Genomic DNA, 70,139 nt, shown 5'->3' with positions numbered 1-70,139 from the left:
CTTCAGCTCAGGTCAGGATCCCAGGGTCCTGGGATCAAGCCCCACATTAGGCTCCCTGCTCATCAGGGTGTCTGCTTCTCCCTCCCTCCCTCTGCCTGCCGCTCCACCTGCTTGTGTGTTCTCTCTCTCTCTCTCTGTGTCAAATAGATACATAAAATCTTAAAACAAAGAAAGTGAAGAGTTGAAAAGACTCCTAGAATGACAGTATTCTCAGGGTAACCTGGCTCCTTTGCCACCGGGCCTGGTTCTGAGCTGGCTTAATGATAACATTCAAATTTTTCTTTTCTGCCCTTTCAGTTGCAGGGTGTATGTAATTGTTTACCTTCGAGTGTCCCAGGGACAGAACTAACTTTCCCTGAACTTTCTCACTTATCCCAGTATTATAGGTAACAGTATCACTAATACTGCTGTTTCAGTTACTGAGCAGGAAGTAGAAGAAAGTGGCCTTGATGCTAAACATGTCACTAGTGGGGCCAGGGCCTCAGACACTGGGGTAGATGCTCTTCGTTCACTTGTTTGCACCCAGCATCACTGACCAGGCAGGAGTAAGTCACATCGGCCCGTGACATTTGAATGATCAGGGACATGGGCAGCACAAGGTGTCTTGTAATCCAGTGTCCATGCCCCTGGAAGTTTACCAAGAGAGCTTAGATATTAGGCCTGGACTGTCACAAAACTTAGTCACTTCAGCAACAATAATTCGTTATTTCCGTCCATTTTGGGGGCTAGTTGGGCATTCTTTGGTGATCTTCCTGAGGTCACGCATCTGGCTACATACACTTGGCAGCTAGGTTGTCCTGGGCTTGAAGGTCCAAGATGGCCTTACCCACGTGTCAGGGGCATTGCTAGGGATACCTGGAAGGCTGGGCGTTCTGTCGTCTTGGTCCCATGCCATTCAGGAGTCTAACCTGAGCTTATTTATGTAACAGTTTTTAAGGCCCCCTAAGACCTAGGCTCAGAAATCATATAACATCACATGTGCGGTATTCTATCAGTCGAAGCGAGCCACAGGGCTAGCTAGCCCAGATTCTAAGAAGGGGGGAGATGACTTGCTTGGAATGAGAGAAGCCTCCTGTAGGGCAGGGATGGGAAGAGTTACGGGACCCCATTTTCAGGTAGTCTTCCGCGAAGACCAAGCCTCAAAGTGTGGTCCTTCGAGGGAACTTAACCATCCATCCTGCTGTGCGGCCAGAAAGAGCTGAGGCCGGGTATAGAAGCAGACCAGAATCACAAGCCTGTGACTTGACTGTTGGGTTAAGAACTGAGGACACCTCCCTGAAAACGCTGAGTCACAGATCCTGTGCCCCGTTTTCCAGGTCCAACGTTCAGCTCCACCGAGCAAACCATACAGGTGGCCGTGATGCCAGGCCCCTGGGCAACAACTTCCGTTTGTGTCATGCTTCCCTTGCTAACTGCTACCTAGCCTACCTCCTCTTTCCTCCTCAAGCAGCCAGGCTTTGGGAACACCCTTCAGGGGAGCCCACGCTTGCCCTGCCCAGCTGCCCCTGCCCAGCACTCCCATTTGAACATCCTTGATTTTCTGGAGTGCCGGCAGACACATGGAGTCAAGTTCTGAGCCCAGTGGTCGGAAAATGTGTAGGAGTGAGAATGCAGGAGGTGCAAGTGGGTCCAGAACGCCTTTGGTTTCCTGGTGACACGTACATCTCTTTAGAGAATGCGTGTGAGTAAACTGATTTCTGTCCCCTGCCCTTTGGAGTAAAAGGGGAAAGCAGGCCTGTATGAATTTGCTAGGGCCGCCGTAACAAAATACCACAGACTGGGGGCTTAAACAATGGAAATGTATTTTCTCACAGTTCTGGAGGCTGGACATCCAAGATCAAAGTACCGTCAGGCTTGGTTTCTCTTGAGGCCCTTCCCATTGGCTTGCAGATGGCTGGCTGTCCTCTTGCTGCCTCTTTACTGCTATCTGTGGTATCTCCCTCTCTCTTTTTTATTTTTTTTAAGATTTTATTTATGTATTTGGGGAGAGAGAGCATGCACACATGCAGACTCCCCACTGAGCACGGAGCTGGCGGGGGGGGGGGGGGGGAGCTCAATCCCACAACCCCTGAGATCATGACCTGAGCTGAAACCAAGAGTTGGACGCTTCAGCGAGCCACGCAGGTGCCCCACCCCCCCTCTCTATTTAGGACACCTGTATATTGGATCAGGGCCCCACCCTAACAGCCTCATCTTAACTTAATGACCTCTTTAAAAACCTTATCTCTAAATACACTTTCATCCACGTACTGGAGGTGGGGACTTGAGCAAATGAATTTGGATGTGGTGTGGAGGCAGTTCACACAGAAACCAGGGCCCCTCCGTTTTCCAACCACAGCTCCTGTTGCTATGTAACGGGAGGCATCGCAGATGGGCAGTCCCTGTTGCTAATGCATGTCAGGGGTAGCCTTACCCTGTCCTGCTCAGGTGCATTTTGAAGTGTTCGGGGTCAAGTGAGGGAAGGGGAGGGAGCTCGGTCAGCCCTTAGAATAATTCAGCTATTTTGTTCGGTGTGTTTCTGCAAAAGCCTTGTCCCTGCCGCTTTATTTTCAAATAAAGTGGACTGTTCCCCCACATGTCAGGGCCTCAAAGGTGAGAGGGCCCTTTGTCACTCATTGATTGCCCTCATTTGGTATTTAAGGAGCTTCATAGCATTTCTGGCCCCTGAGAAACATCCAAATCTTGGTTCTCTTTGCAAAGCCGAGAGGGCCGGAAGTGAGGAAAAGTCTCGGAGCAAGCATGCTCTGGTTCTCTGCCCACGAGTTTCTCCCCGACAAGGTGGCTCAGCTTGCGAAACAGACTGCCTGGTGTGTGGCGGGCGGGGAGGGAGAGCCCTCGTAGACCTGGTGGGTCTGCCTCCACGATGACACAGAGCTGCTGGCGAGAGCTGAATGTAAAATGATCCGGAGTATTGGGTTCACAGGCTGCTGGCTTGCGTCTGAGCACAGGCATCTGAGCCTCCCCCGAGCGTGTTGTGAAACCCTCTCCCTTTCCCTGGAATGGGAACAGCAGTTCTAGGAATTCTGTTCTTGGACTCCTGCGAGGCCTCACGTCCCCTGCTCAGGGGAAGAATGTTTCCGCCAGGGGAGGCGCAGGGGAAAGCAAGGGACAAGCTGGGCTCAATTTACAGAAGTTATGGCCAGCCCGATTTTGAACCTGAGCGTGGGTACTGTGGGAAGGTGAAGAGATCACGGCAGGCCTCTCTCAGGGAACATCCTGTCCTGGCCAAATACTCAGAAGAACGGGTAAAAGTCAGAAGACCCCTGAGGCATGGCAGCCTGGGTCTGCTTGGCTAGTTTTACATAGTCGGTGTTTCGGATTGGAGGCAATACAGGCTAGGTCTGCCCCCCCCCCCCCGGGGACAGGCTTTCTGAGCCTCAGTTTCCTGTCTGTGAGTTGAGGATACCATATCTCCCTTATGGGGAGTGGGAATGGGAGCACTGAGACCTGGCATATCAGGTCATGAGCACAGCGTCTGGCCCACAGACAGTGATTTGTCTTTACAGTACTCTTGGGAAGCGAGTTAGTACCCTCCTCTGAGAGCTGAGGAATTCAGCTGCCATTCACGGTTGAGGGGCTGGCACCCCATGCCCAGAACTTGTGCCTCCAAGCGCTGTGCTGTTTACACCACACTGACCACCTGCCAACAGCGAGAGCCCCAAAATAAATGGTAGCGTGTCAGAGCTGGAACAGACCCTGAAGATTACCTATAAAGCCTGGCACATGGTTGGTGTTTTAAAAATAGTTGGAATGAGCCTAGTACACTGCCCTTGTTTACAGGTGAGGAAAACAGACCCAAGGGGAATGTCTGCATTCTTTTTTTTTTTTTTTTAAGATTTTATTTATTTGAGAACGAGAGAGAGCACAAGCCGGGAGAGGGAGAGGGAGAGGCGGACTCCCTGCCGAGCAGGGAGCCCGACTTGACTTGCGTGGCTCCATCCCAGGACCCTGGGATCACGACCTGAGCTGAATGCAGACGCTTAACTGACTGAGCCACCCACGTGCCCCAGAATGCCTGCATTCTTTGTTTCAAGCAAACTGTTGTCACCACAAGTATGCCTTGAGAAAAAAATACCCTTCTTGTATTTGGTGCACATCTGAAGTTTTTCAAGTCCTGAATGACACTGGTTTACCAAACATGCCAAAGCTGATGTTGATTCTTGAAGCACGTTTCTGTGGGCCACTAAAGGATAGAGGGTGCCCTTACCCTCCACCCCCAGTCTCTTCAGGGTTGCTTACCCCCCTCTGATTTGTCCTAGCTCTGACCATATAATTGGTCCCTAAAATATGTCACCTGAAGCCATGCCAGTCGTAAAAGCTAGGATTTGTTCATATAATCTTAGCTTGTGTCAGCCACTGTTGTAATCCACGCCATGACCCTGTGAAATTGGCAGTTAAAGTCTAGCATGGACAGGGCCTAGCAGATAACAACAGCCCAGAGAGGTGCTGGAGGGGCAGACTCACTGCTGCACTTACCCGTCCGGCAGAGAGCCCCCGAGGCTTTCTAGGGAGAGCAGGGGGAGTCTCCCTAGCTCCAGCCAAGGCCATTTTAACTTGACTTTCTAGAAAAGGCGATTCGGACCCTATCTCCTTATTTAGGGATATGTTTGCTTAATGCCCTATGTATTAGAGTTTTGTATTAAAAAGCAAAATATGCTCAGTGTAAAAATGTTCACTCCCCCAGAGGGGACCAGACACAAAATACATCCAGTTCTGTGACTCTGTTTCACACAATATGTCGTGGACAATGTACACTTGTTCCAAATAGTAACCGTACAGTATGGAATTACAGGTCTGATCCATAATTTGACCTGTCATTTAATATAAAAAAAATCAAAGTTTTACATATATGTGTGTGTGTGTAATTATACTATCTGTCTTCTTTTGTATGGGCTTGGTTTTTGTTCCATAATAAAAGTATGTCAAAGTTACACATAGTTTGTTTATATACATACATAGTTAAATCTCAAGATTACTAACAAAGCAGTAACTTCTTGTCTCTCCACCCCCCCCCCCCACTCTTTAGAAGCAACTAACATTTTCCAGCTCTTTCTTTGGGGGATTTACCCCCATACTTCTAACTTTTTCTGGACTTAACTTGATAGATGAGGACTTATCATTTGTACACTCTCCTCTTCCCATTCCCCAATATAATTATATCACAAATTTTTTAAAAATATGCATTATTTTTATTACTGTGACCCTTGATGATCCAGGTAGTTAGTTATTGACAACTTTTTTTTTAAAGATTTTATTTATTTATTTAAGAGAGAGAATGCACACAAGTGGGGGAGAGGAGCAGAGGGAGAGGGAGAAGCAAGTTCCCCGCTGAGCAGGGAGCCTGACCTGGGGCTCGATCCCAGGACCCTGAAATCATGACCTGAGCCGAAACCAAGCGTTAGATGCTTAACTGACTGAGCCACCCAGGCGCCCCATTGTACAATTTTTTTTAAAAAGTAGTTAATAATTGCTTCATTTTAAAATGTGGTTTCAGCTCAGGTCATGATCTCATGGGTCCTGAGACTGAGCCTGCCTCGGGCTCTGCACTCATCGGGGAGTCTGCTTGAAGATTCTCTCCCTCTCCCCCAACCCCGACTCGTGTGCATGTGTGCGTGTGTGTGTGTGTGTGCTTTCTCTCTCTCTGTCTCAAATAAGTAAATCTTTATTTTTTTTAAAGATTTTATTTATTTATTCGACAGAGAGAGACAGCCAGCGAGAGAGGGAACACAAGCAGGGGGAGTGGGAGAGGAAGAAGCAGGCTCATAGCAGAGGAGCCTGATGTGGGGCTCGATCCCACAATGCCGGGATCACGCCCTGAGCCGAAGGCAGATGCTTAACCGCTGTGCCACCCAGGCGCCCCTCAAATAAGTAAATCTTTAAAATGTAGTTAGTTTTAAGGCGCCTGGCTGGCTCAGTCCATAGACCATGTGACTCTTGATCTCAGTTGTGAGTTCAAGCCCCACATTGAGTATAGAGATTACTTTTTTAAAATATGCTTAGTTTTCACTCAAATAAATCTTCCTCACCCTCCAGCACCTCTAAAATACTAAACAAAATACAGTTTTACACACAAAATCCAACTTCTGGATTTATTGGTCCATTTTTTCCCTCTGTCCGGAACAGGGTTTGGCGGCTCTGGACCTGCCATGTAGCTGCTGATATGAGATCCTCTGAAGCCCTTCTTCTTGGTCTAATTTTGGTAGAATATTCCTCCTGTAGCATTCTGAAAATGTCTCTATTCTACTTTTACTTGATTGGTATTTGGCTGGGTGTAAAACTGAAATGGATTTTCCCTTGGGATTGCGAAAGCATTGACCCACAGTCTTCAGACTTCCAGCATTGCCATTGAAAACATTTATACCATTCTTATTCCCAATCCTTGTGTGCACCTGTTATATTTTTCCCTTTCTGGAAGATTTTAGGATCTTTTTATCCAAAAGATTATGAAATTTCACATTGAATGTTAAGTTGGTATTTTTAATTCATTACACAGGACACTCAAAGGACATTTCAAGACTGATCTCTTTCAATTCCGGAAATTTTTCTTTTCTTTTTTTTTTTTTTTTTTTTTGTCTTTTTCAGTAAATTCCTTCGAGCAGTTTCTCTTTTCTCTCTTTCTTGACTTTGTTATCTGATACTAGATTGGTAATTTGTTCTTTTTTTGCCTGTTATCTTTTTTCCCTTTCTGTTCTTTAAAGTCTTCAAAAAGTTTAAAAGGTTAAAAAACAGTAGAGTCCCGTTCCTGTTTCCTTCTGTTGGTTTGTATGGATCTCTCCATAGATGTTGTAAGCTTTCCTCAGAAATGTATGAAGGCATGTGGCTAGTTATATTTGAGAGTGAGCACTGCAGAGCTGACTGGAGACCCTTTGTGAACTGTGGAGGCTGGTGGGCTCAATCTGGCGGCTAGCTGCTGTTTTTTGGTCGGAACCCTCTTCCCAGAATCAACTGCAGTCGGTCTTTATCTTGGCTCTTTATTCTGAAGCAGGGCAGGGAAGGGCGTTTGAGGCTCACCATTCAGGAGGTCAGCTTGAATTTAATCTCCCTGTCTCTCCTCCCTCCTGGAGTGAGGGGCATAGGGGATCTCTCCCCGTTGTGAGCCCCATTCCCATTTTCCATGATGCCTCTAAGTCCTGAACCTTCCTGGGATTCTCCAGAACCCGAGTTCCTATTGTAACGTCCACCCCCACCTCCCTGCATTTAGATGCTACCCTCATCCTCTCTGTTAGAACTATTCCTCCATTCACTTCCTGTATTCATACATTGTGTCTTGGGGTACCAGTTTGAGCCCCACTTGCTTCCAACTTCAGTATGTGTTTCTGTTTCTTGTTTCATCTCTTGGTGTTTACGTGGTTTTGAGAGAAGGCCGCAGGGAAAAAAAATGTCTTGGCTTTGCCATCTTGAAGCCACCCAGAGCCTCCAATGCTCTTCATGTGCTTGTTTGCAGAAGCCTAACAGAGTTGGGTCATTTTCCCTCATAGAGAAAGAGAAAGGAGGCCCTCAGCTGTAGAGTATTACATGGAAACCGCCAGGTGTGATAGCCACATACCCCAGAGGCCCACACCTGACCAACACCTCTAGCTGCTGCAGCTCACAGCCTTGCAGGGACCTTGGCATCCCCCCCCTCGGTTTCCATTTCCTGTTCCTGTATGCAGGCCAAGTCCCCAGCTCCGGGAGACTGCATTTCAGCCAAGGGTGCCTATTTTTGACAATATGAGACTGTGTGTTTTGTTGTTTGTCTCATCTGTGGGAGACAGAGGGAATTTCCAGAAGATCACTGTTCGCGAAAGCTGTGTAGTGGTGCATCCCATGAAGGGATGGAGGGAGAAAGGGTTGAAACGCTAAAGCTGTAGGAGACATTGCCACTGCCTTGATCTCCATCTCATATTCCTCACCGACCCCAGATGAGTCAGAGGGGGTTTAGGGTCCCCTCCGAGGCTTGGCGCCTTTGTCAGCCGACTTTCTGAGCACCACTGCTCAGACAACCCACAGCCTCCCTCCCCAGCTAAAATACTCTGATGGTGGGTGTCTTGGATGCCGCCTCTGCTGGCGTTTAGTTTCTGGGTTTTATTAGCTCAAATGACAATTCTTATTTTTAAGCAACTGCCCTAGGTGTAGAACAAAGGACACAGAGACTCTTTTTCTCTTTTAAATATAATTAATGATTTAGGGGCGCCTGGGTGGCTCAGTTGGTTGATCGTCTGCCTTCAGCTCAGGTCATGATCCCAGGGTCCTGGGGTCAAGCCCCACATCAGGCTCCCTGCTCAGCGGGAGCCTGCTTCTCCCTCTTCCTCTGCTGTTCCCCCTACTTACATTCTCTCCCTCTCTCTCTGTCAAATAAATAAATAAAATCTTTTTTAAAAAAGTATAATTTAAAAATTGCCTGGGGCCACTTCCCAGTATACATCCCCAGAGAATTGAAAGCAGGGTCTTGAAGATCTATTTGCATACGTGTGTTCACAACAGTATTATTCACAGTAGCCAAAAGCTAAGGAACCTAGATGTCTGTGGATAAACAACACGTGGTGTATCTATACAATGGAGTATTAGTCAGCCTTAAAAAGTAAGGAAATTTTGACACATGGTCAACAGTGTAGATGAACCTTGAGGACGTTATGCTAAGTGAAATAAGCCAGCCACAGAAAGACAAATACTATATGATCCTGCTTCTACGAGGTACCTAGAGTAGTCCAATCCATAGAGACAGAAAATAGAATGGTGGTTTCCAAGGGCTAGGGGGAAGGGAAATAGGAGTTGCTATTTCCTGGGTATAGAGTTTCAGTTTTACAAGATGAAAGCATTTTGGGCGCAATTGGTTGCACAGCACTGTGAATGTACTGAACTGTACGCTTAGGAATGGTTACAATGGTAAGTTTTAGGTTATTTGTATTTTACCACAATGTAAAAAAAAAAAAAAAATCTCTGGAGGCTAATGACTTTAAGGAGCTTCTCCAGAAGCAGCTGAGCCCCTGGTTCTTTTTTCTTTAATTTTTTAAGAGAGGAAGAGAGGTGGGGGAGGGGCAGAGGGAGAGGGAGAGAGAGAATCTTAAGCAGGCTCCATGCCCAGCTCGGAGCCCAATGTGGGGCTTGAGCTCACAACCCTGAGATCATGACCTGAACCGAAATCAAGAATCAGATGCTTAGGGGGGCACCTGGGTGGCTCTGCCGGTTGAGTGTCTGACTCTTGGTTTTGGCTCAGGTCATGATCTCGGGTCATGGGATCGAGCCCCGGGTTGGGCTCTGTGCTCAGCAGGGAGTCTGCCTGAGGATTCTTTCCCTCTGCCCCTCCCCTCACATGCACATGTGTGCCTGCTCTCTCTCTCTCTCAAATGAATAAATAAATGAAATCTAAAAAAAAAAAAAGTCAGACACTTAACCGTCTGAGCCACCCAGGTGCTCCCCCACCCCAGTTCTTTCTTGAGACCATTGACTCTCCCAGCTCTTCGGTTCCACTCTGATGGGGTCAGTTCCCTATTCTTTGGTGAACAAAGCAACAAAAAAGCAAAGCTGGAGGGAGGCAAGGACAGGGGAGATTCTTGTCGAGCCTTGAGGATTAAGAAACAGAGAAGAGTTGGGGCGCCTGGGTGGCACAGCGGTTAAGCGTCTGCCTTCGGCTCAGGGCGTGATCCTGGCGTTATGGGATCGAGCCCCACATCAGGCTCCTCCGCTGGGAGCCTGCTTCTTCCTCTCCCACTCCCCCTGCTTGTGTTCCCTCTCTCACTGGCTGTCTCTATCTCTGTCAAATAAATAAATAAAATCTTAAAAAAAAAAAAAACAGAAAGAAACAGAGAAGAGTGGTCCGTCTCTGAAGCCAGGGCATTTACCCTCGAGCAGAAGGCACTGCTGTTCTGCATTTGTAGCCCCTGGGCTCCTAGGCACTCAGCCCTTCATGTTACAGATGAAGAAACTGAGGCCCAGACGGGGGAGGAGCAGAGGGCCTTGTGCACAGGGTCACACAGCTGGTTGTTAGCAGAGCCTCCGGGGCAGCCTGGGTTCTGTCCTTTGGCAGAAGGACCCCAACCCCATGTACTCATACTCAGAGCTCAGTGTGCAAACGGGTTCCTCTCCTGGGTGCCGCTCACAGAGAGGCTGGTGTTCAGCATCTAGACGTGGGTCCCCACTGTTGGAATGTCACTCATCGTAGCCCTTAAGTGGGGAAGATACTTGAGGTTTATGGATAAGGAAGGGCATTCCTGAAGTCTTTAAATCATGGCCTCTCAACTCCAGCACTCATATTCCATCAGCAGTCTGTATTGAACCCTGTCTTCTCTTTGTATATATATTTAGTACTTGTCTTTATATCCTTTACCTTTTTAACTTAGTTTTTGTTATTTTATTTTATTCTATGTATTATTCGTAACATATATACGATTACCATATTCAATGATATCCTATCGTATATTAAAAGGAAACTTGATATCACGACTATATATGGCAAACCAGATTCACTTACCATAAATAGAAGGTAACTATAAAAAGAACTATAATGACACCAAGACAGTTTTAAATTCTAGCTGGATTCCACTGCCTGCGGAAGGCTTTGAGCCTGAGGCCTGCTGTTTGTTGAAAAGGAAGTATCAGGAGTGTGAGGGAGCGTTGGAGTCACGTTACTACTACCGTCCTGGTGCTCAGAGGTCATCCTGAGTGAACAAGGACCCAAACATGAATCACCTCTCACTAGTCACTGTTCTTTGATGAAATCAGCTGGGGCACAAGAATCCTGGGTCCCGGATTGTAGAAAACGTTCCTTCTTAAGGTGTCACTCAGGCAACCGCTCTCCCAGGGTGTGTCCTGGATGTGGTTTAAGGGTAGTGAATAGGGGCGCCTGGGTGGCGCAGTCGTTAAGCGTCTGCCTTTGGCTCAGGGCGTGATCCCGGCGTTATGGGATCGAGCCCCACATCAGGCTCCTCTGCTATGAGCCTGCTTCTTCCTCTCCCACTCCCCCTGCTTGTGTTCCCTCTCTCGCTGGCTGTCTCTATCTCTATCAAATAAATAAATAAAATCTTAAAAAAAAAAAAATAAGGGTAGTGAATAACTCCGTGAGACTCGTCCTCACCCTCGGGTGATGCTCGGGAAAGGAGAGTGAAGAGGGAGTGGGTAAAACACAGACCATGTGCGAGCCCTGAGTGCAGTGACACATGAGAGCAGGCGTCACAGGGGAGACGGGCTTAGCAGGAGAGCCTTTGGGGGGATGAGCCCATGCGTCACTCCTGTCCGCAAAGCCCAGGAGGGAAGGGTCCTCATTTTTACTAGTTTGAGGGAATCACTAAATTTCCTGTTTGCTCATCGGTGAAATGGAGTTACAGATTCTGGATAGCCCGTGAGGGTACTGTAAGGATTGAACTGAAAAATGAATAAAAAGGTACCTTCTTGGGGCGCTTGGGTGGTTCAGTTGGTTAAGGGTCTGCCTTGGGCTCAGGTCATGATCCCGGGGTCCTGGAATGAAGCCCTGCCTTCGTGCTCTCTCCTTCTCTCTCAAATAACTAAAAGACATGTACCTTCTGTAGTATTGGGTATGACTGTCCCGAGCAATAACACTGAGCACTGATGAGGTAAGTGAGTTGATGGGCTTTAAGGAGAGAGCCCAGGATGTGCTGATCTGAGGGGAGAAGGTACAGTGTGGTGGGCTGTTGGGCCTCTTCCATCAGAGCGCGCACATGATGGGGCTGGTGGTTCGGAGGCAACAGAGTAGGGCTGCAGCCAGACACCTGATTCTGCCGATTCTGCCTTTGCTCCTCCCTTTTTTATTTGGTATGGTTTTTTTTTTTTTCTTTTTTTGTTTACTGAGTAAACTCTACCCCCAAGGTGGGGCTCGAACTCACAACCCCAAGATCAAGAGCCACGTGCTCTGCCGACTGAGCCAGCCAGGCACCGCAGCCTCACCCCTTCTTGATCCGACTTTTACAGAAAAGCTTGCAGCCTCTGCGACAGCCATGCCTCAGAGAAGTGGAAAATAAGCAGGCGGGAGGTTTGAGATGGCTGTGTCACCGTCCCTGCCCCCGCCCCCTCTAGGTACCAGGATCATCTACGACCGGAAGTTCTTGATGGAGTGTCGGAACTCGCCTGTGACCAAAACACCTCCGCGGGACCTGCCCACCATTCCCGGGGTCACCAGCCCCGCCAGCGAGGAGCCCCCCACAGAGCCCAGCCAGAACCACCTGCGCCACAGCCCAGAAGATAAGCCGGCTGGTGGTGAGTGACGGGGCTGGCCAGGCTCCTCCTCGGGAAGGGAATGTCTGTCGCCGGTGGAGCGCCTTCAAAGGGGACATTTCAGGGAGGGGAATGATGGTCGCTGCCCCACCCGCTGTGGAGCCCCTCAGAGACCAGACGTGGGGTGGGGGTGGGGTAGAACTTTCAGCGGTGCTGACTTTCCCCATGAAAGGGGTCCAAGAACTCCAGGAGAGGTGATTTGGCCCCATCAGGTAATCTAGTGGGGAGCTTGTTTGAAATGAGGGGGGTCCACACAGCAGCTTTCATAAGCATGACCCTTGGTATAATTGTCGCTGAAGCATTTCCTCGTGTCTGCCACACTCGGAACACACCCATGATGTGCGTGTGCAGGACACGACTTACCAAAGATACGGTAAACTTGCCCTCTAGGAAATTACAGGTCTACAGGATCAGAGAGGTGTCCGGGCTGCCTCCTGTCAGGGTATTGATCCACTGGTGGATTCTTGATGAAGACGGATAGAAACAAGGCAACTGGTTGTTTCTGCCGGTTTGACACGGGGCGGCTAGGTCCTCCCCTGTACCTCAGCCCACCTTCCCCCTGAGTAGTCAGAGCGACCCCCCCGGGGAGGTGTGTGGGAATGCACTCTGTGTGGCAGCGTGACGAGCTCGCCAGAGCATCTCAGCTCTCCGGCTGGGGGAGGATCAAGTGTAAGGACTTGCAGACAACCTGAGTCAGATTGGAACCCCATGACCCTTCATCCGGAAGGCAGTGGACCAAGGCCAGACAGGAAGCGGCTGGGACCTCAGGCTGGGCTGGCCCTGCTGACAGCAGCAGAGTCCATCTACCCAGGGCCTGCAGGACGTGATTCATAATTACCCTGGGAATCCCACAGCCCTTGACCGGCAGCCCTTGCCTCACTTTGCAGACTCGGGGAGCAGTGGGAAGGGGGGGTATACTTGGGCACACACACAGCGGTGCGAAGGACAGCTCTAGGCAGCGTGGCCACCTGCCTTTCGTTGAAGGGTGCAGAGAAGGATGGATAGGTTCATGTGGTCAGTTCCATGGTGCTTGCCACCCACCCGCTTTTGCCCCAAGTTGAGGGTGGAGGTAGTCACACCCGACATTATGGAATCTTTACTACCTGACGGCTGTGCAAACCCCTCCCAGTTTCTGGAGCTGTGCTCACCCATAGCAAATGCAGAGTTGGCCCTGAGGGGCCCCAGGCTGACAACCCTGAACCCACAGTAATGGCCTAAGAGTTCCCATTGTGATGGTGAGGGATGGACATAATTTTTCATTTTGCTTAACAGGATATTAGTCAAAGCTCTTAGCCTTGGACCATATATTTGTATAAATATAACCAGAAGAAGTGGCCGGTTTCCCTGTGGGGGCCGGGGCGGGTATCTCAGAATATAGGACCTCAAAGCAGCCTTACCCGGGAGATCATGAATGAGGCAGCTCCATTTAAGAAAACACCTCGTGCAGCTTGAGTTACTTGGAGATTTTTGTGGAAAGAGTTAGGGTGAAGGCAGTGAGTAGCTGAGTTCCCAGAATAACTCCTTTACTGCAGAGTCAGGCTGTTCTGTGGGCAGCTGGACATAGCCTAGTAGGTTGTATTACTATCTTCTAAACCACGGTTTGGACACATGCTCAAAAAAGTTTTATGTTTAAGGAACATTCTTCTGTGAGGTTGTATTTATACCAAAGCCAAGTAACCATTCACTCTTATTAAAAACAATGAAAAGTGTAAAAAATTCAGGACTGTCACTTCTCCTGTGGGGAGACCCAGTCTCTGCTTTTCCTTTAGGATTGGGGAAGAGAGCACAGCTGGACCTTCAGGACTGTTTCCAGAAATTCCTAGTGGAGTCCTGCCCTCCCTCCATTCTCCTTGGCCCCTTCTCTTGTAGGAACAACAAAATGAAAAATAACACCTCTCCCTGGCCTCTAAAAACGTGAGCCCTATCATTCACCTGTTGCTTACCTGGCCGTCTGTCCCTTCTCTCCCCAGGTGAAGAGTCACAGTTTGAGATGGACATTTAAAGGACCAGCCACTGAATCGAGCAATGCCTCTGGGCCCCCCTGGCCCTTCTCAGGAGAAGAGTCACACCAGCCAGGCCTTTTGCGAGTCATAATCCTGGGCAGGCGTTGAGTATGGGGTCGGCCCTCCCGGCCCTCTGCTCCCTCACTCAGGGCACCTGCCCCCCCTTCCTCTTTGAGAACACCAGCGGATACCTCCATGTGCCTCCGTTCATGCAGGTGCTGCCACCCTAAGGGCAGTGACTCTCGTGAGCACACCCTGCAGCCCAGGGCCAGGATAGGACGTGGAGGAGCCCTTCTGAGTGATTATCCAGCTCTTCCGGCCCCATCCTCTGGGGGCGCACCCACCCCTCCCTTCGGTTGGTGTGCGTGGGAAAACTCCCCTCCCCCTCCTTCCCCAAGAGAGGAAATAAAAGCCGCCTTTACCCTAGGGCCAAGAGTTGGCCCCTGTCTGAGCTCTTTTCAACTCCATATGGATAACTAACACCAGCTACTATTTGTACGGTGCTTCTAAGCACTTTCCTGTACATTATCTCATTTGATTCTCACACTGAACCTAGAAGGTAAGTAGACTAAGCGTTATCTTCATTGTACCGCTCGGAAGACTGGCTCCGGGAAGTAAAACGCTCGCCAGTAAAGGACAGATGGGACTGGCTTTGAGCTGTGTGCTGCTCTGCAGCTCCTGTTGGTGGTGGTGGGTGCAGTTTCTTTCCTGGGCTCTGTCCCTCAAGCCTGTCAAGTGACCCCGTCACCTTCGTTCTGGCACGCATTCCCTGCAAGATTCCAAGGGAAAAACCTGAGCCTTGGATGACATAGAGTGTCTTTGACCTAGGCACCCTCGTATTTGTCCAGTGATCCCTTTGTGTGAGCTGTGTGGGGACACAAACATTAGACAAGTGCTCGGCCTTGAGGATTTCACTGAAACGTACGATTTGCCCAGAAGGAAAGGTAGTATAAAAGAGATCGTATAGGATTGGTTATCCGAGAATGGTCCATGCAAGTAGGGGCTTCACGGAGGTGATGCTGCAGCTGGGGTCCTGAGAAGGAGTGGGCTGAGGAGAGGCAGGGGCTTAGTATTGCCAAGGTCGAATGGTCTTGGGGAACCAGGGCGTATCAGGACAAGACATTTAGTCGCCCACTTCAGCCAGAGCCGGCAATCTGTGTGGTTGGGGACGGCTTTTATAAATGGCCATGAAAGGGCCAGATTTTTTTTCTTTTTTAAGATTTTATTTATTCATTCGACAGAGATAAAGACAGCCAGCGAGAGAGGGAACACAAGCAGGGGGAGTGGGAGAGGAAGAAGCAGGCTCATAGCGGAGGAGCCTGATGCGGGGCTCGATCCCATAACGCCGGGATCACGCCCTGAGCCGAAGGCAGACGCCCAACCGCTGTGCCACCCAGGCGCCCCAGGGGCCAGATTTCTAAGGGTCTTGAATGCCGGGCAGAGGTCCTGCTGAGAAGCGGCAGGTGTTTCTCATTACAGGATATGCTGGGGGTGGATGGCCTTTGGCCAAGAGGCATTGGCTGACCTGGACCTTATGAACTCCTAGCACTTGTCAATCTGCCGTTTACGGGGAGCAGCAGACCTTAGTGGTCAAGTCCTTTGCCTGGCCTTTTCTACAGCTGAGTCGGAGTCCCCGCCCCTCACAAGGACTGTGAAGGCAGCTGGAATCCAATGGCCTGGTGAGGGCACGCGGAAGGGCCCGGCTCTAGTGGCATGCTGGCTTCAGGCACGCCGTATACCCTTTTCATACAGATAGAAAGCGGGACTGGGGAGCGGCCGCCACCAGAGCAAAGACAACAACTAAAGCTCCAACTAGGATCGGGAGAGAGACCAATTAACCTTCCCAGTCCCTCAGCTTTCCAGTAAAAGCATCCAACCTGAGGTCTTGCTCACAAGTCTACATGATACGTCCATTCCCCTTGGTCCTACGTCTTACAGTCCAAAAAATAGGCTTCTCTGACAATAAAATCATTTACAAGTTGTACGCCTTTCCCACTGAGCACAAGTATCCTCCAGAAACCCCAGGTGTTTTTAAAGATTGATTTATTTTAGAGCAAGCATGAGCAGGGTGGTGGGTGGGGGGAGACGGAGAGGGAGAATCCTCAAGCTGACTCCCCGCTGAGCACAGAGCCTGATGGGGAAAGGGACGGGGCTGGATCCCAGGACCCTGAGATCGTGACCTGAGCCGAAACCCAGAGCCAGCTGTTTAACCGACTAAGACACCCAGGCACCCGCCTCGGGCATCATTTTAGCTGGGTGCTATGAAGCGGCGAAGATCGATGACAGAAGGCTCCCGTGGTCCAATTTAACAACCCAGTGTACTGAGTCAAAGCTTTTGTAGAGATGCCCAAGGAAGCCATCAGAGTTTGGCTTGGGAACCCAGGGACAACTGGGGGACAGCTGCCACATGCTGTGAGCCGGGGAATACGAAGAAGTGTTTTAGGCCACGGTATGTGTGCCGAAGGTATCACAGCCTGCTCAGGAGATGCGTGGTACTGCAGATAGTAGAAGGACACCTAGAAATGTCATAGAGCAATACTTACGTGGTTGTCCAGTGCGTGGCAGTTAGCAGATGCCATGGGTTAAGGGAATCTAAGAAACCTTCAGAGAGGAGGAGGGACTTTATAGGACCCCATGTAGGGTAGGAGTTGAATTTAGGAAGGGCCTTCCTGGGTCAGGAACGGCCTGAGATGCAGGGGCCAAGAGCAGTTTAGCTGGAGGAATGTTAACGCCGTTGGGTTTTCTGCGTGTGGATGAAGAGGCTGAGCCCAGACGGTGGGGTCTGCAATAGTCTCTCCTGGGAAAGGAGGCTCGATGGCACTTGGTGAGGTGGAAGAAGGAGAGACGTGTCCTGGAGGTTTCTGGTCGGGGTGGCCCAGGAGAGAGGTTGGAAGGGAATGCCGGGTTAGCAGCTGCACCAAGTAAACAGCGAGAGGGCCAGAACCAGAACCTTGGGGAATGATTCCAGGGAGCACGAGTGCAGTAGGGGCCTGATCCACCAGTGATTTTCCAGCCTCCTCGCTGCTGTTGGTACAGCTGTGGGCATCCCTCCGACTCTCAGGAAGCCAGACAAGGTCGTCTTTCTACCAGCACCCTTTGGTGAGACATTCACCGTGGAAGTGACTCAAGGAAGGGCCCAAGGCCACAGCCAACCAAGGAATCCCTTGGTCTGAAAACCAGTACTTTGGGAGGGGCAAGGTTCATTCATAGATCCGCAATGGTCTTTTCCAGCTAAATCCAGCCTCAGTGGGATTTAACAAGCCTTTGCTAAGCCTCTTATCCTGCCCAGAAGGGTGCTAGACCTTGAGGCAATACAGGAGAATGTCATGATGGGGAACCCCAGGAGGCACAATGATGAAGTGGGTGTAAGTGGGTGAGAGCGGGACAGGAGCCGCGGAAGATTGTGAAGGCCGGGTGGGCTGCGGGGGAAACTACGGGAGCAAAGGCCATGTGTCTGGAATGGACACTGTGCATGGGAATGTCATGTGAGGCTCCAGTGTATTCTGTAGCGCAAAGTAAGTTTAGATAGCCTAAGATTAGATTATGGGGGGGGGGAGCCATTAGTTGAATGCCTTCTGTATGCCTAGAGCTTTACTACAATCTTATGGCCCCAACAACATAGACTTTTTTTTTTAAGGTAGACGTTTTTATTCCCATTTTACTTATGCCCGTGGTGGCTGTGTGTCAGAATTAGGATTCCAGCTTCTATCTGTCCAGCTCCAAAGCCCATGCACGCTCTTTATAGCACACTGGTTGGAACTGAGGCCCGGGTTCCGGAGATTCCGAGCCCTAGACACTAGGATGTCGGTTGGCGGTATTAGAAATAAGGCAGTGCCGGACTGGTGTTAAGGTGAATCGGGTGAAGGTAACCAGAGCCAGGTAGCTCTTCGGACGTTCAGTGGATTGTTCAGAATTAGGGGGTAGGGATAGGGGGTGAAAACCAAGGAGTGAAAGAAGATAGGTAGCATGTGCTCGTTTATGCAAGGGCTATTTATTGAGTGCCTACTGTATACCTGTGTGCAGGCACTGAATCACTGGAGACAAAGCATTGGGCACAACAAAGCTCTGCTTTCCAGGCGCTGACCTCACGGAGGTCACATACATTTAGGAATTGAGGCCGCGCGTGATTCTTGTCTTGGATATTCAGCTTTCATTGCTGAAATCACAAACCTGTCCTCCTCAAAATGAGGTTCAGAACTTAGCCAATGCTCTCTGCCGTCCTAAGCAGAGGACACGTGTCCCTCACTGTGGGACAATGAATCCTGCAAGGAAGAGCCAGCTCCCCTGTGACAGGCAGTAGACACCTCAGTTTCTGGAAATAACGAGAACAAAGCCTCCCTCCTCATCTGCAGCAGGTTAAATCTACAAGACAAGGGGAGGAAACAGCAGAATTGAGGGAAAGTATAATCCCTGAAGATGAGGTTTTCATGGATGTACACATTCCAAAGAATACGACTTGAGTGTATTCTGCAGGGAGAGAGGGGACCCAGTGGCCAGACTGGAAGTGACTCCCTCCTTCCCCCTGCTGTTCAGAGGCCATAGCCCAGGGTGCCGGTTTTTAAAGGAAGACCTTCGAGCTGTCATTTGTTCCTTATTCTCGGGGTCTCTATAGGAAAGGTTTCTGAGTTTCCAGCTGCAATACTCAAGTTCGTGCTGCCTCCTGCTGGAAGAGTTCGTTAGAGCAAGGAAGGAAGCCTACATCTCCGTCATTCTGTCCCATCCAGTTGGGGGAAAGTGAGAGGTGCCACGGGTATCCACATTATCTCAAGATTATGCGACTGGCCCCTCATTCCCTGAGAAGCATACTGGGGGACAAGTTTTCCAGACAGCGTGACCAGAGGTGTATGGGGGAAAGAACCAGGGGTAGCGTAAAAACACTTCTGCACGGCTCAGACCTTATTTGGGACAAGCTGGTGACAACCCTCCCCCCTCCCCCACAGCCAGACACAGCCATGCAGGTGGCCGTACTGCCTTCGGACCTCAACTCAGCACTCACCAATGGTAGCCAGGTGGCTCCATCCACCTAGGAACGAAGTTTACTCTTGCATGGCTTCTCAACTTGAACTTTCACCAGTAGGTTGCATTTAAACCTTTTCTGAGTCACTCCACCCTAACATGGGAGAAATAAGACTGCCTTTCAAAAGGACAGGACTCTGAACTGTTAAAAACGCTTTCCTTAGGCTTTATCAGGATAGGTTCAGATTTGCACTGGAATGATGGATATAAATGTAGCTGTCACTCAGGTCGTCCCATCCCCCAACTCCTGGGACAGTTTCAGCTCCTGAGCCCTTCAGGAATCACCAAGAAGCCCATCCAGAGCTGTGTTTCCTGGCTCCCGAACTGAGCTTCTGAACTCAAACAAGGGACATTTGCAACATACTAGAAAGCTCTGATGTCCTACTAGTGGCATCAAACTCAAACACTCAGTAAGCCTGGTGAACTTTGTCTCCCTTTTACTCCATTCACTCACAAATTATGCTACCGGTACTGATTTGGGGGGAAAGAAGCATGATTTCCTCTCTCCTTTCCTCCATAGATGGCATCTAAAACCAGATCGGCTTTTTCAGTACAAGGGGCCCAGAGGCCAAAAAGGATTTTTATGTGAACACCTTACGTGTGTGTGAGCTTTGGCTCATTACCTCCACCTATTTAGCCCTGGGTTTGGGAGATCTCAAACCACAAAGGAAGATGGCACCGCCATTTTTTTTTTATTTATTATTATTATTTTTTTTTTTTTTTGCGCTGTAGTCAAGATATAATTGGAAATGCCATTCAGTCATCAGTGGACAGTCCCTCCATTGACAGCATTTGGCACCGCTCCAACCAGAACGTACTTTCAACCACTGACTCTTCCTTCCCTCCTGGAGACTCCAATTCTTTCTTCTTTATCTCAGACGTGACAGCTCCCTTCGTGTCCTCCAGGGTTGAAGACAATCCGTCACCAACAAGAAGACGTTATCAGCCCAAGGGAGAGCTGTTGCTCCTGACCCGTCGAAACAGCTGGGCTGCCATGTGTCGCGTTTGCATGGATGCTACACAAAGTATATGTGACTGATGTGTATTTGGCTCCAGTGAGGGGTGGGTAGCAGAGGGCCCTGGCTCTTGGGTCTGCATCGTGAAAACTTAAATCCCTGAGTGAGTAACTGCATTAAAGTTTATAGTTCAGTCAGAAGCTTTCTTTTGTCAAGGAAGGGAGAGAAAGGAGGTGGTAACATTGTCTCCCCCCGGGAGTCTTCATGGACCCCTGAACGAGGCAAGCTCGCTCTCATCGCACCTGCTTCAATTCTCCTCTGATAACTGCTGTCCTCTTGACCTTTCCGGATAGTCCAGTTTCTTGTACTCTACAGCTTCTTCACTCTTCTTAATCTTCTTAAACTCTGAGCTCCTGACTACGCCTCATCCCCTGCAATTCCAACAGAGCAACCATCTACCACGTCCTGTCAGAACTCACTGTGTCTAGAACAAGAGAAGATTTTAACGTCACTCCCTCCCCACCCACCTTTCTGGCCTCCAGTATCCCACAGGGACTCTCACCAGAGAAACTCCTATCTACCCCATGCATTGTAAACAGTCTCCATCACGGAGGAACTGTGGGAGGGAAGGGAGCATCTTTTTGCTTGGAGGCGCACACCCCCCCAGCACTCAAAATGGGCCCTGAACTTTCAAAACTTGTTCCTCCGCTGTCACCCTCCTGCCCATCATCCCGCTACACCAGTGGTGCTCGAACGTTAGAGGGCGTTAGAACAACTTGGAGATCTTGTTAAGACACATTGCTAGGCTCGCCCCCCCAGATTGAGTAGGTCTGGAGTGGAGCCTGAGAATTTACATTTCTAGGAAGTTCCCGGATGATTCTGATGCTGCTAGTCCTGGGACCACACTTTGAGAACCACTGAGTTACATAATCTGAGGATGTCAGCTCTGTTGGTCCAAACTGTCCCAGCAAGCTTGCATCTACTACAAGGGTCAGAGTGGAGAATCAGCCAGTAGGTGCCCTGTGCCCTTGGGTAAGCAAAGGCAACTTATTTCCAAACTCCTCAGACTCCAGAGGACCCCCCTTGCTGAACCCTCTGGCCACTTTTGCCCTGTGGGGCTGCTGGCGCCTTTGGCATTAGTGGGAAGATCCTTCACAGGAGACATAGTTCCATTCATTCAACAAATATTTCCCAAGTGCCTTCTGTGTGCGGGGCACTGTTCTAGGTGTGTGGGATACACCAGTGAGCAAAACACGAAAATCCCCACCCAGGGGGAGCTTACTTTTTTCTAATGAAAAGAAGAATAAAACCCTTTTTACTGTTTTTAGGACTCAGATATCTGGTTACTGGAGTAATCAGGAGTGTTTGGTTAACTCTGTTTATATACACAAGAGATTAAGGACCAAGAGCTCGGGCAGAAACTAAATAAAGGCTCCACTGAGGTGAACCACCACAATAATTATCTTCATCTTTTGAGAATTACAACAAATACAATGGTTTTTGTTTCGGTTTTGGGTTTTTTTGCTTTATAGATGATAGAAAAATGTGGAGGTATGGGGGGGCAGCAAAATCCTGGACATCTGACCTGCTGCTCTTTTTTCGGAAAGGGCCCAGAAACTTTTGGCAAAGGTACGGGGATGGGACATGCTTTTTCCCCACAAATTCTCTCCCGTGGGGACAGGAGGCCCTCTGGTAGTTAAGAACCCTCTATATAAAGGACAAATACAGTGCTTCTGAAGGGCCAACACTTGAATCTTTGCCAGTGTTAGAGATGTGAATCTTGGTCCACCACTCAAGTTAGCAAAGAATGGGACTATATAATCCAACATAATTTCTCTTTATATTCTCTTCACATTTCTTTTCTCTTTTTTTTATTTTTATTTTATTTTTTTTTAATTTTTATTTATTTATTCGACAGAGAACAGCCAGAGAGAGAGGGAACACAAGCAGGGGGAGTGGGAGAGGAAGAAGCAGGCTCATAGCGTAGGAGCATGATGTGGGGCTTGATCCCATAACGTCGGGATCACACCCTGAGCCGAAGGCAGACACTTAACCGCTGTGCCACTCAAGCGCCCCTCTTTTCTTTTTTTTTTAAAGATTTTATTTATTTATTTGACAGAGAGAGAGACAGCCAGCGAGAGAGGGAACACAGGCAGAGGGAGTGGGAGAGGAAGAAGCAGGCTCCCAGTGGAGGAGCCTGATGAGGGGCTCGATCCCAGGACTCTGGGATCACGGCCTGAGCCGAAGGCAGATGCTTAACGACTGCGCCACCCAGGCGCCCCTCTTCACATTTCTTTTTATAATCCAACAAAGTTCTCCTGAACTTTGTACTAGCGGTGTGGTATACCTAAGCCTCACCCCCATGGCATCCACTGAGCCTTCCCTTGCCCCATCTGGTGTTCAGTGATGGGCCCACATGGGGCACTGAAGGCCTGGCCCCTTCGGCTCCAGCAGCCCCCCTCTACTACTTCTGGGCCAGGTTAGAGTGTGGGAGTCATCCTGTCTCCCCTGTGCCGCACTAGGGCACCGAAATCTCCATAAGGCTCAGTTCCAGTCTATCTAGACTTACCCTACAGTCATGGTGCAGCCCTTTCTCATCTTCTAGGTAATCTACGTAGGGGTAGAAGTATGTATCCCAAGTGTCTTAGTTATGAGTCCTCTCTGTACCTCTAGGGAACGTGGATGACTGTTTCACCTTGCCCTATCACTCCTTCAGTCAGTGAAGCACAGGGCGACCATGGTTGCACATTAGAACCACATAGGAAGCTTTTTTTAAGCTATCAATACCACGATCCCTCTTTAACAAGGTCGAATTGTATTGGCCAAGGGGCATTGCCTGTTTTTTTGTAAAGCTCCTCAGGTGATTTTAATGTATAGCCAGGGTTAAGCACTATGTGGGAAGGAAGAGGGGTTGTGGCAAAAAGCCTAAAGGGGGAAAAGGAAAGACGGGAGGTCCATTACTGTTCGGAATTATTCTGCTACATGAGCTACTAGGTAGAAATGGTTAGTTATTACCAACTGTACACAAAGCCCTGTTGCAAGGGATCACATGAGAGAAGCTAGCGGGGAGGTGAAATAGGGTTAGAAATACTCTCCTCCCTGCCACACAAAGCCTGATCCTCAGACTAGCATCCTTGCCACACCTGGGAGTTTGTTAGAAATGCAAGAATCTCAGGCCCCGCCCCCAGGCTCTCAGCATCTGCAAAGGACTGCTCCAAGCCACAACTTTGTAAAAGCACAGACCCTTGGGAGGAGGAAGGTCTGGAACTGGGTTTTTAAGCTGCAGAGCTTTCGGAGAAGCTTCATTCTTGGAGAGAAGGGCAAGAAAATACTCATGCGAGAAGTTAGGGTGGCTGCTTGTTGGAGCAACAAAACGGACACAGCTTGGGCACGTTTCTGGAGTGAGAAGTAATCCGGCAACAGTTAGAAACCGGCTCATATATGTCTTGGTTTTCTCTTTAAATGAGAAGAAAATCTTCAGTTCCTTAAGGGTCTGAAACATCTTTTCTCGGCTTAACACATGATAGAAGTAGGTTAGTTCACTACAACACTTACCCTGGGAAAATTACTTTGGTTTAGTTCCTATACGTATAAAGTTCTTAAAAATGTGTTCACCATTTCTTTTTTTAAGGATTTTATTTATCTGAGAGAGAGAGAGAAAGAGCACAGAGGGAGGGTGAAAGGGGGAAGCAGACTCCATGCTGAGCAGTGAGCCCAATGCGATGGGATGAGTGGCTCGATGCAAGGACCCTGAGACTATGACCTGAGCCAAAGGCAGATGCTTAACCGACTGAGCCACCCAGGAGCCCCATGTGTTCACCTTTTCTGATTACAAATCCAATTCATTGAAAAATCTAAGATACTACAGAAGTATATTACAGAAAATCTCTGTAATCACCTCCATTCCCTCAGAGATAACCACTGATAAAAGCTATAATCCAGGTTTCTTTTTTTGTATATACTAACATACAAAAGTCGGATCACAACATAATAGTTCTTTTTTCCTTTTTAAAAAGTTTATTTATTAAAGTAATCTCTGCACCCAATGTGGTGTGCGAACCCACAACCCCAAGATCAAGAGTCTCACGTTCTATCGACTGAGCCAGCCAGGTGCTCTATTAACTTTAATCCAAAATAATTAAATCCCATGGGGTGAAACAATACTGTCTTGAAACTTGGTTTTTAACATTTGCCGTTCAAGCCAGAGGGAGGAGCTCAAGTAAAGAAAAAGGAGACAAAAGTGAACTGCATGCAGGGTGGGGTGCTTTTAAACATTTTAGAGAAGCTAATTATTCACAAGACATCATGGTTTGTTAGAAATGAAACGATCACCTGTTTGACCTCGTACAGGTGAACCAACCAGGATTATGGACACTGCGTCTGCAATAAAATGTTCTTATTTGCAGCTGAGGACTATGGAATCACACTCACATAAAGACTGTGAGAAGCAAGGTTTCCAGGGGAAAATAACTTAGATGTGGGTCTTTTTTTTTTTCTCTTAAAGATTTTATTTATTTGAGAGAGAGAGAGAGCGTGAGTGAGCATGAGTGGGAGAGGGGGCATCGAGAGAGGGAAAAGCAGGCTCCCCCACGGAGCAGGGAGGCCAGTGATGAGGGGCTCAATCCCAGGACCCTGGGATCATGACCTGAGCCGAAGGCAGACGCTTAACCGGCTGAGCCACCCAGGCGCCCTAGATGTAATGCACATGGATGCAAGAAGGGGGTGGGGGCAAACCAGATGGAGGGAAGCAGGACCCTAGAGATCTGAAGATGGGATGGGGTATCCTGAGAATGGTGGGTTCCAACACGAATGGGGCTCATTTCCTGGGCACTCTTGAACACAGAGCTGAGCTTTTCTGAAAGGCAGTAAGTAGCTTGCTAAGGAAAGATGCAGCGCTGCAGAGGTATCAAACAACGGGCCGGGCTGAATTGGAGTAGGAAACCCTGAACGCTGAACCAGTAATCCTAGTGAGGTGAACAACTGCAACAGGCCGGAGGGAGGCAAGACTGAGAAGGCACAAATCTCCAGACAAATCTGGAGAAGAGCGAGAAAGGAGACAGGTCTTTTTTTTAAGCCTTTATTTACCACTTTAAGTATTTTTGTTTATTTGTGAGAGAGAGAGAGAGAGAGAGAGAGAGAGAGAGGGAGAGAATGAGAGAGATTGAGAATGAGCAGAGGGGGAGAGGCAGAGAGAGAAGCAGGCTCCCCGATGAGCAGGGAGCCTGACGCGAAATGCGATCCTGAGACCCCGGGATCGTGACCTGAGCCGAAGGCAGATGCTGAACCCACTGAGCCACCCAGGCGCCCCTAAGCCTTTATTTACTTCTGATTTGAGCAACACTTGCACACTGTCAGACACTTGGAAAACAGGCGAGAATAAGAGGCAGTCTTTATCAACCCACTGCTCAAGAATGACAATTGTGAGCCTTCTGAATACTGTCTGAGGATGAGAGAATGGGCTCCATATTTTCACTAGGGCCAGGCGAATCGTGGACCCTCGAGCGGGCAGCTGGAGACAGCTTTCTGGCAAGCTAGGGGAGTTCTAAAAATGTGAAGTTTTTCCCGTTTATCTATCCTAAACTTCTAACCCGGTGTTATTAGTGATTTTAGTAAACCTTTATCTTGAGCAGCTGCCAGTGAGGGGGATGCCTTGCTTTCCAATTGTAGAAATTAGGTCTGGTTCCACCTTAGCCTCACCCATTTTTACCCACAGGTGAGCTGGCTCTGCAATTCTCCTAAAATCTTGAAACTCAAATATTGTCCGATTTCAACCTCTCCCCATTCCAGTTCCTGCCTTCTCATCCGGACTTCTGGACGCTGAATTCCCCTTTTTCCCTGTCTTTCTGCTTTCTCCCATGGTTAATCATCTGAACTGCTTTCTTGCTGTCATCTTTGATTGCCTTTTCTCCTGGCCCTTACTTTTAGCTGCCAGGCAAAACTGAAAACTCAAGACTTTCATCTTCGCTGTCATATAGCTTAGTGCTGTTGCAGGAACTGGAAGATATCCACTGGACCCACCATGGCTGTGCAGGCTCAGAGCTCAGTGAGGCCCTCCCTGTCAGCCCCGTGTAACTGTCTCGTGCTGCCCTGTTCCTAATTACAAGCCACATCCTTACTCTGTCCTCCCAATTTCTTCCTGTGTCAGAGGAATGGATTCTCTCCTTAGCCATCAAGCCAAACTTCTCCATCAGCCAGCTGCCCAGCTCCTTGACCCAGTTTCTTTAGAAAGCTGCCCCCTCAACCACCACCTCTCCTGTGTTTTCAACCTCGGGCTCCCTACTGATGAATAAAAGTGTGTCCATCCCCTAACCCTGCATTCCCTTCTGGCTACCATTCAGTTGTTCTCACCTTCAGAGCCAAACATTTGTTTAGGGACTATTTCAAACAGGTTACATGATTCTCTGAGGTCATCAAATCAATCTGGCATTTAAAAAAAGGTATTACACAGAGTGTAGATTGTTTCATGAATCTTTTAATTGTAAATAATAGGATGCACATACTGGGTCACATTGCAAAATGTATCCTTGAGTTGTAGTCAAACATTTGAAAGACATTGTTCTAAATTAATGATCTTCAAAATTTTGTTTGCATAATTAATCACTGTAAGTTTAATTACCTACAGAGGATTTCAGGTGGATTGCAAGCATTAGCATTGTTAAATAAAACTAAAATGAAATTTCCACTGCAGTGATTTGACAACTGCCATCATCCATTTAAAAAATATATGAACAAGTTTTAATAGTTGGAAATTTTACATCATCTCATTTTCTCTTTAAACTCAGAATTGGGGGCACCTAGGTGGCTCAATCTGTTAAGCCTGCCACTCCTCCTGCTTGTGCTCTCTGAGAAATAAATAAATAAAATCTAAAAACAAAACAAAACAAAAAACAACTGGGATGGTTGGGTGGCTCAGTTGGTTAGGTTGGCTGCCTTCAGCTCCGGTCATGATCACAGTGTCCTGGGATCGAGTCCTGCATCGGGCTCCTCGCTCAGCGGGGAGCCTGCTTCTCCCTCTGCCTGCCGCTCCCCCCGCTTGTGCTCTCTCTCTCTCTGACAAAGAAATAAAATCTTAAAAAAAAAAAAACCCTCAGAATTGTTCTTCTTCCCTCATAAAATAAAATAACATATATAGATTGATAGATAGATACATAATATACAGGTAATGCATAGATGTAAGTATCTATTTTTACACTAGAAAGTTCATAATACTTCTCTGAAGTAAAAAAGTCGATGGGGCGCCTGGCTGGCTCAGTTGGTAGAGCATGCAACGCTTGATCTTAGGGGTGTAAATTTGAGCCCCACGTTGATTATAGAGATTACTTAAAATCTTTAAGGGGTGCCTGGGTGGCTCAGCTGGTTAAGCCTCCAGTCTCTTGATTTCCACTCAGGACCTGATCTCATCAGGGTCATGAGATCCAGCCCCCCACTGGCTCTGTGCTCAGGGGGGAGTCTGCTTCTTTCTCCCTCTCCCTCTTCCTCTGCCCTCCCCCTGCTCTCTCTCTCTCTCTCAAATAAATAAATAAATCTTAAAAAAATAAAATATTTATATATATATATACACACATATATATAAAAGTTGAAATTACCATTCTAAAAACTTCCTGTGACCATAAAGCTCTAATGTCAAAATCTTTCTCCTTAATTGCATAGAATTCAATTGATCAAATAAATGCATAAATTTTGATAATCAAACAAAAATTAGAATTTTATTGGAGATGTAACTCTTAATGAGACTGAGAATTTATTTCTTTACATCACATCCATGGATGAATATCACCATTGCTAGAATGAGACAGGTTTAACATCAATACTATTCCTATTTTTCATCTTTTAAGAGCTGACAATCTTTGTTTACATAAATAAGCAGCTTCCCATCTAGGATTTATTGACTCTGCTGAATTCAATTCTTTGAACTCCTTCAGAGTTCTATGCCAAATCACACTGTGGTCTACCATGAATTATTTTATTTTAAATTTTCAATTACTTTTAGATTTACAGAAGAATCACAAAGATAGTTCAAAGAGTTCCCCCATACAGCCTTGATCCAACTTCCCCTAATGTTGACATCTTAAAGCATAGTACATTGATCAGAAGTTAGAAATTAACACTGCTGTAATATTATTAACTACAGACATTGTTGGTTTTCCAGTTTTCCCACTAATACCCCTTTTCTGTTCCAGGATCTCATCAGGAGACCACACTGCATTTAGTTGTCATCTCTTTGTCTCCTCCAGAGTTTCTCAGTCTTTTCTTGTCTTTCATGATGTTGACAGTTTTGAAGTGTACTCATGAATTATTTTCTAGAATGTCTCAATTTGGATTTGACTGTTTCCTCTTGATTAGACTGGGGTTATGAATTTTTGGGGAAAAATTCCAGAGATGAAGTCCTTCTCACTGCATCATATCAGAGGGCAAATAATATCAATCTGATTTATTACTGGTGTGTTAACCTTGACCACTTGGCTAAGGTGGTGTCTGCCAGTTTCTCCATCATAAAAATTAATATTTTCCTTTTCCACATTCTATTGTTTAGAAGCAAGTAAGTCCAGCCACACACTCAAGAAGTGGGATTCAAGCTCTACCTCACAGAGGAAGCAGTACCACAGATTTTGTGGCCGTGTGTTAAAACTACCACTATAACTATTAAATATTTTGGGGTAAATACTTTGAGTCTGTGAAAGTATTGTTTCTTCCTAAAGTTTCACCCACTACTTTTGGCATTTATCACCAACAGTTTTTAAAATAATCTATCAGCTGGTAACTCAATTAGGTCCTCCTTCAATTCTGTTGAAAGAAAATACTTGGGAACCAATTGTGAAATCCAAATATCTACATATTTCCAAGTGTTCTTGTGTCTGGAGACCATAGGTTTGTACACCCTCGGGCAGTACATCATAGATCTGATTCAGGATTGGAGAGGTATGCCCTTCTGTAAAGTGAGAAAAAAGCGTGTCCTGAGGCAACTTCGTAAAAATCAGGATGTACACATTAATTTCCTGAAAACTTTCCTGGCCTGAATACTTGATGAAGTTAGTATTCTCGAGTTTGAAGAGCATGGCTCTGAATGATTCCACCCCAGTGATCTCACCTACCAATACTGCCGTTGATTCCTCAAGTTCTTAACCTTTTGGTTGATACCTGTTCCTTTCTCCAAGGCCAATCTTCTTTCAACCAGTAAGACCTCTAGCACCCGGCTGCCTAATTCGGGCTTCATTTTCCTCCTCTTACAGTATTAAGGGGCTTGCAGCTTCCGGAACACACACTGCCGCTTACCTCTACCTCATGGATATTCCCTCCACATCCCCTCTCCGTCCTCGCCTGAATGTCTGGGGCTCTGGACTCATACAGTCTAGGCTAGATGGCCACTTGAAAACGTGCTCAAAGTGGCAGATCTCGAGGGCAGTACTGCGAATTGCTTCTGCGGCGGGGCAGTGAGTGCTAGCTAGCGTTTGTAAAAGACGTTGCCCGCATTTCAAGGGGAGGAATGTTTGCAATGCACACCACAACTTTCAGAGTCCCTAGGCACCCATCGCTCTCAAGGGGCCTCATCTGCATGGTGATTTCCAGTGTCCAGCCCTAAAATAAACTTAAGTCCCAGAGCAAAGCCAACTAGTATTCTTGCCTCCCACGCCTTCACCCGGAGCAGCCCGGAGCAGTCCAAACCCCGAGACTCCGCCCGCCTCCGCCTACCCGCCCCACCTTAAAGCGGGCCGGGAGTGCCCGTTGCTCAGGCGAACGGAGGACCCACCAAGGGCCTTTACTGTTTGAAGATTACAAAGCCAGTCAGCAACTAACGCGAGACGGAGATAGTATTCTCGCGAGAACTCTGGGAGGCGGCAGTGATGGCGGCGGCGGGAACCGGACCCGGACCCGGAGTGGATGCAGGACCCGGTCTAGCCGCGGCCGCAAATGCAACAGCGGCGGAAGAAGGGGAGACAAAACCGGTGGTAGCGGTGGCAACTGCCCCGGCTGGAGAGGGGACATCTGTTGCTCCAGCAGCGGAACCTGGTTCTGGAGAGATAGAAAGCGGGTAAGACGTCCTGTGGCCAGAGGAGGACCAGGAAGGGAGGCCCACCCTCTTGGAATCCCGCGGCTCCCGGGAGTCCTCCTGCCCGCCCCCTCCGAACCTAGGCCCTGCAACCAACGGCTCGCCCTGCCCCCTCCAGGACTGTAGTCCCGCCTGCCGCTTGGCCCGTCCCCCTTGGCCCTCCCCTCTGAACGGTGTCTGAAACTACGCCCCTTTCCGCACCTTTCGCGGTCTGTGAGAGTCAAGGTTCTTGTTTTCGCTCTTGCATCCTACCAGGGGGCCCGTAGCTCTCTCTTATAGCAGGAACCCCTCAAATATCCCAGAGAAGAAACCACTTTGCGTTGCCAGAGTGGAAGAAGTAACGGTACCTCTGAAAACAGAGTGGGAGAGCTGCATCCCTGCGAATCTACCCCAGGACCAATTCCATCCCGTGTAGTTTTGTCTGTAAGAGCCGATTAGGCTTCCCTGTGCCCTACGGGCCTGCGTCTGTCTAGGCCATATTCTTCCTAACCCGGGGCATCCAGGCTGCGAACAGGCTTAGTTGAAAAAGTTGTAGGAGTGTGAAGTTCAGCTGGACTTGAACATTCTCTTTGGGAATAGGCGTTTTGAGGTATGTTTCTCTTGAAAATTCTTACTTGAGTGCTTCCATTATCTTGTAGGGATGCAAATTCAGTCGATGTAGGTGGTGCTTTGGAGACAGAGTCCTCTAATGGAAAAGATACACTAGTGAGTATTTCTTTTGGATGTATGCGAGACAAAATAGTTTTTAAGTTTTTAAATGAGTCAGAAATACAATTAGGTCAACTAACTTGATTTTCTAATTGCTCTGTGGACACAGGAAGGTGCTGGGGATACTGCAGAGGTGATGGATACTCAGGCCGGCTCAGTGGATGAAGAGAATGGCCGACAGTTGGGAGAGGTAGAGCTGCAGTGTGGGATATGTACGAAATGGTTCACAGCGGACACCTTTGGCATAGATACCTCGTGAGTATTTTTTGTAGTCTGTAAGAATCGCCTTGTAAAATAAATCTCAACATGTTCAACAGCTGAATAATAGTTTGTGGGCAAATATGAAAGCATATTATTTCATATGATTTCTGACCACTGTTCGGTGAATAGGAGCTTTTGAATCAGGAATTGTTTTAACGACCTGAGGGCCCAGACCTAACAGGTGCAGTGATAGGTATTATCCTTGTTTTGAGCTTACAATCTGGTTGGGAGATAAAACCGTGCAATTACAAAGCACTGCATAAACAAATATGGGACAGTATCATTTAAATGTTGTATTGGGTGTTATGGATTTTAGGGAAGGGATTGGTGTCTATGGTAGACAAAGCCTGTTGTCAAAAATTTGAGATGACCAGTGCCTTTTCATGCTTGAGCGATTCTGTTTTTCCTTTTGGCTTTTAACTCCTTTTAAGTATCCTGTATTCTCGCCTCAGCATTTTTCCAATCTTTTACCTCTTCTAATGAATCAAAATCATTTTATGATTGATTGAGAATAAAAGGCTTTTTGCTTTATTGTAGGGATTCAGTCAACAGCTTGCCAGTGCTCGATATTGATTCACTGTTTATGGAAATAATTGTATGCTGGCTCTCTGTAGCATTCCTTATGGTCTATATTATGCAAGTAAATTTAGATTGTCTTGAGGCTGCCATTATTAATTCTGAAATTCTTCTTCATTGGGTGGGTTTGTGAAGAAATACCTTCTTTTATAATTTATGCTTTCTAGTTAAAAAGTTATAGTGGGTTTTAGAAATGCTGATGTTCTAATTAACATGTGACTGGTAAGCTAAGATAGAATCTTTAAAGAAGAAAAAAATACTAAAGGATCTGAGAGAAAGAATTGATCTTGGTAGGAGGACCTGTAGGGAAGATAGGATATACAAGAAGCAAAGCTGGTCACTTAGATAAGACCTAAAATCGGGCCCCTTTGGCCAAGGAGAGTTTATTTGGATAGACAGAGCCTAGGAAATTTACCAGAGAGATAACTTGGGGTGATCTGGGGAAGAATCAAAGCACAGTTTGGAGTTTTGGTAGAAACCAGTTTGTACCTGAATTTCAGAAGTTATACCAAAAGCCCAACTAGGTGGGACAGATATCTTTCACAGCTGAGATAGAGGAAGTGAGCTAGCAGGGTCGGAAAAAGGGCTGCTGTAAACACCTGATTATATTTGAATTAAATAACAACTGCCTACATAGCTCTAGTTTGAGGCTTTTTGCTCTCTGTAGGTGATTTTATCACAGTGGGCTGTTGAACCGAAAGGTTTCGAGAGCGAGGTAGGCAAGGGAACTCAATCTTAACATTCACAAGAACGTTTCTTAATTTCTTGAATGGTGGCAATAGACACAAACTTGGGAAACTTCTCTTTGAGGATACGTTAAGCAAGTTTCAGCCAAGTCCAAGATAAACCTGCTTTTATTTTCATTTCTTCTCTTACGACTTGACCCAGTCTCGTATTTTTCTGTTACTTTCTCCCTTTTTAAGACTAAGGTCTCCCTGGGGCGCCTGGGTGGCTCAGTTGTTAAGCGTCTGCCTTCTGCCCAGGTCATGATCCCAGCGTGCTGGGATCGAGCTCCCCGCTCAGCGAGAAGCCTGCTTCTCCCTCTCCCACTCCCCCTTGCTGTGTTCCCTCTCTCACTGCCTCTCTCTCTCTGTCAAATAAATAAATAAAATCTTAAAAAAAAAAAAAAAGAAAGACTAAGGTCTCCCTGTACTCTACTTTTCCAGTCACTGCCACGCCTCCTTCTCTAATGCATTGGTTCCTCAGTTACAGCCTCAGTATCCACCATTTTTTTAATCTCTCCCTCCACTGGCATCTTTCTCTCTGCCTCCAGACAAGTCTTCTCTTGCCCCCAAACTCCCCTTTTAGAAGATTCCACCTTTGTGATACAAGCACCCTTAGTAGTTAGAACTCCTGTCCCTTCCACACCCCTCACCCCAATTAGTCACCAAGCTTTACCAATCTTCTCTTCTTGTGTACAGTCTTGCCCTTTCTGTTTATTCACCCTAGGTGAGGCCTTCTTTACCTTCTGCTGGAACGGCCAAAACACCTTACATACATTCGTTTTTTCTAATATCTTCCTTCAGACCCATCCTGTCATGAAACTAGGAATTCTAATCATGTCACTTCTTAAAGGAGTTCCCGTTACCCACAGAAAAAATCCAACTCTCCCTGGCTCCTTGGATTTCTTAGCTTTCGAGCCTTCTTTTTTCTTTTCTTTTCTTTTTTTTTCTTCACCATATCGCTGACAAATCCCCTCTCTTGGACAGATTTGTTTACAGCAGTTTGCCCCTCTGCCCCTAGTTGGCCCTTTCTCATCTCTATACATAGTTCACCTAGAGAAAAGAAAACCAACTCGTCTTCCCAAATCCAGTTCATAACTTATGTCCTCCAAAAATCTTTTCTAACTCTTAAATGTGAAGTTACTACTTGGATCCTTAAAACTCTTACATCATCTGTAGGACTTCTTTGGTAATGAGACAAGTAATGTTTTGTGATTTATGTGCTTTCTTGAAAGATTTTATTGATTGATTGATTGATTGATTGGAGAGTGGGGATGGGGGGGAGGGATCTCCAGCAGACTCTGTGCTCAGCTTGGAACCCAACGCAGGGCTTGATTTCCTGACCCTGAGATCATAACCTGAGCCAAAATCAAGCGTTGGACACCCAGCCTGCTGAGCCACCCAGGCACCACAGTTATTTACATGTTTAATTAATCTTGTCAAAGTTGCTGCCTGCCCTTTCCAACAGTGTCATTGGCACTTTAAAGAAATAGTTAACTATTTAAATATAATTTATGTACAGACATTTATAAAGCTGTTTCTATTTAGACATAATTTACATTCAAATATTTAAATATAAAGATATTTAAAGAGACTGCTTTGTCTTCTTCCACAACTGGCCTAGCATACTCTTTAGGTGCTCAAATATTACAGTAAACTAACTTGGACAAGGTCCCAGTGAGAACCTTCCTGATGCTGAATTATCTACCACGGTAGATAATGTCTTATTCAATTTTTGTACCAGAAAAATCCAGGTAGGGACACCTGCGTGGCTCAGTCGGTTAAGCGTCTACCTTCAGCTCCCAGGGTCCTGTGATCTAATCCTGCATTGGTCTCCTTGCTCAGTGAAGAGCCTGCTTTTCCCTCTGCCTGCCGAACCCCCTGCTGCTCGAGCTTTCTCTCTCTCTCTGACTAATAAATAAATAAAATCTTTTTAAAAAAAGAAAAGGAAAGAAATGATAAGTTCACTAATTGTTTAATCTGGCTGTTCTGCAGATCCTGTCTACCTTTCATGACCAACTATAGTTTTCACTGCAATGTGTGCCATCATAGTGGGAATACCTATTTTCTCCGGAAGCAAGCAAGTAAGAACAAACTATGAAGTGCTGCAAAATTGTCTTCTGGTTAGCTGCAAAAGAAAAGGAATTTGGACGCAGCAGAATCAGGAAACCTCTGCCTGGTAGCTGGTAGAAGTTCAGGTTTAGCTCCGAATAATGGCTATTGTCCATTTCAGATCAATGACTGTACTTTTAACTCCTGTAATTGTTAGTTTGCGGACCACCTAGTTGAATATTCTTTTGCTGATAGGGATATAATACTATAGGTAACTTTTTCTTTTTGTTTTTGCTAGACTTGAAGGAAATGTGCCTTAGTGCTTTGGCCAACCTAACATGGCAGTCCCGAACACAGGATGAACATCCGAAAACCATGTTCTCCAAAGATAAGGTAGAGAAGAAATTAATGTAATTGCAATTATGCCAAAGAATCAGGTGGAACTTTTAAATATACTTTTTACCAAGAAGTACTTTCCCCCCAGTTTTTATGACTATGTGACTGTAGAGTCAGTGGTTATGTGTTACTTATTTCATGTGATTTACTAACTTGGTAGTATGTGCACAGTATGTCAGTTGGCTATTAGTTGGGTGAATTCTTAAAAGTAGTTTTGGTTGGCTTTATAGAAGCAAACAACTCTCTGTCCCACAATTAATAATCAGATCTTGAGGTGAATCTTCTCAGCTCAGTTTAGCTATTTTTATAGATGGTTATTAACAGATTTTGTCAGAGGGAAGGGGGTGAGTTTAAACAATTTATCCTTTATTACTAAACTGCAAAACCACACGACCAAAGTCAGGAATCAAAATTAGATGATTAGCCCATCCATGAGTCTTTCCTACTGTGATTCATGGTAAGAAAATTAAGTAAATTTTGGAACAGTGGAGTTTACATTGTGCCTAGTGTACATTTATACCTACCTACTTGCATTTAAAACTGAAACAAAAATTTCACCAAACAGTGCTTACCCTCCAGTCCTTTCCCTCTGTACTCTGTTATTTTCTGTTCTCAATCAGTGCTAGTTTTGACCTACAAAATTGATTTCATAACCTACTGATAGATTGAGGTCTACAGTTTGAAAGACACTGGTATAGGATGTCTGGTGAGACCAATATAGTTGGGATGAGACCTGCAAGGGATTTTCTACTGAATAGAAGTTAGGACTTAATCCTGCAGGTGGAGTAGTCAGCAGACAGCCCCCTCACCTTCTTTTTATTCCTGCATTAGAGGTGTGCTGTGATTAGATTTGGGTTTTTTCATACTTTTTTCCCCCAAATTATTATTTTGAATTTTTCAAACATACAGAAAAATTCATGTAGTACAGTGAACAGCTGTTTATTCTTTACCTAGATTTGCAGGTTGTTAATATTTTATTGCATGTGCTTTATCGCCCAGTGTCTATATTTTCTCCCTGAGCTGTATGAGACTAAATTGAACACTACACCCGGTATTCTCTCATAAGCGCAGTACACCGATCATACTCAGAAAATTTAATGTTGATGTAATACTGCTGTCTAATATATGCAGTTTTTATTTTTTATATAAAGTATATAATTATATTTTCTCACTGTTATTCTTAATATCCTTCATAGCTTTTTCCTCCGTCCAGGATCCAGGCAAGGATCACACATTACATTTAGTTGTAATGTGTGTGTGTCTGTCTGTCTCTCTCCCTTTCTTTTTTTTTTTTAAGTAGGGCTCCACGCCCCGCATGGGGCTGGAACTCACAACCCTGAGATCAAGAGGCCCATGCTCTACCCACAGAGCCAGCCAGGTGTCCCTGTAATGTCTTGTTTGTCTTTAAAACAGTTCCTGAATTTATTTTACTTTGGTTTTTTTTGTTTGTTGTCGTTGTTTTTTTCTTTTTTTTTCTTTTGGTCTGCTCTGGCATACATTTGTTTGTTTGTTTATTTATTTCCAAAGTTTATTTATTTATTTAAGTAATCTCTACACCCTGTGTGGGGCTCCAGCTCACGGCTCCGAGTTAAAAGTTGCTTGCTCCTGGGGCGCCTGGGTGACACAGCGGTTAAGCGTCTGCCTTCGGCTCAGGGCCTGATCCCGGCGTTCTGGGATCGAGCCCCACATCAGGCTCTTCCTCTATGAGCCTGCTTCTTCCTCTCCCACTCCCCCTGCTTGTGTTCCCTCTCTCACTGGCTGTCTCTCTCTGTCGAATAAATAAATAAATAAATCTTTAAAAAAATAAAAAGTTGCTTGCTCCTCCGACTGAGCCAGCCGGGCACCGCATCTGCTATGACATTAAAATTTGAGGAGCCTACAGAGTTGCTTGGCGTGATGCTCCTCAACTGGCATTTATCCGATTGTTTCCTCATGATTGAGCTCAGGTTAAACTCTTTTCTAGAGAGGGAGGAGAGGAGAGGGGAGCGGCAGCGGGAGAGGGAGAGAGAGAATCTCCCGCGGACTCCACACCCAGTGCAGTGCCTGATGTGGGGCTTGATCTCACAACCCGGAGATCATGACCTGAGCCAAAATCAAGAGGTGGATGCTTAACCGACTGAGCCACCCAGATGCCTCTCAGGTTAAACATTTTTGGCAAGAATATTATGTAGATAGTGTATATTTTTCCTTGTATCACATCAGGAAGCAGAAATATTGGTTCGTTTTATTATTAGTAGTCCTAAATTTGATTGCTTGGGTAAAGCAGAGGTATCACCAGATTTCTCCATTGTAAAGGGACATTTTTCTTTTTGTAATTATTAAGCAGTCTGTGTGATGATGTATTGAGATTGTGTGACTGTCTTGTTCAAACCCTTTCAAGCAGTGGTTTTAGCAACTACTGATTATCCTAGCCTGAATCAGTTCATAGAGTGGTCATTGTGAAAAAGAATACATTTCTTGCTTGTAGTTCTGTAAAAGGGGGTTTTCCTTTTGGTCCATTCCTTTTTTTTTTTTTCCCCCCACTTTAAGTATCACCTCAGATTTGTGGATTTTTATAGTCTGTTACTGGATTTCTGATTTCTGGTACTCAGATTTGACCAGTGTAGCCCCATTTAGGCTGACTCCTGATCCTTTGTGGTGTCCCTATCAGTTTTTGAACTCTTCCTTACTTTCCGGAACAACAGAATATTCCAGACTTCCTTTCTACTTTCCCTGATTCAACCCCGGTTCCTTTTATTTTATTGTTTATTTATTTTAAAGATACTGTTTTTAAGTAATCTTTGCACCCAGCGTGGGGCTCAAATTTATAATCCCAAGATCAAGAGCCACACACTCCACCAACTGAGCCAGCCAGGCGCCCCAACCCTGGTTCCTTTTGGTAGAGATTTGGTTTTCATGGAAATGACTAGAGGAAGGCATTAGTGGTAGACTCTGACTCTGGTGGACTTTGGAAGAATGGTGAGAATGGGGGAAGGTCGGTGTCAGAAGATCAAGCTCAGATATTTTTTTAGTTACACCAGCAAGAACTGGCGAGGACCACAATCAAAGCAGTGGGGATAGAAAGGAGGCCTGATGGGTGAGAAATTTCTGAAATCTAAAAATTAATTTGAGGGGCGCCTGGGTGGCACAGCGGTTAAGCGTCCGCCTTCGGCTCAGGGCGTGATCCTGGCGTTATGGGATCGAGCCCCACATCGGGCTCCTCTGCTATGAGCCTGCTTCTTCCTCTCCCACTCCTCCTGCTTGTGTTCCCTCTCTTGCTGGCTTCTCTATCTCTGTCAAATAAATAAATAAAATCTTTAAAAAAAATAAAAAAAAATTAATTTGGTGTTGGTTTAGATGTGAAAGTCGTACACAAGAGAAGAATCAAAGATGACCCCATGGTTTCTAGCTTGTGGTACTAGGTGACTCATGGGTGATTCTGAGCATTAGGAGCAAGGATAGAAATCAGCAGAGCAGATTTGTGAGGTAGGATACAAAGTTTAGTTTTTGTTGTGTTGCATTGTGTTTTTAGAGGGTGGGGGTGAAGTGCAGAGGAGGAGGGAGAGAGAGAAACTGGAGCTGGATGCGGGGCTACATCTCATGGCCCTGTGATCATGACCTGAGCCGGAACCAAGAGTCGGAAACTTAACCAACTGAGCCACCCAGGTGCCCCCCAAAGGGTAATTTTCTTACAAGAAGTTTGAGGTGCCTGTGGGGTGTCCACATAGGGATGTCGGAAGCAGGTAGAAACTAGAACTCTGGAGAGAGAATGATTGCGGGTTGTTGTCCAAATGGCACCCAAGAGAATGGGAGAATGGGGTGGATCTCTTCCTCCAACTGGATTGTAAGCCCTCTCTCGCTAAGATTTGTATATACTTATTTGAAATTCCTCACAATCTATGTGTTGTTTGCATGCAGTTATGTATTTGCTTAATCATGAAAAGACTAAACATGGATTTTTCTCTCAATTCTGACAAGGTCTTTGAAAATGCTGCAGTTTTCTTTCCTTTTTTGTGAGTATAACTTTGAAAGCAACTGTAGAAATCTTAATATATTTTGTTTTAAAAATTAGGATATCATACCATTTATTGATAAATACTGGGAGTGCATGACGACCAGACAGAGACCTGGGAAAATGACTTGGCCAAATAACATTGTTAAAACGATGGTGAGTAGACTGAAATGATTGGACTCGACATTTCGAAAGTCAGTGTTCTTTGTAAGAATTAAATTTGTTTTAGTCTGACTAAAATAATGTGACGACTAAGAAAATGAGAACAACTTAGTTTTAAATCTTGGAGAGTGAGGTATTGCTAATTGTAAATTTTAACAGGTTTCACATAGTCACAAAGTTGTGTCTAAAGTGAATATCACCCTGGTTGTTTTATACACGACACTGAAACCTTTGTCCACTGTACTTTTGCAAGTATAATTTTATATTGACATTGCAGACTATTTTTTTCTTTGCTTTAAAAACAAAAACAAATAACACTGTTCTAAACATTATTGTCCTTAGAATTAAAGAGAGCACCTGGGGAGAAGCCAACAGCAAGCTGTTAACAGTGCTTATCTCTGTGAGGTGGAGGGATAGGTGAGGATTCTGAAGGACTTTGGCTCTCATTTTTTCAAGTTTCTCTGTTTGAATTTTTGGATGGTCATGTATGAATTTTCTAATCAGAGGGAAAAGCAATACTATCATTTTGGGAGATTACACTTAGGAATTGGAGTTGCTGGTTGATCATCCGTTCAGTACTACTTTGAAGTATAAAATGTCCGGTAACACTGAAATACTGCTTTCTTTTAGAGTAAAGAAAGAGATGTATTCTTAGTAAAGGAACATCCCGATCCCGGGAGTAAGGACCCAGAAGAAGATTACCCCAAATTTGGACTTCTGGATCAGGTACTTTGTACTGTCCCGTTTGATTTGGAGACCGAGAGTTAGGTTTTGTTAACATTTGTCTAGTTGCCACTGCCATCACAGGCTTCTGAACATGGTGCGCTCCGAGTAAACCGGTATTGCTCTGTGTGGAAAGAAAGAGCCCACGGCTTAAGCCAGGAGACTAGCGTTTTAGTTCTGGCTCTTACCTTTAATGTTATAACTTTATGCATATCCTTTTAATCTTTTTTAACTTTAATTTCCTCCCTTATAAATAGGCCGTTCCAAGTTATTTCTAATTTTCTTTCCGTCTCCAAGTTTACTCTTAAAAACATTTCTTATAATGAAGAAAAATTTGTTGTGAATTAGAATTTGTGTTGTGTATCCAGCATAACGTGAGGAAAAAGAAAATTTCCGCTCTTTTTTCAATGGCAGGAGTTACATTTGGCGTGTCAGGAGGCCAAATCTTTGAGCTGTGCCTTAAAATGTTTGATCTGCCTGCACTGAAAATTGAAGGTTTCGCATAGAGATGTTACTGTACAAGGGTCCATTGCCCAGTGGTGCACAGTAAGCCAAACACTGACACCAGTTTTGTAGCAGAGCAAAGGGGTTTTATTGCAGCGTTCCAAGCAAGGAGACGGGAGAAAATTTCTCAAATCCACCCTCTCAAAGGATAGGGGTTGGGTATATTTAACTGTAAGGAGACAGGATGTCATGGGGTGGTATGTAGGTTGAATGGAATATGCTGATTGCATGTAGGGACAAAAGGAGGTGTCCTCCTTTCTGGGCCTGTGCATTCAGGAATCAAGCCTCTTTATGGGACACGTGCTCAAAAAATGGCAGCATAAGGATGATGGAGTCGGGGGGCGAGGGGTTTCTGGGGGGTGTATCCTTACAGAGGTTACTTTTGTTTACTCTTGGTCCCTTCTGGGAAGTTGCCGGAATTCCCTGTTTGTTCCAGTCTTAGCTAGTCTTGTCCTTGGTCAGTCCGCTTTTGCAGAACGGGTTCATAAATAATCAGGTTAGCCAGAGTTCTCTTAGGGTAGATGAGTCAACCATTTGTTAACTTAATGTGCCGGTTTTAGGAATTCAGATTTCTGTCTTCTTTTCTAAAATGAGAGGATCTGATTACAATGGGCCTGAATTCCCACAGGGAGCTGAGAAAATGGGGCTTAGGCACTCCTGTTTGCCATTGCCCCCTCCACCACCCCACCCCCAATTCGTTCTTAATGACTTTGATCCTTACACTTGGCCCGCCTCACACATGTTACTTGCTGATCTCGGAAGCATCCAAGTTTGGGACCCTGTAAATTTCAGACTCCTTAGAGTTGTCAGGTTTGATTCAAGAATTTCTTGGTTTTTTGAGCATTGCCAGAGTGCTTTGATGATATAGCCTTCCTTTACAATTGAATGTATTTTTCCCTCTAGGATCTTAGTAACATTGGTCCTGCTTATGACAACCAAAAACAAAGCAGTGCTGTGTCTACAAGTGGGAATCTAAATGGTAAGTGTTTAAATGTCTCCTTGATGAAATATCTGTAAGCTATTGAATCCAGATATGCCTAGACGTGGGCATCCTTTGGGTCGACTCTCAACTGGATATTTACAGAGGCTTTAAAGTCCAGAACTCGGTTTTTGGAAGCTAGGTAAAGATTTGACAGATGGTAGTGGAGAAATTTTTGTCCCTTTACACCACAGTTTGGTCTCAAGTGAAACAGATTGAGCATAAAACAAGGTACAGGTTTAAGGTCAGATTTGCTGTGTTTATCTTAGACTCCCTGTCTGTATATGTTTCCTCATCACTAACACTTACTGTAGATTCAGTTGCTCTCTGCTCTTCCAATTCAGCTGTTATTTAACAAAGTTTCTGTGCTGGTCTTCTAATTTTTCTTGCCCTGAAACTTTAGCTTATTCCCATGACAGCAATCTCTACTGACCACCCGCTATAGATGTTTTTCTCTCAGTAACCCACCTAATGACAGGAATGGCCTTCAGTACTAATGGTAATCTAATGAAAGTTGGGGTAGCTGGGAGGTAGCCTAGCTATTCATCTAACACATGGTGTCATTAACTTGTCCTTCAGAGTGGTAGCATCTTAAATATGTAATCATTTCTACTGTTACTAATATTCTAAGAGGGGTTGGAAATAGCTAAGTGTATTGTTTATCTTTTTACACCATTTTTTCCCGTCTTAATTGTTAAAATTTGACAAATACATGGTGCCACTTCTGTTCTTACAGGTGGAGCCTCTTTTGGAGGTGAATTCCTCCTCTGTCTTCTTTCAGCCTCTCAGACTTAAGTATTATGTGGTTTGGAAAATGCTTTTTGCTGAGTTGTGGTAGAAGCTAAAACTAAATTAAAAATCTAAAGCATCGTGAAAATGGTGGCAATAGCACTTGATATGAAACAGTAGTTCCAGTTGAATGTTAGTAATTAAAAGCTTATACGTTGTCATATTCTGCCTAACATGGCCAGCGGTCTCCTTAGGATTGCTTTATTCCAGGGAAATCTAAAACTTCTCTCTTAAATTAATTAAAATACAACGAAAAATTAATAATTTTTTTAGGTAATTCAAACTAGAGATAACGGATGTTACAACAGTTGAGCATTAAACCTTTTTATGAAAAATAGGACTGATACCTGGTATGTTCCTAAAAGGTAGTTCTGCATAAATCTGGTCCTGTATGTGCAGAATATGACCTGCTCTCAGTGTCTTGATCCTTTCCATTGCAGCAGAACTGATAATTTCCAAGCTTGCCCCAAATTATAATACAGTACTCTATGGAGTTGTTTCCATAAAGGTGTTTTCCTGCAGTTCAGGGACACTTTCTGGCGGATGGAAAAACAAATTGAGAGGAAAGACGGAACTGGACAAAAATTTAAAGTACCTGTTTCAGAAATCACTAGGTAGTATCCCTTGTGGCCTTAGTATGTAGCTAAATTATTTTTTGTTTAACTGAAGTAAATTGTCGATTGATACTTGCTCTTCATTCCACAAGCCAGGTTAGTCTAACCTGAATTTTATGCATTGGCACGATCTTCGTAATTGTAAAACTTGCCTACTAAATTGAATGCACAACCAGAGTGGATACCTAGTAGCACTGGAGAGAAACACCTTTTTAGTATTTCCGTTTCTGTTTTCTATGTTTTATGTATCTTTGTCTTGTTGGGTCTTCAAGTGAAGTGCTTTAGCAGATATTGTGCCGTTATTATGTTATGAACTATATCATGCGTAGTTCAAGCGAGTGAACATCTACTTACAGCGAGGATATTCTTTGTGGATGTTTGTATTGATTTGGGTGGAAAAAAAATACCCTTGCGATTGTTTTTAGATGTGGGTATTTGGAATCTGAATGAGTGAAAATGCATTTGTGTCACATCCTCAGAAAGTGTTAGGAGTCATTGCAGTTCCTTAGGAAAGGAAGGTTGAGAAGGTAACACAGGCGTCATTAGTGCTAGGTTCCTCTGAGCTTACTGCCAGAACCCCGCGTTCTGAGCTGTGAGACACTCAGCAGACTCTCAGAAGCAGGGTGAAATCCAGTATGCTCTCAGGAAGGAAACCCTCCTGTGTGTGGTGTTACACAAATGCACGTCGGGAGTGTTAGTCCCCGGGGAATTTCCATATCCACGTGAAGCTTCTATCACAGCTCACTGAAAGTGGTCTGCCTTCTCTTCAAAGGGGGAATCGCAGCTGGAAGCAGTGGGAAAGGAAGAGGAGCCAAGCGCAAGCAGCAGGACGGAGGGACCACAGGGACCACCAAGAAGGCCCGGAGGTGGGCAGAACAACCCACTCCCACTCACCACTGCTAGACCATTCTTTGGTGCTGGCACGGTCCATCAGAGGGAAAAGAGCTGTACTCTTCACCAGCTCAGGTGTCTGAGATTAAAAAGCCTGTCCATTTTTCTCAAATCTTGAGCACTTTGAGGGGTCAAATAATCCCGATCGAGGAATCCTGTTTTACAGATTTCTGAAAACAGCCCCCCGGGTGGCAGTCCTGTGGGAGTAAAGTTCTGTTAAGACATCTTGAGAAAGGCTAGGTGGAGGAGAGGGAGAGGGGACCCAGTATTGAACTTGAGCGCCTACATGTCGTCTTTGTGCCTCTCACCTCATGCCTCTTCCCTTTGCTTGTTCAGGAAATCCTGGTCTTTTCTTACTTAGATTGGCAAGACAGAAGTGCTGACATCTCTTGAGTTTTATTTCATTAGTTTATAGCAATTAATATGCTAAAGGAAATTGCCCTGGCTCCGTTTCAAAGGTAGTCCCACAGACTAGAGAGTAATTTGACTGAGACGACTTGACTAAATTTAAAAGCAAATCCGTTTCATTTGCCTGTTTTGCCTGCAGAGGGCAGGATCATCTATTCGAGCAATGAAAAGCATTTGTGAAGTTGCATGTGTTTCGGCTGAAATCTAATAAATCGGATGTCCTTCTTACAGATTTGAAGGCATTGGAGCTAGAGGGGTTTTAGTTTCTTGATTTTATTTTTTCCTTTCTGCAGTGACCCTTTGTTTTCTGCTCAGCGCCTTCCCCCTCATGGCTACCCCTTGGAACACCCGTTTAACAAAGATGGCTATCGGTATATTCTAGCTGAGCCCGATCCCCATGCCCCTGACCCTGAGAAGCTTGAACTTGACTGCTGGGCAGGAAAACCTATTCCTGGAGACCTCTACAGAGCCTGCTTGTACGAACGGGTTTTGTTAGCCCTGCACGATCGAGGTATGTAAGGTATTAAGGTTCATGTTGGACCCAGATGTTACTTTGAATACTGCCCTCAGCTTTGTCCAGTCTGGAATTAGAGATATACATGTCAGTCTGTTACTGCCCACCCCCCCAGTTCTAACTAGACTCAGCCAGAACGTGCAACAAAGAATCTCCTTGTTCGTATCTTCCATAAGCTTTAGCCGTTTATATACATATATTTTTTTTTAACTTTTTATTTTGAACTTCTTTTATTTTATTTTTATTTTGTAAGTAATCTCTACACCCAGCGTGGGGCTCAAAACCCCAAGATCAGGAGTTGCCTGCTGTACCAACTGAGCCAGCCAGGTGCCCCTATTTTGAACTAATTTTAAACTTAGAGTAAAGTTATGGAAATAATAGTTTTAGTATATCCCTCCCCAAGCTTCTAACGGTAACATCTTACACGATTGATAGTGTAGTTATCGAAACCAAGAAGTTAACATTGAAATATTGCTATTAAGGAAACAAAAGACTTGTACATTTTGCCAGTTCCCCCACTAATGCCTCTTTTCTAGGGTCTCACATTGCATTTTGTTATTTCTCCTTATTCTCCTGCAGCCTTTAATAATTCCTCAGTCCTTGCATGTCTTTCATGACCAGTATTTAAGTGTATTAATCAGAGATTCTGTCGAATATTCTTCAGTGAGCGTCTAACTTTTTCTCATGATTAGACTGAGGTTATGCATATTTTGGCAGATTACCAAAGACATGAGTCCTCACTGCACCATCTCACGGAGGTCACGATGTGGATGTGTCTAATTGTTGGTTGTGTTGGCCATGGTCATCTGGTTAAGGTGGTTTCTGTGGCTTTCTCTTTTCCCTTTTGTTGTTAATAAATAGCTCGAGGAAAGATGCTTTGAGCTTTGCAGATACCCTGTTTATAAAGTTTTGCTCTAGTATCCTTCAGTGTATCTTTTCTGCAACAATTTTTTTTTAAAGATTCTATTTGAGAGAGAGATCACGAGCTGGGGGAGGGGGGCAGAGGGAGAGGGAGAAGCAGACTCCCCGCTGAGCAGGGAGCCCGACACAGGACTCAGTCCCAGGACCCTGAGATGATTACCTGACCCAAAGGCAGACGCCCAGCTGACCCAGGCACCCCTGCAACAATTATTAATGTGGTGTGTTTGCCTGATGATTTTTTATTTTTCTTCCCGTCTCCACTTATTTTTAATCGATTTTTATTTATATCAGTGTGAACTCAGATATTTATTTTATTCCATTGGGGTATACTTTATCTAGTTGCTCCAATTCTCCAATTATTCCTGCTTTGGCCATTGGGAGCTTCTGTAGGTTAGTTCCTGTGTTTTTTTGATAAGCCTCATCTTTTTTTTTTTTTTTTTTAAAGTACTTCTTTACTTTCTGGCATCACAAAATGTTTCTGGCTTATCTTGTATTTTCCCTGCCCCAGACCAAGTATCAGCTACCTCTCTGAAGAGCCCTGGATCCTTTGATTGGAGATTGATCAAAAACTCATGCTGTACTATATGCTGGCTGATTGAACATAATAATAATAAAAATAATAAAAGTAATAAAAATTAAAAAAAAATAAAAATAAGTAAAGACCTAAGTGTTAGGTATGCTCACCGGGTGTCTCTTCTAGACTCCCTCAATGGACGGAAGGAGGAGATTATATGTATACCAGCTGACACGTATCCATACAGGGCTCTACTGCGTTTGCACTGATAGCTTGGATTCCAGTCAGACACTACAGGGTTGTTCCAGCCCTCTGCCTTTCCTTATTTGTCACTTCTTTCTCCGACAGGGAGAAACCTGGCCCTGAGTGTCTACAGTGTATTCCTTTATTTGTTCATTTCTAAATGCACATGAAGTAGTTTGAGAATGCTGACCTCTGTGAGAAAGATTCACTAGCTAGCTTACAGCAGGTACGTCCAGTTCATTGGCTTGTGGCCTTGCAGTATCCCATCAGGTTACGTTCGATTAGTTCTGTTCTTTCCCACCTTCTTCAGGATGATTGTGGGTCTCATTTATAATAGTTGGGTTCATCTGATAGTGTTTGTATGCTGTTTTTAGGTTCTCCCACCTCTTGGGGAGAGAGAGTGTGTTTCAGGGGAGAGTTGTGAAGGGTCTGTGAAACATGACTGCAGTTCCAGGAGATAAAGTTGTACAAAAAGGTTAACTCAGGGCGCCGGGGTGGCTCAGTTGGTTAAGCGTCTGCCTTCAGCTCAGGTCATGATCCCAGGGTCCTGGAATTGAGTTCCGCTTCAGGCTCCCTGGTTAGCAGCAAGTCTGCTTCTCCCTCTCCCTCTGCCCCTACTTATGTTCTCTCTCTCGCTCTCTCTCTCAAATAAATAAAATCTTTAGAATATATATGTATAGCCGTTATACCATTATTATTCCTAAGATGAATAATAATTCCTTGATGATCTAATACCCGGTTCATATTCACATTTCCATGGTTTAAAATATGCCTTTCAGTTGTTTCTTTCAATCAGATCTAAACAGGTCATCTATTTACTGCATTCGAAAGCCCATTATTTCTTGGTTTAATGCTAAAAACTAACACTCGTAGGGGTGCCTGCCTGGCTCAGTTGGTAGAGCCTGTGACTCTTGATCTTGGGGTTGTAAGTTCGAGTCCCATGTTGGGTATAGAGATTACTTTAGCAAAAAATCAAATCAAATAAAAAACTAATACTTACATTGGTGCTGGTCATTTGGAAGTGAAGTAATGTAATCCCATGGTATGATGTCCATTATATGTGGATTGTTTGACTTCTGGTAGTGACAAACTTTGATAGTAGGGAAGGGCCAAATAAGTGACTTCAGGGTTTAAGAAGTGAGACTTGTCTTGTTTCACCATCCATAATAGTTATAATTCCAGAAGGAGAAAAAAAAGTGAGAACACTGGCCCGTAATAGTTAATTTGTTAGAATTTAGCATATTAGAATAGCAATGGCTGTTTGCTGTTTATGCTATTTATTGAGCCTTACAAAAATTAATGCTAAACCTGTATTGTATCTTTTAAGGTTTTTATTTCGAAATAATTTTAGATGTATAAAAAAACTGTAAGGATAGTACCGAACTTTTTTTTTTTCTCTGAACCATTTGAGAGTAAGTTTCCATGATGCCCTCCTGTTTTTGAGAGCTCGATGGTGTATTTCTTAACAAGCAAGGACGTTCCCTTTGTGTTAGTATTTAGTGTTGCATAACAAATTACCGTAAAACTTAGTCTAAAACTACAAGTGTTCCTTATCTCCCACAGATCTCGAGGTTTGGGAATCTGGGAGCAACTTAGCTATGTGGCTTGGCTCAGGAGAATTCATGAGGCTGCAGTCAAGCTCTTAGCTGGGCCTGTCAACTCTGAGGACTTGACAGAGGCTGGAGGACTTATTTCCAAGATGGCTTACTCCTGTCACTTTGATAGGATGCCCTCGGATCCTCACCACATGGGCCTCTCCGTAGACCGCTTATTCTCCCTCATCCGTGGAAGCCAACTCCTCCCAGTGCAAGTGACCCAAGAGAGCAGTAGAGTTTGGGTGTCTTCTGTGACCCAACTTTGAAGCTGGATAGTCGCTTCAACTCTTTGTTTTGTTAGAAGTGAGTCCCTCCATTCAGCCCACACTCAGGTGGAGGGAAATTAGGCTCCACCTCTTCAAAGGAAGAGTGTCAAAGAGTTAGGGGATATTTTTTAAACTTTCACATTCTTACAGAACCAGTATATCACCATCAAAGACAGGGAATTAACACTAATTGCTACCATCTGATGATCCTCAGGTCCTATTCAAGTTTCTCCGGTCGGTGCAATACTGTCCTTGAGAATCCCGTTGAGAACCATTTGCTGCATTTAGATGCCATGTCTCTTAGGTCTTCTTCAGTCTGGAACCGTTTTTCTATCTTTCCTAGACTTCGATGACCTTGAAGCTTTTGAAAATGAAAGGCCACTTGTTTTATAGAATATCCCGCAATTTGAGTTTGTCTGGTTGAAATGTCAGGATTTGATTCAATTCTGCATCTTTGACAGAGGTATCATTAAAATGGTGCTGTGCTCTTCATGTTGCATGCTGTCAGGTGGTACGCGATTTTAACTTGTCCCATTACTGATGGGACACTTTGATCATTTGGCTACCGTGATATCTGCCGGGTTTATCCACTGAAAAGTTACTCTTCCCCCTGTGTAATTAATAAGTTTTAGGAGGAGGTACGTCCGTTACTGTCCTGTTCTATCCTGGACACTTGCCTTGCTCAGTCCCTACCTAGTGGTTTTAGGGCTGAATTGCCCAGGAAAGGGTAAGGGAAGAAGTATTTGTATTTGAGAAGATAGAATTTGCCAAATAACGGGGTACCTAGGTGGCTCAGTCGTTAAGCGTCTGCCTTCGGTTCAGGGCGTGATCCCAGAGTCCTGGGATCGAGCCCCACGTCAGGCTCCTCCGCTGGGAGCCTGCTTCTCCCTCTCGCACTCCCCCTGCCTGTGTTCCCTCTCTCGCTGGCTGTCTCTCTCTCTCTGTCAAATAAATAAGATCTTTAAAAAAAAAAAAAAAGAATTTGCCAAATACCTAAGAAAGTTTTGCTAAACAGCGTGTATTTAATTTCAGGACGTTATCATTGTACCTGCCTAGCACATGAGCCGTTGTGGTCTGTGTAACAGAACGAGTGCTGGGCCACCCTGAGCTGCGGTGTGGTCTTGAACAGTCACGGAACCCGCTGCTCCATCTGCACGGTAGAAATGGTAGTTGAGCGGATCAGTCTGTCTACCTACCTGTCTACCTGCGGCAGTACTTTGTAAATCATAAAGACCTTTAGAAAAGCTAGACCTAATCGAAATTTTGTGCTTCCTCCAATAGAATTCAGACAACTTTTAGTGTTACAAACACTGTTTCAAATGCTTTTTCCTCAGTTAAGTCTTAATAGGTTTTGTGATGTTTCTACATTGATAAAATCAAACTCCATCACCTGGAAATACTGTCCTATCTGTTGTCATTTTTTTCCTTCACTTCCAAGTCCCTCCAGTTGGTTTAGCTTGTCCCCTTATCTTACATAATGGCCTCATAGTAAAGTTTCAAACCATACACAAAGGTAGAAAGACGAATACAATGAATCTTCATATACTTTTTACCCAGATTTAACAGTTGTCAAGTTTTGCCGTATTTGTTTTAGCTGTTTATTTTTGCACCTCTCTTTTTTCTGAATTTTTAAGAAGTAAACCTCACCCTACATAGTCTAAAAAAATACGCACTTCTAAAAGATAGGGGTGTTCTCTCTTACAACCACAGTGCTATTGTCATACTTAACAAAATAGATCATTCCTTGCTATCATCTGAATTCAGTCCATGATCGGATTTCCTTGATTGTGTCAAATATTTTATCTCCCCACAAAATGCTTATTAATTACAAAGAGAAAATAGTGACTTCATAGTGGAGAACCCAGTGAGGCACCACGTTAATCAAGTGATCGAAGTGTCACATGGGCGTTTTGACATCACGTGCTTCCTGATGGGCTCCACTGAGACGCACGGCATTATTGACTTCACTGCAGGTCCTGACGGAAAAGCATAACCTGCTTAAGCAGGAGGAAACATCAGACAAACCTAACTGAGGGACATTCTACAAAGGAAAGTGACCAGTACTCTTCAAAATGTCATGGTCATGAAAGACTTGAACTGTCCCAGATTGGAAGAAACTAAGGACACATGACAACCAAATGAAATGTGGGATGTTGGATTAGATCCTGGAACAGAAAAAGGATATTATTTGGATAATTGGCTTAATTTGATGATGATCTGTAGATCAGTTAATAGCATTGTATCAATGCCGTTTTCTGGTTTTGATCATTGTGTTATGGCCATAGATGGTGTTAACATTTGGGGAAGCCGAGTGAATGTATACTATTTTTGAAAGTCTAAAATTGTTTCAAAATAAAATATCAAGTCTGTTAAAGGACGGCTTATACAGGGGCACCTGGATGGCTCAGTAGGTAGGGCACGCAACTTGATTCCAGGGTCGTGAGTTCAAGCCCCACATTGGGTAGAAAACCCGAATTAAAAAAAAAAAAAAAAAAGATGGTTTTTACAAATTGGGTTCCAAGCACATGGGCTTATAATAATGGGCTTATTATATTGTAGGGAATAGACAACATAACTAATTTTAACCTATTAACGTAAATATCACATAGAAACGAGATTACCTGACCACTTTCTTCCTATTTTTTCCTCTCGCCTTTGGCTGTATCTTACGTTGAGATTTTGAAACTCCTGAACTAATACTTCAGATTCCTGACCTGGTATTTCCAATGTTTTACTTTGTTTTGCTGGAGTGTAGGAGACTCCGGTCTTGGGGGCAGCTGTCTCAAGTGCCTCCAGTAAGTTGCAGGCCTTTGTTCTCATCCTCACACTGCAGCTCCCCAGCTAAAGATCTCTGATGACCGGCTCACTGTGGTTGGAGAGAAGGGCTACTCCATGGTGCGGGCTTCTCATGGGGTCCGGAAAGGCGCCTGGTACTTTGAAATCACAGTGGATGAGATGCCGCCAGACACTGCTGCCAGGCTGGGTTGGTCTCAGCCCTTAGGTAAGTGGGAGCTGTCGTGTGGACGTCACAGCAGGCGGAGAGGTATAGACCACCTGGCTGAGCTTCGTGACTTTTCGGCTTATTGGATTATGGGCATACAATTCACTTCCTAAAGGACTGGGTGGTTTGCAGTTTTGTAAAACTGACCGAAAAATAAAATGAAAAGGAGTACAGTTTTTTCTTTCAGCAAACCAGGGTTGATTTGCAGTCTTTTGACTTCCCGTGTATCTCTTTATTGGGACAGGTAACCTTCAAGCTCCCTTAGGTTATGATAAATTTAGCTATTCGTGGCGGAGCAAAAAAGGAACCAAGTTCCACCAGTCAATTGGCAAACATTACTCTTCTGGCTATGGACAGGGAGACGTCCTGGGATTTTATATCAGTCTTCCCGATGACACAGAAACGGCCAAGTCATTGCCTGATACTTATAAAGATAAGGTGAGTTTGTCCTGAGAGATTTCTGGGTTTGAAGACCTGTGGCCCGGTGAATGCCTGCAGCTGTGGCCTGAGTGTTCTCTTGTAAGGCTGAGTATTCTCTTGTTTTCTTGTAAGAAAGTTGAAAGAATTTTGAAGTCTGTGTCCAAATACCCATCACCTAGATTCTGCCATTGGCCTGTTATTTGTTCATTCCTGCACCCACCCATCTGTCCGTCCATCTTGTGTTAATGTGCTTCAGAGAATATATACCTCACCCTGCCTGTGTACTTCAGGATGCCTGTCATTAGAGTTCAACCTTTATTTAGTTTTTTCTTTTGATAGAAGACTTACATAAAATGAAATGTACAAATTTTAAGTATATATTCACTGAGTTTTGAGTTTGGCCTAAATCCCTAAGGAGACGTTAGAATCTTACCACCCCAAGAAGTACCTCATGCTCTTTCCCAATCAGTCTCAACTCCCATCCCTACAGAGCCAACCACTGTCTTGAAAGTATTTTTCCCTACAGTAATTTTATTCCGTTAGTTTTGTTTGTTCTTATACGTAAGTAAATGGAACCATGTACTATGTCGTCTTCGTATCTGGCTTCTGTTGTTTGGCATAATGTTTTTGAGATTCATTTATGTTTTTGGGTGTATCTGTAGCCTGTTTCCTTTTATTGTAGAGTAGTATCCCGGTGTATGAATGAATACACCACAGTATATTTATCCACTTTCCTATTTTTAAAGTATTTTTACATTCCAGTATAAATAACATACGGTGTTATACTTGTTTCAGGTGTGTGATAAAGTAATTCAGCGATTCCGTGTATCACTCAGTGCTCATGATAAGTGTGCTTTTAATCCCCTTCACATATTTCACGCATCCCTCTACTCACCTCCCCTATGGTAACCACCAGTTTGTTCTCTGTCGTTGAGTCTGTTTTTTTGTCTCTTTTTTTTTCTTTGTTGTGTTTCTTAAATTCCACATATGAGTGAAATCATATGGTATTTTCTTTCTCTGAGTCACTTATTTCACTTAGCGCATTGTACTGTCTAGCTCTATCCATGTTGTTGCAAATGGCAAGATTTTGTTCTTTTTTATGGCTGAGTAATCGCCCATGGTGTATTCTCCACATCTTTACCCGTTCATTCATCTGTAGATGGACAGTTGAGTTACTACCATAATTTGGCTGTTGGAAATAACACTAAATAAACATAGGGATGCATGTATCTTTTTGAATTAGTGTTTTTTATTCTTTGGGCAAATACCCAGTAAAGGAATTACTAGATCAGGTGACTCCATTTTCCTGTGGGATGGACACTTGGGCTATTTAAAGTTTGGGGCTATTAGGAATAAAGGTGATGTGAACTTTCTTGTACAAATGTTTTTGTAAACGTGTTTTTGTTTCTTTTGGGTCAGCACCTAGAAATGCAATTACTGGGTAATAAAGTAATATATATTTATTTTTAGAAGCAGTTGCCAGACTCCACTCCCAGCTACGATGTATGATAATTGTAGTTGCTTCACGTTCTTGTCAGCATTTGTTGTCTGTCAACTGAATTTTAGCCATTTTGGTGGGCTCTTAGTAGTGTCCCAGTGTGGTTTAAATTAGCATTTCTTTGATGTGCTGAATAGCCATTCATCTATTTTCTTTTGTAAAGTTTCTTTTCAAATATTTACCTTTTAAAAAATCAGGTTCTCTTTTTATTGAGTTATAGAAGTTTTTTGTATATACTGGATTACAGTTCTGGTTAAAAGTGGCTTTTTTTAAATTTTTTATTTTTTTAAGAGTTTGAGAGAGAGCGCGCGAGAGCACGGGTGGGGAGGAGAAGGAGGAGCAGGCTCCCTGGTGTGGGGCTCGATCCCAGGACCCGGGATCATGACCTGAGCCGAAGGCAGATGCTTCACTGACTGAGCCACCCAGGTGGCCCTAGAAGTGGCTTTTTTAAAAAAATTTGGGGGGGCACTGGGTGGCCTAGTTGGTTAAGCATCTGACTCTTGATCTCAGCTCAGGTCTTGATCTCAGGATTGTGAGTTCAAGCCCTGCATTGGCCTGGGCATGGAGCCTACTTAAAAAATACATTTTTTTTTTCTCCTAGTCTGTGACTTGTTTATTTCTTAATGGTGTCTCCTGATGAAGTTTTTAATTTTTATGAAATCTATCAAATTTTTCTTTTACAGGTATATTGCTTTCTGTGAGTTAATCATTCTTTGCCTACGTTCCACTCATGAAGATATTCTTCATGTTCAAAGGAAAACACGGTGTTAGTTTTTGCTTTTAGGTCTCTGATCTACCTTGAATTACTTTTTGTGTATGGTGTGAAGTAGGGATCAAAGTTAATTTTTTCTTAACATATCGATGGGTGTCCAATTATTCTAGCACCAGTTTTTGAAAACTACCCTCATTTCTTTGGTGCCCTTTGTGAAAATCAGATGATTTTGTAAGTAGAAAGTAGAGTTTGTTTTGGGGCTCTCTGTTCCATTGATCTCTTCGCTGACCTTCATGCCATACCCCACCGTCTTGATTACTGTAGCGTACCTTTAGAGTAAGTCTTTAAATTGGGTAGTGTCAGTCCTTTTGCTTCTTTCTTTGTGTTTTTGTCTGGTGTGGGCTTTTGTCTGTGTGTGTGTGTGTGTGTGTGTGTGTGTGTGTTTAATTTTGAACCTATTAATAAATGCCTAGACTTTCTAGAAGGATATACAAGGACACAAACAGAGATTGCTTTTGGGAACGGGAAACTTGAGTGTTGAGGGACATGGTGAGAGAGGGGGAGATACTCTTCATTTTGTGTTCTGGTAGATCACTTAAATTTTTTTTTCTCCTGTGTTTAATGTATGTATGTGCTAAGAGATTCAAATTTTTAAAAATCAATACCATCTATTTCCCTGGGAGTGAATAGTTAGGTTTTTGGGAACTGGCAAGGAAGAGGTGACCCGGAGACCACCTATAGGAGAAGCAGGTAGGGAACTAGGGTGAAAGGAAGTAGCCCTCAAAAAATGTTTTTCTAGAATAGGAGATTTTAGGCTCAGTAAACTTGTTATTTCTTTCACTGAGACTGTTGGGGGGGGAACAACTATGAATTAATTTTAGTTTAATGGGTGTTTTTGTTGTGGTGAAAGTGTGTATGTGTGTGTTTCCTCACAAATCTTAGTAAAGACCTTTTTTTGAAAATGTTAAACAAATGTGTGCCATCTGGTACTTTTCAAGAAGTACATAGTTGTTTAAAATCTAGCAAAGCTAACCCTGCATAGATTTTTTTTTTTTAAAGATTTTATTTATGTGACAGACAGCCAGCGAGAGAGGGAACACAGCAGGGGAGTGGGAGAGGAAGAAGCAGGCTCATAGCGGAGGAGCCCGATGTGGGGCTCGATCCCATAACGCCGGGATCACGCCCTGAGCCGAAGGCAGACGCTTAACGACTGCGCTACCCAGGCGCCCCTAACCCTGCATAAATTTTTAATTTCTGTTGCAAAACATAAGGACTACATGCTATTTGTGTGAATCTGGCTTTTTTTTTTTTTTTTTTTTTTTTTTTAATTTCATGATGATGTAGCTGATGCTTCAATGTTCCTTTTTTCCCTTTCTTTCTTGGTTTTCAAGGCTTTGATAAAGTTCAAGAGTTACTTGTATTTTGAGGAAAAAGACTTTGTGGATAAAGCAGAGAAGAGCCTAAAGCAGACTCCCCATAGTGAGGTGAGTCATGGTCATAAAAATGTCAGAACTAGAAGACTTTGAAGGTTGGGACCAACCTCCTGATTATAAGAGTGAGGAAAATGAGGCCCAAGGGGGCAGCAGAGCGAGCTCGCTCTCCTGCCTGCTGTGTTTGTGCTCTTCCTGTGCCGCTGTTCTAAGAGGGCTCATCGACGTTCTTTTAGGAACAGTCTACAGAGAAAAGGGTAAAAACAGCAGCCTGCTGAGGAACTCCACAAGCGATTGAGGAAGCGAGTCAGAGATATTTATTCTTCTCAGAGGAAGGATCAAGTACAGAGGGAGGAACACTGGAATAGGAGAGGATCTTGCTGTGTGACCCAGAGGCAGCAGGAGCTGTCATGGTGCATTCAGTGTCTTCTAGAACTTTCCCTGCTTCCTGTTCCAAGGTCGATGGAACATCTGCCCAAAGTCCTCGCATAAATAAAGGCTGGCATGACTGGACCAGCCACAGGGGCCGAGAATAGAAGGAGAAGGGGTGGAGGAAAATTTAGAGCTGGAGACATTTTTCCATAACAATTTTGTGAAGCAACCTGGGACAGTAATAGAAGCGAATGTAGGAGAAAATAAAGTAGGGTTCCAGTTGTTTTTAGGGAGAAAAAGTAAAGGGAAACAGTTAATAGATCTAAGGATCATACAGCTAGATAATTCAGCCTGGGAGCACATTGCTCTTGCTGGGAGAAACAGGCAGAGAAAGTTACTTCAGAAAGAAGAGCCTTTTCTGAAGTCCATAGATAGTGGTTGAGAGAGAATATCCAGAATAATTTCGAAAGAGAAAGGACAAAGAAAATGAGGATTCAGAAACATAGAACATCTGAAGAGATTTTCAAAAGGGAAATACGGAAGTGAGAATCTGATGCAAGGGGGGGGACAGATAGATAAGCTTACAAGGGTGTGGTTCTAAAGAATGGGTGGAAGACCAAATTCGTTTTTATAAATACAGTGTAACGAGTAATAGGAGAACAGGTTGGTATAAATAGGAATTCAGAAAGCCAATAAACCTGAAGAGTGACTAGACGCGTGCTCTGAAAATCTGAAGCCCTGTAGCTATAAGACATGCCGTAGCTACCCAAGCTATGTGCTGTCCTCGGAGGACCTTGTTGGCATGGGGACAGCACTGCTAAAGGGTTCTCCAGGGGAGTTCTTTTTCAGTCTGTTTGTTCTGTTGCAAATTTCTGAAGTAAAACCACGGTTTTTGTTTCAGATAATATTTTATAAAAACGGTGTCAATCAAGGTGTGGCCTACAAAGATATTTTTGAGGGGGTGTATTTTCCGGCCATCTCGCTGTATAAGAGTTGCACGGTATGTATCATCTGTTCGTCCTGTGAACAGGACTTGAGGGGAATAGGTGAATGGTTGTGTTGGAAGAGCCATTGATGTGAGTTCCAGAAAGAAGTCTGAGTAGCCCAAGAGTGTGATGGGAATGTGTTCCTACTGTTGGTACTGTTGGTTCCATAAACGGTTGGGTGTCTTAGGAGGTATTTGCTTGGCTAGATAAAAGACTGTGCAGTTAGCGTGCCCCATACTTTTCCTTTGAATGTACTGCGTGGTCAGTGTTCTTGTTCAGTGTAAAGCATATGAAGTTTATACATGCGTAAGTCAACTTGGTGGTACAGGTCATGATAACCCACCGCCATTGGTTAGTAACTCTTGGTTACTTCATAGTGTGGGTTTTCGTGTGTGTGTGTGTGTGTGTGTGTGTGTGTGTGTGTGTGTGTTTAATATGATCCAGTATGAAGGAGACTCTCATGAGATCCTGTTAGGTTTTGTTGTTGTTTTAAGTGGTTTGAAAAGGTAATGTCTGATAGTTCCCACGTATTTTTAGTCTGTAGGTAACCACCATTTAAGTAGAATAAGGAAATCTTTTGGTTATAAACAGAAGTCAACAAAAGTCTATTTTATTTACCTAAATTTTGATGGATGTTAGGGTGTTGGCCACTTTTAGCAATGTTAATCTGTTTCTTGTTCCACTTACACCCTGAATGTCATAGCTACGTTTAAAAAGTTGCCATGTCCCGTTAAACTTTTTCACTCTCTTCTGTGTTTTCATGTCTGCTTGAATGGAACTGTCCCAGGTTTCCATTAACTTTGGACCTTGCTTCAAGTATCCTCCAAAGGATCTCACTTACCGCCCTGTGAGTAATGGCCACGGTGCACCCTCAGTGTCTCTGCCGCTTCCTGTTGTAGCTGTTCTCGGCGCCTCATTCCTGTTTCTTGTTCCTCCCACAGATGAGTGACATGGGCTGGGGCGCTGTGGTAGAACATACTCTGGCTGATGTCTTGTATCATGTGGAAACAGAGGTGGATGGCAGGCGGAGTCCGCCATGGGAACCCTGACCAGGTCCCTCTTTCTTTGCAGACGTGGACTTTCTGGGGAATAAATTGGGGAGGGGGGCCTGTTTTTGTTTTGTACCTGTTGCAAACGTTCTCCCAAAGACACTGCAGAACGTAGCCTTGGCTGTTAGCAAGTTAAACGTGTGGGTGAGACTGGGAGACACTCCCTGCCCTTCAGCACTTTCCCCACTTTTGGTGGCTGCTTCTGTTTTGTGTGCCATATGCCAACCACTGCTGACCCTAGGATCCCACGCGCTCCCTGTGAAACTGGTGCTGTACCATGTATCCCACCAGCTGGGACTTGATACCTTACTGAATTTTCTACGGAGTGAATGATCTTGTCCAAGTAGCTAACTTATTTAAAGACATTTCTTTTTGTGGCATTGCCTTCATCCCATCTGATTTCCAAGGAAGTAATAGGCCTGTTTCTGAGAACAGCTAAAATCAATGGCTGTACATTCCAGATCTAAAAGGTCTTTCCTTTTGGTGTGGGTTTTTATTCATTTTGAAATATTTTTGAACACTGGGGTCTCTGAAACTACTAGATCTCTAGAACTGTAATTGTAAAAAGAACTTGCTTGCAGCTTTAACAATTAGAAATTCTTCCCAAATAAAACTTGTCTTCAAGCGTGTGTGGCACTTTGCTTCCCTTCTACGTTGGGTTCCTCTTGGGACAGGGGTAGCAAGGTGGACAGTCTGAGGAAGGGTAGCCGGAACTGGGGGAGACAGGCACTTTCTGACTCTATCCCAAACCCTCTTCTCTTGCTTCCATTCTTTCCAGCCAACTCAACCACAGTCTTTATGCTGTCAAATCGGACTCTCGAGGAGGTGAACAAGAGTTCAGAAGGGTTCGTGGGGTGCGCCTGGGTGGCTCAGTCACTTAAGTGGCCGACTCTTGATTTCAGCTCGTGATCTCATGGTTGGGATATTCTCTCTATATATATCAAATAAATAAACAAAATCTTAAAAAAAAAAAAAAAAGGAAGAAAGAAATTTCCCAAATCTCGAGTGACTATTGGTGTCTTAACACAGGAGCTTTTTATATTTGTCTCGTAACAAGCCGTGCAGGCGGTTTGTTCTGCCATTCTGCATCTCTTCAGATGACAGAGTCAGTATGATCGTAGGCCAAAGACCCAGTCTGTCACCAGTGGACACCTGTTCATTCGTGGCTGGTCTTAAAGGGCAGACTAGGTTATGAAGCTGGATGACCAGAGTTTGAAGAACTCTGAGAGAATGAGGGTAGTGTTTTTCAGAGGAAGCTGAGGGTAAATTCTTTGTGATGTAAATTACCGCATTATTTGTACACCCACTGTCCATTTAAATGATACAATTTTTGTACGTTAGATTTTCCGAAACCAGGTTACAGAAGTAATTTCACCTGTTTTACTTCATATTCAAAGTGCGCGTGTGTGGGTGTGTGAAGGTTCATTTGAAGGGCTCACAGGATACCCACTCTTTGTGTGGACCTCTATAAGATGGTTTTTGTAAGCAGATCATCACTGACAACTTCCTTGATTCCAATGTAAAATTAAACAAGTGGGAAAATATCTCCCAGTCCCCTCAAAGAACACACTTGCTTGGTTTGAAGAAGGCAAATTATAATGAAACTCAAAACTATGGTATGTGGTAAAATCCCATTTTTCTGCTTTCCGCCTGTTCTTTTTGAAACCAGAGTGTGTATTGTTTCACACATCCTTAACCAAGTAGTCATTTTCTCCTAGCTGGGAGTGGATGATAATTCTGTTCTAGAAATACTTCTACAACTATCCCCTCTCACTCTGAAGCTCCCAGGTAGATAAACAATAATTTGTTTTTTTGTGTTTTTTGGTTTTTTTAATTTATTTAACAGAGGGAAAGAGAGTACAACCAGGGGGAGCAGGAGAGGGAGAAGCAGGCCTCCTGCTGAGCAGGGAGCCTGATGCGGGGCTCGATCCCAGGACCCTGGGATCGTGACCTGAGCTGAAGGAAGACACTTAACCAACGGAGCCCCCCAGGTGCCCCAATAGTAGTTTGATCTATGCTAAAAATAGACCACTCTAAGAAATGATCAGAATAAATAGTAGAAAATACTTCTCTGAGCTGTAAGATTTCAGTAGTTCAATAAATACCAGCATTCCCACTCCTGCGAAGTCAGCCCTTTAATAAAGAAGCTAGAGCTGTATTCCCAACGCTTTAAATCATCAATGCTATTAGAACCAGAATGGAGAAGCTTCAGGTGGTCATGGTTGGTTTTTCATCCTGCCTTACACGTTAGCAAAGTAATCCCATCCCAGTTTGTATTTTTCAAGCGTAAATTCTCTGAATCTTGGAAGGGGAATTTGCTGTCACCATAGCGCATCTCTTCCAGCTCTCTCCTCTGGAAATTGTGCAGCACTGACCTGGTAAAGGCAGAGAAAGTGACAGCCCGGAACCAAGCTGGAAGCTGATGTAATCAGCTCTGAACTAAAGATTCAGTTCCCTTTTTAGGTCACAGCATTCACTTCAGGGAAAATAATAAAATTTGTTTCTGTTCAACTTTGTCATTCATTCTCTCATATTTGATCCTGTCCTCTTTTAATTAGGTAAATAAAAATCCTGTCATAATCCCCTTCCCGTGCCCATCAGTCTGCTCCGGTTCTAGAGTTCTTTTAAGAATTGATTTAGGCTTGTGCTTATCATGGAAATTAAACCCTTAATGAAAGATCCTGGTAACAGATTCTAAATAATTGAGTGACCTACGTGCCCAGTAGCTTTTCCCTCTAAGGAGCCAGGGGATCTAGTTTCGTTAAAATCTTTGTCCAGGACTCCTTCAGCATGAAGTTGCGATTTACTGGAATGATTTTTTTTTAAGAATAGAATTTTTAAAACAGGTACAGACTGAAGTTTTTGTGTCAGTTAATGATTCTTTATTCTGACTGGTGCTCGTGGAAGAAGGAGGAGAACTGGATTCATTAGTTTTCTATTGTTTTCAAGCAAGAAAACACTGCATTTCTAGAAGGTGTCTGCTGTGGGGATTTGCTTGGTTGTCGGCGCAGCTCGCTACCTACTTGGTAGAGGAGCAGAGGGTTGCTGGAGTCCCTCTTGTAAGGCCCTCCTGCGTCCACACATGCTGCCTGCAAGGGATGGAGCTCAGGAGCCCGTAAAGGGTAAGGTCCCAACCCTCGCATTTAGGCCCTCTGCGCCCTGTATCAGCTGGTACCATCTTAAAGATGCTCTTAAATAGATGTGTAAGGGCGCAGAAGTTTTACAGATATTCGTTGGCCCTTAACCTTCATTTCACAGCTAGTCATTGAATGAAATTAGAAAGCTCTGTCTTAAAAGCCTCGTCCCCGTTTTCTTGGTCTTAAATTTTGCCAATCTGAGTCCCAGTATCCTACTCTAAATACACTCCCACCCCATCGCGCAGTCCCCCGATGAAGCTCTTAAACAGCCTTGTAGGCCTCTTGCAGGGATCTTGCTGATGAGCGCGCCGGCCAGTGCAGCAGGGACAGTGGGCCCGAGCAGGCTGGTCCTTAACACCTGGCTTCAGGAGCGGGGCTGGACTCCATGTGCCTGCGCAGGTGCTTGGCAAAGTCCACCTGGGTCTGGGATAAGACCTGGTTGATGATGGTCTTTGGCAGCCATCCCTAGAGTAGAAGAAGAATTTGGTCATCTTGTGGGTGATGTTCCACTGTGGACACCTCTCTACCCTATCGCAAACATGGGTTGCTCAGTGCTTGGTTTTGCTGCTCTGTTAATGGGCACAACCTTGGGGTTGACCAGGAGGACTGTGTTACTGCTCTCCTGTCCTGACAGTGTAAGTAGCACAGAGCTGCCCTCTTCCCAGCCGTGTGACCCTGAGTTAGCAACCGGATCTTGTAGGCCTGTTTCCTTCTTTCCAAATTGGTAACTGCAGAGCTGAAGTTTGACACAAGAGGTAAAAGGGAGGGGCTGTTACAGGCTTTTGACTTGATGGAATAGCAGGCCATTACTCAAGCTTCTTCCCTCCAACAATCTGTCTCAATATGGAAGAGGATTTTTCCTGGTCCTTGAGGGGTAATGTGGGAGGGTAGGAGCCAGTTTTCCTCCCCACCGCCTACCCACTGAGCCGTCTTGTGCCCCTCACCTTGAGGTCAATGCTGAGCAGCCAGGTGAGTTTGGTCTTTGAGGGACTTTCAGCCAGGGGACGGAGCACCATGCACGTGGGACCATGCTCCCCTCTGGCAAATGAAGAGAAGTCTAGTCAGGAGGACCGTGCAGAAGTCTTTATGCTGACCAGTTACACTAGCCACACTTCCCTATTACCTTGCCTTTTCCAAATACTTTTTGCCAAGGGTGATATTAACGGTTGGCCTGGTTACCATCTCAGCAGAACAAATGCTGGTTGGAGCTGGAGCCTGGGGGCCTCCTGTGGTGTCTAAGTTACCGATGCCAGAGAAAGGGCCAAGGGCGGTGGCTGGGGCCCCTGGGAAACTGAGCTAGCAGCTGTGTTCTAAGTGGTGTGGATGACATTTTAATCAACAGTACGGTCGTATCTGAGCATACGAGCTAAACCTCAGCCCTGCCTGATGTTTTAGAAAATTACTAAGGTGCTTAAACTTCCTGGGAAGGTCAGGACACACTGGCTAATAAGTAGGGCCAAACTTGGCTTCCTCCCTGCTATGGAAAAACCGTATTTCTGTGTAAAAGGAAGGTGAAGGTGGGACCAAGGACTGGTTTCTTGGAGCTGAGGCTTCATCACATACTTGGCGGTGCGTGCCCACGAGCCTCTGTTAGGAAAGGGACGTTTGGAGCGATTGCCAGTATTACCTGATGACACCTTTCTGCTCGGGCATCTCCCCGAAGCGTGTGGCCATGCCAGCCAGCACGCAGGTGGAGCCTCGGCGCTTGGCACAGCGCACGCTCACGAAGTCCCGGGGCCCCACCAGGTTTCCTGCTGCTTCTGCAGCCAACTCGTGGGTGATGACGGTGTCTTTTCCAATCTTCTGCAGGACCTACCAGGCCACAGGGAGCCAGAGTCATGACTCAGCCAGTGCTGGGGCTAAGGCACCACCCACAGCTTGCAGCCTTGATGGCGCACCTTTCAGACCCAGCTCCTGTGGGTTCCTGCCCCCCACACACACACCCGGACTCTCCTCACCTTGATCTCCTTGACATTCGGGTTCCACTCTCCCATTGCTTCCATGCGTTCCACGAGCTCTTCATAAAGCCTCTCCATGGGCTGGTCCACCACCACCTCCAGGCGGAATACCTTGCCCACATCTGGGACCACTTTACTCAGCACTTTGTCCCCATTCGTCTGTCGGGGAGAAAAAAGGAGCTTCGGGATAAAGGTTGGAGAAAACTCTCCCTCGGCTTAGAGCACATAGACGGGCAAGGCAGGCAAGGCAGGAAGGGAAGCGGCACAGAGAACTCTTAAGCTAATCACGAAGAAGCCTCCCATTCCTTCTGATTAAAACAGTTGGTATTCTTTCCTGCCCCAAGCCTCGAACCTCTGCCGAAGCCTGAGAGGTGACCTACCCGCTCCTGGACCCTTTCTTCTTGGTGGTAAGCGTGGATGGGTGTGGGTAGGCCCCCCTGAAAAGGACCCCACTTGACCTCAGAAGTGCAAAGTTGCTGAGCGAGACAAACCCGGGAGTGGGAAAGTCTGGTCTACGACCAGCTAATCACACACGGTGTCGGCTGCGGGCTTAAAGGTGTTTTCAGTCCAATACCTCCGTTTATGCCAGAAGGCTGTAGGCCCGGAGACCCTTAGCCTAAGGGCATTGCTGGGCCTACATCCCACATCTCCCAACTCCCAAACCAGTAGTCTGCTAACTCAACTTGGAGAAGGAACGGGTTTACCCGAACTGAGGGCACTAGGCAGCATGGAAGCTTCTGGATGAAGGCAGAACCACCAGAGTCTCAGTAGAGCCTGTGGCCTCAAACATGCGCCTGTTACAGGTTCCCAGTCACAGAGCGGTGCTCAGGAGCCGGGAAACCCAGAAGGCCGCGGCCCTGTGTTCTCGCCCAGCCCTGTTGCGGCTGAGCCCGGGTCAGCTCCACCAGCTCAGCCGCGGGAGGGCCCCCGGCACCAGCACCTCTGACCCCGGGTGCTGAGGGCCTCTCACGCACGCAGAACCCCCGCTGCATGCTCCCTGCCAGGCTGGGTGTACAATGCGTCTGGAGGGTAGCGAAGGATCCAGGAACAGCGTTTCTCAAGCATGAGTCCCCAGAATGTCTTTGATGGGCAAAGGGAGTATCTGAGGAGGTGTTCTTGGGAAGGAGAATTTTCGAATTGAAACTACTCGCTACATGAGGCAGGAATTCTGAGGCCTTGAGGATGGCGGTGGAACAGTGAGGAACGTGGGTTCCTCCAGGCCCAGCTTACCTGCTGGTTCTCCTGCTTCCAGCCCTCCTGGTTGCTGAGGATGCCCAGGGCCTTCTGCATGGCCTCCTCCCCCTGCCGGATGTAGGCCAGCTCCTGGTCGCTGTAGAGGGTGTCTTCCAGCCGAGAGCCTGGATACAGGGCCAAAGAGAGACCGGGCTTGCTTCTGTTTCCCTGCCCACCCCCAGCCTCCATCCCTTCAATCTGGGTCTGCTCATTCCTCTCAAGAGCCAAGACCAAAGCCATAGGGCGGGCCTGCAGGCGAGGTTAGACACACTGCTGACAGGGGCTCTGGCCTGGGGGCACTCGGTCCCACCCCCTCAAAGTGAGTGAGAAAGGCCAGCGTAGGTTAGGGGGAGGCGGGGGTGCGGGACGGAGCCAGGGCAGCGCGCCCAAGCTGGCGCCCCACACCCCAGAGCCTCCGGGCCGCTGGCACGAGCCCAGAAGCCTTAGCGCTTACCAAGCAGAGAGCTCCGACGCCGAACCTGGTTAATCCACGCGCCTGGGGTCGGGCCCCCCAGCGCCCTGCGGTTCAGCTCCTGGCCGATGGCCAGCACAGCTTGGTGCCTCAGCCCTGCGGAGAGCGGAGGGAATTAGGATGAGAGATCCCCCTAGAGCGGGACCATTGCACGCCTTCATCTTGCCACAGATGAGGAAACCCTGGGAGAGGGAGGTGACTTGCTCAGGAACACGGATCCCTGGTGGGGACCCGAACTAGAGCCCGGTCCTCTCCCAGTCCAGGGCCGTTACTCTCTGCCAGGCTGCCTCCTGGGCCCAGAGTCCACCTTCCATCTGGGCTAGCCAGGCCCAGTCCTGCCTGGAGGCGGGGGCTGTACAGAAGCCCGCTGAAGTTTCCTTCTCGAAAGAGAGAGAAGCTTAGTTCAGCTAGAAAAAATCTGGAGGAGGAGGAGTAAATACCCCCATCCCCTGTAGTCTGTGTGGCTGTCAGCAGCTGGGGTCCTTTGCAGGAGTAACTGCTCAGCGTGGCCCCGGGGGGGCCCTGGGGGCAGAGCACGGGGAGTCTTGCTGATCTAGCAAAAACGGCCCCACTGCTGGTACAGGTCTTCCAAGCATGGCTTCCATCTAAATGGAAGCCAGTTCCACCCAGTGTAATCGGAAAGCACTTTAGATTGGTTTGTGTACCCTTCAGTGACTACAGCGGATTGACTCAGATGAACTTGGGTCCTGATTAGCTCTACAAAATCGGACTTGGGTAGCTGGTTCTGCCTCCTTGTTGTACAATGATAACCAGACTTCCAGCTGCACCCACTTTCTCTCTTCACTTGGCTCTTCTCTGCAACCCCTCCACCCCCGCCATGTCTCAGGCTTGCCAACCCTGCCCGCTGGACTCCAGGCTCCCTCCCACCCCTGCCCTGTGGCTCGGTCTTTCCCGGTACCCTTGGTGCCAATCCAGGCAAAGCCAGAAGAGCTCAAGAAAGATTGGAGCCCCGGAGAGAAGGGCAGAAGTGACAGAATCCAGAAGGGGCACAGGTATCTTCATAGCCAGCCCCACTGTTCACATGGGAAAAGAGAGGTCCAGAAGGGAAGAGACTCGTGCGGGCTCCCCCCACAAGAGGCCAAGTGGGGTCAGCGCCTGAGTGGCCCGGCCCCCAGCCCTGCATGTCCACACTGCCGCAGTGCCCGGGGCTCCGCGCGGGCCGCCCCCTGGCCCGGGAACTCACCCTTCATGTTGCGCACGTGTCTGTAGGAGCTCCCAGCACACAGCTTGAATGTGGCTAGAAGCATGGTGTCCAGGCAGTGGGGACAGGCAGGGGAGCAGTGCTGAGGCCACTGCAGCCGTTGCCTCTGCTCTCAAGGGTGGCTTCTTCCTTCCCCCCTTTCCCCGAGCCTGTCAAGGTCTGCCTCTGGGTCCTGCCTCGGTGGCCGCGGACCGGCCGGGTGCTCCGCTGCTTAAATGCCCCCGGCTGAAGGCTGTACTTCAGCATCCGGAGATAAAAAAAGCCATCACTCCCTGCGCGAAGGAAGGGGTCAAGGGTAGAGGGATTGCCTCACACCGCGGTTTGCGGGGAGCCTGGTGGAGGCGGGCGCACAGAAAGGAGCAGGGGACGGAGGGGGGAGAAGCAGCAGCGGCTGAAGTCCAGGCGGTTTGGAAGAAAGCATACACCATCCCATGGGTTTTCAAACAGCATGTGGGGTGCTGTTTAAAATGCAGATTTCTGGGGCGCCTGGGTGGCTCAGTCGGTTAAGTGTCTGCCTTTGGCTCAGGTCATGATCCCGGGGTCCTGGGATCGAGCCCTGCATCGGGCTCCCCTGCCTAGCAGGGTACCTGCTTCTCCCTCTGCCTCTGCTGCTCCCCCTGCTTGTGCTCTCTCTGACAAAGAAATAAAAATCTTGAAAATAAATAAATAAAATATAGATTTCTGGCTCTCAGCCTCAGATACTCTAGATTTAACAGGTCTAGGATTAAGGCTCTAAAACTTTATCTAAAAAAAATTCCCAGGTGGTTGCCATGCAGGTATCCTGTGAACTGCACGCTACTCTTCGAGAAGCAATGCCCCGGTCTCTGATGAAATCTTTTCCCTTTAAGACTGAACTTGGGGGGCGCCTGGGTGGCACAGCGGTTAAGCGTCTGCCTTCGGCTCAGGGCGTGATCCCGGCGTTGTGGGATCGAGCCCCACATCAGGCTCCTCTGCTATGACCCTGCTTCTTCCTCTCCCACTCCCCCTGCTTGTGTTCCCTCTCTCGCTGGCTGTCTCTCTCTGTCAAATAAATAAATAAAATCTTTAAAAAAAAAAGACTGAACTTGGGGTTGCTTTTAAGCTAGATTCACCAGGCAAGAATATCAGGGGGCAAGAGAATCACACTAGTGTGGCCCCTGGCCCAGGGCCTGCCTTCCTTGTGAGAGAGTTCTGTGTCCTGTCACCACTGCCCAGAGGCAGGGAGGGAAGGCTGAGAAAGTGGGGAGCAGTAGCAGACCCCCACTGGCTCCTGCTGTCTCCGTCACTACAGAAGGGGTGAAAGGAATAGGACCCGCTCAGAGCTGGCCGGTGCCCAGAGCTCAGAACCCAGTGAGTCCCACCCCCCCCGCCCCCCCCCCCCGCCATCAACCCCTCATGAGGAGTGGGAAGGGTCCAGCGATCCAGGGGCCCTTGTCCTGGGCTCCTCTCTGAGCAGTGGCTGCTTGGAGGTGCCCTGGCCCATTTCTCGAGGCCCACTGTGGGCCCTCTTCCTCTGGGAAGCCTTCCTTGACCACCCTCACCTTCTGGAATGGCTTGTTCCTCTGTCTCACACTGTTATCGTCACTACCACGGGAGGGGGACATCACTTTGGTCCCGATTTGTATAATGGCTCTGGTATGTTTGCTTGTCTCTTCCATGGGACTGTTTCTCCCTGAGGCGGGCGCCGTGCCCACTTGCCCCCCGCCCCCCCCCCCCCGCGCTCAGCTCCAGGCAGGGCACAGAGCAGCCTCTGGCTCCTTCTCCGTGGGTGACCAGCTGGGCAGGGTGGGGGTGTAGGTATGTCTTCGGCTTAGGAAACAAGCCTGTAGGCAGAGTCCGGGGGAAGACAGCACCGAAGGGAGAGGCCTGTGGGAGCCGTGGGGCCTGAACCTTGCACGGCTGGAAGAGAGGGTGCCGAGGGCACGCTGAGAGGGCTGGATGGATACCAGCTGCCCCAGCTTCTCCTCCCCGCGGGGACACGTGCGCCCTCAAGCACATGCGCCCCTCCGTGCAGGTGGCGGCGAGCGGGAGGGGGTTATGATGGGGCGGGCCATGCAGATAACGTTCAAGGCCGTGCTGCGGCCACCCTGGGGAGCGGGACCAGGAGAGGGGAGGAGCTGGGGTGGGGAGACTGCGGCCGAAGCGCACATCTGCTGCTGATGTCAGAGCTGCCACTGACTCAGGGAGGGCTGCTGGTGACCTCCCCCAAGGCCAAGGCCCTGTCTTCCCTTCCTCATGGTTTCCAGGACCAGTGGGTAGTTAACTCTCGCTGTCCCTCTGAGCAGTAAGGTGGGGAGATGGGTCAGAACTTCCTGTGGCTCTGGACGTCATCTGTATCTGGCTCTGCTTTGGGGGGAGGGCAGAGCCCCCGAGGGAGGACACTGGGTGGACAAGGCAGGCCAGGGAGAAAGGTCACCGAGGTCCGGCTCAGAGGGAGAGTGGGAGAGAGGCAGGGCTTGGAAGCACTCGTGTCTTTAGCACCCTCTTGTTGAGTGTCCGCTGTGCGGCTGTGCCTTTGCGAGGGAAAATGAACCATGGGCCCCAGGAGGAGAGCAGGGGAGCCGAGGATGAGTTTGGAAGTACGGGTGTGTGTGTGTGTGTGTGTGTGTGTGTGTGTGTGTGTGTAAAACCTCACCACACAGAGGGGGGGCAGGGGCGCCTGGGTGGCTTGGTCGGTGAAGCGACTGCCTTTGGCTCAGGTCATGATCCTGGAGTCCCAGGATCGAGGCCCTCATCAGGCTCCCTGCTCAGCTGGGAGTCTGCTTCTCCCTCTGACCCTCCCCCCTCTCATGCTCTCTCTCTCTCATTCTCTCTCTCTCAAATAAATAAATAAAATAAAGAAACATAACACAGCGGGAGAGCAGAGTGGGGAGGAAGGCCTCTGGGAGGAAGGGACCTTCCAGCTAAGGGTGGAAAGTGCAGTTAGGAGTTGCTGGGTTTGAGATCAAGGATGGGGTGCAGGGGTTTGGGAAACGATCCGAGGGTTGCTCAGTAGCAGGTTGTAGGGAGTGCGGGGAGGTGGAGTACCAAGGGGGTACACGGGAAGATACCCCTGCAGGGAACTGAGCTGTCTGCCCCCCTCTTGTGCACGGGGCATGGCCACCCACCTGTGGTCCCCCGGGGCTGGGGAGTAGAGGACGTGCGGCTGTCACACCGCAGCGGGCTCCCAGGCCCCCGTCTGCCTCTTGCTTCGTGATTGCCAGCCGCTCACTTCTTCCGTCTGAACTCCCCGATCTGTGAACGGGGGTATGTCTTCCTCTTCTATTCCTTTGTGGGACCCTCTCAAGGTGGTGAGAAGGCTGCCGTCAGGTGACAATGCATCAGGAGCCCACAAAAGAAAGTCCAGACTTCTTAGCCCAGGCTCCGGGTCCTCCAGTGTCTCCCCGCCCCGGCCCGCGCTGTCTTCTCCAGAGCCTGCGGGCTGTCTGCCCCGTGCGCCCCTTCTCTGCGTCCAGATAGCGGAGCATCGCCTACCCTCAAGGCTTCCCTTTGGGCCCCACCTCGCTCTGCTCTTTAACTAGAATTCAATACTTTTTCCTTTGGGCCCCCTTGATAGCCGTGTATCACAGTATCGGTAAGACGACTGTCCCTCCTGCCCCTCCCTCCCACATCCCCCTTTCTTAAAAGACTGCTATTTTATTTTTTGTTTTGTTTTTATTTGTTTTTATTTTATTTATTTATTTTTTAAAGATTTTATTTATTTATTCGACAGAGATAGAGACAGCCAGCGAGAGAGGGAACACAAGCAGGGGGAGTGGGAGAGGAAGAAGCAGGCTCATAGTGGAAGAGCCTGATGTGGGGCTCGATCCCACAACGCCGGGATCACGCCCTGAGCCGAAGGCAGATGCTTAACCTACTGAGCCACCCAGGTGCTCTGGTACAGAGGTTTTTAATATATCCCCTGTCCCCACACATGCAGGCCCCCCCTTTTTGCAAGTCTGTAAGCTCCATAAGGACCTGGAAACTCCCCGAGAACTTGGATCCTTGGCAAGTTCTTGAATCCCCAGCGCTTAGCACAGTGCTAGATAATTCCTAGATACTTCATCAATGTTTAATAAATGATTGGAAAGTATGGAGCCTGGTACTTTGCCGATTCTCAGTAAACACTGATTTTCTTCCATCTCTTAAGGGTGGTCAGCCTGGAGGTGAGGGCTGTCTCTGGACTGCTTATAAGGGTATATGCTTATTTAGGATTGAAAAATGCAGTGTTTCCCTCCCAAGGTGTCATTGTGAGAAGGTGGCAGAAAGTTAAGGCACGTTTGACTCATTGGGCTTGAGGTAATTATGGATTACCTCCCTTTAGAGTACATTTTATGTTGTCAGTATCTTAATTCCTTAACCCGAGTTGGTCACCATTATTTCACAAGGCATCCTTAGTTGTACAAAGTATCAGTTCATGGAGGGTATGGAGTCTGTCCCAAGAGTCTGGCACACGTCAGGGATTCAGCAGGTGGCAGGAGCTGGCACTGAGCACATGTTCTGGCCCAGGCACTACTGCAAGCTCTACGCAGACTAACTCACCTTACCCTTACAAACACCACCCAAGGAGTTGGTACTATTCGTATGCCGGTCTTACAGATGAGGAAATTGAGGCATTGAGCTAAGCAGCTT

General features: G+C 46.3%; 3 protein-coding genes across 3 annotated transcripts in view; 2 read left to right on the top strand and 1 right to left on the bottom strand.

Annotated features, from left to right (window-relative positions):
• The window catches only part of EIF4EBP1 (eukaryotic translation initiation factor 4E binding protein 1), a 20,502-nt gene extending 4,308 nt beyond the window's left edge, over nucleotides 1-16,194 (top strand). The window contains exons 2-3 of the mRNA XM_026508346.4: nucleotides 12,010-12,189; nucleotides 14,178-16,194. Coding sequence (XP_026364131.1) covers nucleotides 12,010-12,189; nucleotides 14,178-14,209 — 212 coding nt within the window. The 3' untranslated portion in view covers nucleotides 14,210-16,194. The remainder of the gene's footprint in view (nucleotides 1-12,009; nucleotides 12,190-14,177) is intronic.
• A 13,788-nt stretch (nucleotides 16,195-29,982) lies between these two features.
• Nucleotides 29,983-58,156, top strand: ASH2L (ASH2 like, histone lysine methyltransferase complex subunit). Its single transcript, XM_026508344.4, has 16 exons — nucleotides 29,983-30,212; nucleotides 30,869-30,935; nucleotides 31,048-31,193; nucleotides 34,493-34,581; nucleotides 34,848-34,942; nucleotides 38,997-39,092; nucleotides 39,729-39,824; nucleotides 41,229-41,304; nucleotides 43,480-43,573; nucleotides 44,300-44,517; nucleotides 50,893-51,060; nucleotides 51,305-51,498; nucleotides 55,082-55,174; nucleotides 56,394-56,492; nucleotides 57,266-57,325; nucleotides 57,420-58,156. Exons 1-16 carry the CDS (start codon nucleotides 30,025-30,027, stop codon nucleotides 57,525-57,527), a joined length of 1,887 nt encoding a protein of 628 aa, XP_026364129.2. The 5' UTR covers nucleotides 29,983-30,024; the 3' UTR covers nucleotides 57,528-58,156.
• Nucleotides 58,157-60,348: 2,192 nt separating this feature from the next.
• Nucleotides 60,349-65,625, bottom strand: STAR (steroidogenic acute regulatory protein). The gene is made up of 7 exons (XM_026508342.4): nucleotides 65,532-65,625; nucleotides 64,310-64,423; nucleotides 63,853-63,980; nucleotides 62,623-62,781; nucleotides 62,292-62,476; nucleotides 61,609-61,702; nucleotides 60,349-61,129 (listed from the first exon to the last, which is right to left on the bottom strand). Exons 1-7 carry the CDS (start codon nucleotides 65,593-65,595, stop codon nucleotides 61,016-61,018), a joined length of 858 nt encoding a protein of 285 aa, XP_026364127.1. The 5' UTR covers nucleotides 65,596-65,625; the 3' UTR covers nucleotides 60,349-61,015.
• Between the last annotated feature and the right edge of the window lie 4,514 nt (nucleotides 65,626-70,139).

The sequence above is a fragment of the Ursus arctos genome, unplaced genomic scaffold, assembly GCF_023065955.2.
Source record: "Ursus arctos isolate Adak ecotype North America unplaced genomic scaffold, UrsArc2.0 scaffold_27, whole genome shotgun sequence".
NCBI classification, from domain to species: Eukaryota; Metazoa; Chordata; class Mammalia; order Carnivora; family Ursidae; genus Ursus; species Ursus arctos.
This window is presented reverse-complemented; position numbering and strand designations above follow the sequence as displayed.

Coding starts and splice junctions, on each gene's coding strand:
- ASH2L (XM_026508344.4), top strand. CDS start 30,025: ATGGCGGCGGCGGGAACCGGACCCGGACCCGGAGTGGATGCAGGACCC. Junction 39,093..39,728: donor ATAACATTGTTAAAACGATG/GTGAGTAGACTG, acceptor GCTTTCTTTTAG/AGTAAAGAAAGAGATGTATT. Junction 44,518..50,892: donor GTTAGCCCTGCACGATCGAG/GTATGTAAGGTA, acceptor CTCACACTGCAG/CTCCCCAGCTAAAGATCTCT.
- STAR (XM_026508342.4), bottom strand. CDS start 65,595: ATGCTTCTAGCCACATTCAAGCTGTGTGCTGGGAGCTCCTACAGACAC. Junction 63,981..64,309: donor GCGTCGGAGCTCTCTGCTTG/GTAAGCGCTAAG, acceptor CCCTGTATCCAG/GCTCTCGGCTGGAAGACACC. Junction 61,130..61,608: donor TGCTCAGCATTGACCTCAAG/GTGAGGGGCACA, acceptor CTTCTACTCTAG/GGATGGCTGCCAAAGACCAT.